Raw genomic sequence first — 72,089 nt, 5'->3', positions numbered from 1 at the left:
TGAGGTGCATATCCTGATGGACCAGCTGCATCAGCATCTACATTTGCAGCAACTTCACCAGTAAGTTCAGCATTATCAGCATCAGAACTTACAGAGCCTGCTGTATCAGCATCCTCTGATAGAATAACAGTATGTGAGGCTATAGAGGCTTCAACATCATCCTCTAAATTCTGATCTGCAACTAAGTTCTGATCAACATCCAAATGTTGATGCCCACCTAAAATCTGATTTTCATCATCCAGATTCATAATTGGTGTTGTTGGAATATCTTCATTGAAATCAGCATCTTGAATTGGTGTTGTTGGTGGAGTGAGTTGAGTTGGTGGAGCTTCCAAGTACAGAACCTCAGGCACAATTAAGTTATGAATATCAATTTCAGCACTTGTACCTGGGTCTTCAGTATGTACTGGATCAATTATTGAAGACACAAGAGGTGTAGACACTTTCTCTGGAATATCCTCTTATTCTTGAATAGGAGACTTGTGATCTGATTCAGCAGTAGAAAGTAATTCAATGACTATAGGTTCTGTTGGGATCAGAGATTCCTGACCCCCTTCCTTAGCTGCTTCTTTCAGAGTTGCTTCAGAGTGTGATGATACACTTACAACCCTCCTGGCTCTTTTTTCTTTTTAAGTCTCTTTGCAGAATTAGAGACTTTGGGAGCTTCATCATCAGAATTTAGCTTTCTAAGCCTTTTGAGGGGCCTAGAACTCCCAATTTTAGTATCTTTATGAGAAGAGATCTTCTCAGCTTCTACTACAACAGGTTCTGATATTGGAACCTATTCCTCATTGTCAGACTCATCTCTCAGAACAATTCTCCTTCTCTTCTGTTGAGACTGAGGTACTATCTTAGTCCTCTTGGGTTTGGAAGATGAAGGCTTCACTGGATGTGCTGAAGGTTGAGCTTGAGATGACTGTGATGGTTTGAAATATGTCCTGATGGAGGGTTGAGTTGGTTGAGGGTGAGAAGTTTGAGGTGTTTGTGTAGTTGTGGTATGTTCTGATGGCTGTTGTGTTGGCTGTGATGTGTTGGTGGATTGAACATCAGGGTAAACAGATGTGTATGTTTGTGGATCAGCATTTACCAGGATTTGTTTTACTAACTGAGGAATCTGTAAGGGTCTCTGTACTTGTATCTTAATGTCAGCATTTAACAAATCATTAAAAGCCCTTTTTGCAAGCTTAAAGGGTGGAATTAAAGTACTGGCTAATTGGGGTTCATCAGCACAACAAAAAATATATATAAGCTGACAGAATCTAGCAAAGTATACTACATTCCTCCTCTGTCATCCTATCCCCTATCAAACCTAGCACAACACTTGCAAAATCAAAATGAGTTTGATGAATAAGGGCATAACCGATTTGCTGACTCATGATGGGAATAACATCAAAGTTGGAGCATTTATTGGCGAATGCCTTAGTGATACAATCAAAGAAAAAGCTCCATTATTTTCTAATATTTGCTCTTTTCAGTTGACCCAGCTTTTCCAAACTTTGCTCATAGCCCAAACTGGCCATGAGCTGCTGTAAGACAGGATCCTCTACTGTTGAGAATGTGCAACCTTCAGGTAAATGGAGAGCTTTACGAACTGCTCCAGGTGTAACCACATGCTCGACATCTCCTAGTGTGAAAATGATGCTTGGAGTACCAGTAGCACCACCATCATCAAAAAGCCCAGTTCTCCAAAATGTCAGCACTTGTTGGCTTGAAATAGTTTGAGGTTGGGTCAAAGCATACCCAATCTCACTATGAGCTAATAAATCTTGCACAAAGTGCAAATCTGATGGAGTTTCAGCCTTGGTCAGGATTGCAGCATAATTATTTGGGACAAACTTGGCTCCATCAACAATTAAATCCTTGGGCGCCATCATAAATAAGTGAGAAGTTAGAGTGCCTGTAAGGTGTTTGAGAAAATGTCTGTAAAGAAAACCGTCAGAAAATGTGAGAGAAAATAAGAAAAGAGAGAGTAGAATAAAAATAAAAATAAAAGATTTGAAAATCTTTTATCTCTTTTACTAAGACACCCCACGTGACAGCAGTTAATAAGAAGTGGAACAGACCTTTACACCTGTCAGGCATGCAACAGTTAAGGCAAAAGTTAAAGGGCACGGTAAATAAGTAATAATTACATTGCACGTTCAGTTTTTTTAAAAAACTATTCCCACTAAACAAATGATTATTACTGCTTTATCTCACATAAACCAATATTCTGTAAAAATATGACCGTTCAAGTAATGACCAAAAATAAACCAAGTAAATAAATACTGTCACGTCAGCATCAGAACTTGATTATTATCAGGATTTAAAAGTCATCAGAATATGGCTCCTTAACTCGAAAAGTGAATGTTTATTCCTGTTATTCTTTACACAAATACTGATATGGGTACATCAGAACTTAATCATCAGAACTTCCATCAGAACTTGTCCTCAGAATTTATGCAACTGACACTTAAATTGTTCATCCAAAATAACATTTATCACCACAGTAATTTTCATCATTCATATGGAGTGTATGTGTGTGCATTAAGCTAAATATCAGACAAAGAGTAAAGTCTGATTCACTTCAGTACATCTTAGAAATAAGGCATAACTAAGAACTTTGCTTAAAATATGTCATTATTCTGAAGTCGACTATAGAATGAGTTCATGCATGAGTCCACCTCAACTGTTTTGTGCTCATTTTATGCATCTTTTGAAATTCCTTTTTACAGTGGCTTCTCAGTGTAAGTGAGTCACAACTGTTTATCAGAATTTATGCTATTATCAGAGTATTTCTCCAGTAATCAGAGAATGTGAAAAGTCACCAAGAAAATTTTATTTTGCTTTTCTAATGCATATTACTTAATGTTAGGTATATTTGATAATGTCATGACTAATATGATTTATGTTTAGTTTTCAGATCTTACTTAAATAGGACAAATCAGTACTTCACTGAAATCAGCACTTATACTGAAGTCAGAACTTAAGTTATCAGTACTTAAGGTTCAGGAGATATTTATCAGGAGATAATATCAGGACTTAAAGGAAACTTCCAGATAAGGAAGGCGGCTGATTGAAAGGGAAGAAGATCAAGACAAACGTAAGAAGAGATATGCATGAAGAAGGAATTCTATGAAGAATGGAATACTTGGAAGAAAAGATATCTGATTGATATATTTTAGGAAGTATAATTATATTCCATATCAATTAGCGATTATCTTGTAACTGTGTAGTATATAAACACAGACATAGGGTTTACACTATAAGTGTTATCATTATCGAGAATATTATTCATTGTAACCCTAACAGCTCTCGTGATATTTGTTCATCACTGAGAGAGGACAGTTCCATATTGTAATAGAGTTTATTGCTTTGAATAAAGTCTGTTTTCTGTTACTTGTGTTATTAGAATTCGATTTGATTGTGTTATACACTGTATTCAACCCCCTTCTACAGTGTGTGTGACCTAACAAGTGGTATCAGAGCTTATCTGTTAACACACAAACAGTTAAGATCCAAAAACAATCATGTCTGAAGCTGAAACTCCAACCAAGGCCACCAAAACTGAAGAACCTCCAAAGACTCAAATCCACAGTCGATATGAGACCATTAGAGTTCCCATACTGAAGCCATCTGAATATCCCATATGAAAGGTGAGGATGATTATGTTTCTGGAAGCTACTGATCCTGAATATCTTGACAGAATCCATGAAGGACCTCACAAGCTAACAAAACTCGTTGTTGTAGTTGCAGGTAAAGCAGCAAAGTCTGTACCAAAGGAGAAGAGTGATTACACTGCTGAAGATATCACATCAATTGCTAAGGATGCTAAGGTACGACACTTGCTGCATAGTGCCACTGATAATGTAATGTTAAATAGGGTAATAAACTGCAAGACTGCAAAGGAGATATGGGATGCCTTGAAGACAAGGTGTTAGGGAACTGATTCGATTAAGAAGAACAGGAAGACAATACTCACTCAAGAGTATGAACACTTTGACTCAAAGCCTAATGAGTCATTGACTGATTTATATGACAGATTTGTCAAACTCTTGAATGATTTGTCACTAGTTGATAAGGAGTATGATATTGAAGATTCAAACCTTAAATTCCTGTTAGCTCTTCCTGAAAGTTGGGATTTGAAGGCAACAATTATAAGAGACAACTATAATCTTGATGAAACGACTCTTGATGAAATCTATGGGATGCTCAAGACTCATGAACGTGAGATGGAACAAAGAAGCAAGAGGAAAGGAGGAAAGTCAAGGACAGTTTCTCTTAAGGCTGAAGAAGAATCCCCCAAGGCAGCTACCTCAAGAAAAGGCAAGGGAAAAGCGCTCATCACAAAGTCTGATACTGAGTCATCAAGTTCTGATAGTGATGATGACTTAGAAACTGAAAGCTTGCCTGAGATGGATGCTGATGAAGAGATGATGAAGCTGTGTGCTCTTATGGTGAAAGGAATCACAAGGATTGTATACAGGAAGTTCAGGAAGGGAAAGAGGTTTTCCAGGAAAGGTGCAAGTTCTGATAAGAAGAATTTCAGAAAATCTGAAGGCAAAGGAGGGAAGTCTGACAGAGGAGATTACACAAATGTCAAATGCTACAAATGTGGTGAGAAAGGCCACATATCTCCTGATTGCAAGAAAGTGAAGAGTGACAAAGGCAAGGCTCTTGTCACAAAGAAGAAAAACCGGATAGACACTTCAGATTCTGAAAGTGAGGAGAACTATGCCTTGATGGCAAATGCTGATATGACAAATGCTGATAGCAGTCCTGAAGCTGCTGAGTTAAAGGGCAACAGGAAAAACATCTTAGTTCTGGACAGTGGATGTTCAGGACATATGACTGGAAATAAAGCCCTGCTATAAGATTTTGTGGAGAAAGCTGGCCCAAGTGTTTCTTATGGAGATGGCAACATTGGAAAAACATTGGGATATGGCAATATCAATCTTGGAAATGTCATCATTAAAGAAGTAGCTCTGGTCTCAGGACTTAAACACAATCTGCTGAGTGTTAGTCAAATCTGTGACAGAGGTTATCATGTGGATTTCTTTGAAGAACACTGTGAAATTGTAAGCAAATCTAAAGGCAAAGTTGTTCTGAAAGGATACAGGCATGGTAACATTTATGAAGCCAAGCTTTCAACAAGTACTGATGGTTCTACAATCTGTCTGATGAGTAGAGCATCAATTGAAGAAAGCTGGAACTGGCACAAGAAACTCTCTCATTTAAATTTCAACAATATAAATGAACTAGTCAAGAAAGATCTTGTGAGAGGACTGCCAAAGTCAGTATTTGCTCCTGATGGCCTTTGTGATTCTTGTCAGAAGGCTAAATAAAAAAAATCTTCATTCAAGAGCAAAACTGAATCATCAATTCTTGAGCCTTATCACCTTCTACATGTTGATCTATTTGGTCCAGTGAATGTCATGTCTATTGTAAAGAAGAAATACGCTATGGTCATAGTGGATGAGTTCACCAGATACACATGGGTGTATTTCTTGCACACAAAAAGTGAAACTGCATCTATCTTGATTAATCATGTCAAGCAACTGGATAAATTGGTCAAAGATTCTGTGAAAATAATAAGAAGTGATAATGGCACTGAGTTCAAGAATTTGATAATGGAAGAGTTCTGCAAAGACCATGGAATCAAGCAGGAATTTTCTGCTCCTGGAACTCCACAGCAAAATGGAGTTGTTGAAAGGAAGAATAGAACTCTCATTGAAGTTGCACGAACTATGCTTGATGAAGCAAAGCTTCCAACCTATTTTTGGGCTGAAGCTGTGCAGACTGCTTATTTTACTCAGAATGCAACACTCATTAACAAGCAAGGAAAGACACCATATGAGATGGTGAAGAAAAAGAAGCCAAATCTGAAGTATTTTCATGTATTTGGATGCAAGTGTTTTGTTCTTAAGACTCACCCTGAACAGTTATCCAAATTTGATTTAAAAGTTGATGAAGGAATTTTTGTTGGATATCCACTTTCCATAAAAGCCTTCAGAGTCTACAATTTAAGAACAAGGGTTGTCATGGAATCTATCAATGTCTCCTTTGATGATAAGAAGATTACTGGACTTGAAGATTTCAATGATCAGGATCAGCTGAGATTTAAAAATGAAGACTTAAATTCTGATACTGCAAATCCTGACAGTCTAAATCCTGATACTGCAAACTCTGATGGATTAAACTCTGATGTTATTGAAACTGTGGTGACTAAGCCAAAGAAAGATGCACCTGTGCAGGGGGAGCATACGGAAGATACAACCACATCTCAAGAAATATCAGAACATACAACTGGCTCTTCAAGTTCTGATAAGCCAAGTTCTGATAGTTCTGAAAACTTAAATTCTGAAGGATCCAACTCAGAGAGCATAGTTTCAGGGGGAGCATCAGAAAATATTGATGAAGATAGCATGGATCATGGGGGAGCATCCAGTTCTAGAGAAAACCTTCCATCTACAAGAAAGTGGACTAAATCACATACACCTGACTTAAATATTGGAAATCCTGATGCAGGTGTCAGAACTAGAACAGCTACTTCAAGTGAATGTCTTTATAATTCTTTTCTTTCTCAGACTGAACCAAAGAAAGTGGAAGAAGTTCTTCAAGATGCTGATTGGGTGCAAGCAATGCAGGAAGAGTTAAATGAATTTGAAAGAAACAAAGTCTGGACCTTAGTACCAAGACCAAAGAACAGATCTGTTGTTGGTACAAAGTGGGTGTTCAGAAACAAAACTGATAGTGATGGCATAATTACAAGGAATAAAGCAAGGTTGGTTGCAAAAGAATATTCTCAACATGAGGGAATTGATTATGATGAAACATTTGCACCAGTTGCTAGATTGGAAGCCATAAGGATATTTTTGGCTTATGCTGCTCACAAAAAGTTTACTGTCTTTCAAATGGATGTGAAAAGTGCTTTTCTCAATGGAGAATTGGAAGAGGAAGTATATGTTGAACAACCTCCAGGCTTTGTAGATCCCAAATATCCAAATCATGTCTACAGGCTTGATAAAGCACTTTATGGCCTTAAGCAAGCTCCAAGAGCATGGTATGTCTACAGGCTTGACAAAACACTGTTCTACCTCAACCATGGAAAGGACTTACTTTTGGTTCAGATATATGTTGATGATGTCATCTTTGGTTCTACAAATGACAGACTTTGCAATAAGTTTGCCAAACTGATGCAGTCAAGATATCAAATGAGTATGATAGGGGAACTTAGCTATTTTCTGGGCCTTCAAGTCAAGCAGAATGAAGAAGGCACTTTTATTTGTCAAACCAAGTACACCAGAAATTTACTGAAGAAATTTGGAATGCAAGATTGTTCAAGTACATCCACTCCCATGGCCACAGCAATAAAACTTGATAAGGATACTGGTAAATCAGTAGATATTACTGATTACAGAGGTATGATTGGCTCTATACTCTATCTAACTGCTAGTAGACCTGATATCATGTATGCTACATGTCTTTGTGCAAGATTTCAAGCAGATCCAAGAGAACCTCACTTAACAGCTGTGAAAAGAATTTTCAAGTATCTCAAGGGAACAGCTGATCTGGGATTGTGGTATCCCAGAAAATCAGACTTTAAACTAATAGGTTACTCATATGCAGAATTTGCAGGTTGCAAAATTGACAGGAAAAGCACAAGTGGAAGCTGCCAATTTCTTGGAGGCAGATTGGTTTCTTGGTTTAGCAAGAAACAAAAGTCAATTTCCACATCAACTGCAGAAGCAGAGTACATTGCTGCAGGAAGCTGTTGTGCACAGATTCTTTGGATGAAGAATCAGTTACTGGATTATGGGTTAACATATTTTAAAATCCCTATTTACTGTGATAACCCAAGTGTATTGCTGTATTAAGTAATATGCATCAGAAAAGCAAAAATAAATATTTTTCTTGGTGACTTTTCACACTCTATAATTACTGGAGAAATACTCTGATAATTGCATAAATTCTGATAAGCATTCGTGACTCACTTACATTGAGAAGCCACTGTAAACTGAAATTTCAAAAGATGCATAAAATGAGCACAACATAGTTGAGGTGGACTCATGCATGAACTCATTATAAATTATACTTCAGAATTGTGACAGATTTTGAGCAAAGTTCTTAGTTTTGCCTTATTTTTAAGATGCACTGAAGTGAATCAGACTTTAATCCTTATCTGATATTTAGCTTACTGCACTCACATACACTCATATTTAGCTTACTGTGGTGATAAATGATGTTTTAGATGAACAGTTTATGTGTCAGATTGCATAAATTCTGAGGACAAGTTATGATGGAAGTTCTGATGATTAAGTTCTGAAGAAATAAAATCAGAATTTGTGTGAAGCATTGCAGACATAGGTATTTTAATTTTTGAGTTGAGAAATTATGTTCTGATGACTGTTAAGTTCTGATATAAGTCTAAGTTCTGATATTACACTCTGATTCTTTACTTGACTTATTTGTGGTTAAAATCTGAAACAGTCTTCCTAAAAATCAAAATATGTTTGGGTGAAATATTAACAGTCAATAGAATAAGGGTTAGTTGTACACGTCTATGCACAGTAATTTTTACTTGTTTCTTGTGCGCATTAAACCCTGTTTTACAGTTCCAATGGCTGTTTTTATTCTCATCAGTCTAGGGAGATGAGGTAGAATCATTTCTATCTATAGTCATTCAATTTTCCTTGCATCTCCTGACATTCCATTGGCTATATAAACCAACACTTCATTCCAGCCAGAATAACTCATTTCATTTTCTCTCAAACTCTCTAACTCATTTATTTTTCTCTCTTCACAACCATGGTTCATTACGACTTAGCTCTGAACTATGATTCTTTCACTCTCACAATGAGGTGTACAAATTGGCAGCAGGAATGGCATATCACTGCCATTCCTGATGAGATTTGGGACTCGGTTCCCCAAGAGGTCCTTACAGACCTATTGTTCTTTTACATGGACTACCATCGCCATCTTGAGCGACTGGAAGAGGAACGGTTGGAAGCTCTCCGCCAGCAGGAGCGTATTATTTATCTTGCTGTTCTTTTTGTTGAGAGTAGGAAAAAGAAATAATTTCTCCTACATGTTTCTCTTCACCGTCAGCTTTGTCTGGCTTCTAAAGCTTAGGATAAAAGCTGTTGATGTTAGGATTTGTAACTTAGGACAATCTTGTAATTTTCTGCTGTAATTTAAATTTCATGATATGTATTTTCTCAATATATTAATGAAATTTTATATTTATGCAAGATTTTGTCTCTGAGTCGTTTGATATTCTGATGCATTTATAAATCCTGATTTACCCGTATTCTGATGACCGTTTTAACTCTGATACAAATCAAGTTCTGATTCTGACGTGGCAGTATTTGTTTACTTGGTTTCTTTATGGTCATTTTATCATTGGTCATATCTTTACAGAATATTGGTCTCGCAGTAAAAATAATTTATTAAGTGGGAATAGTTTTAAATTTTAAATTAAAACTGAACTACCTTAATTAATGGGATTACTTGGTAAGTGGAACAGTTTTTCCTTGAAATACTGCATGTGATAAGTAATGATTACTGTATTCCCGTGCCCATTAATTATCCTTTACTGCTGCATGTCTGACAGGTGTCCAACGGTTACTTTTTCTACCGTGTATAAGTAAAAGAGAGAGAAGATTGTAAAATCTTTTATTTACTTTCACACTTTATCTCTCTTTCTTTACTTCTATTCTCTCTCATCTCCTGACGTTTTTTTTTTCATACAGATATTTTATCAAACACCTTTCAGGAAATCTTATTTCTCAATTTTTCTCATGGCACCTAAGGATTTGATTATAGATGGAGCCAAGTTTATACCTAACAACTATGCTGCAATTTTAAACCATGCTGAAGCTCCATCTGATTTGCACTTTATGCAAGATCTTCTAGCACACAGTGAGATTGGGTATGCGTTGACCCGACCTCAAGTCATTTCCAGCCAACAAGTTCTGACGTTCTGGCGGACTGGGCATTTTGATAATGGTGGTGCTACTGGTACTCCTAGCATTATTTTTGAAGTAAATGATGTTGAGCATGTGGTAACTCCTGGAGCAGTTCATAAAGTTCTACACTTACCAGAAGGCTGCATTTTCTCAACACCGGAGGAACCCGTTCTCCAGCAGCTCATGGCCAATTTGGGGTATGAGAAGAGTTTGGCCAAGCTTGGACAGTTGAAATGAGCACATATCAGAAAGGAATGGAGCTTTTTCTTCGACTGCATCACTAAGGCATTCGCCAATAAGTGTTCCAACTTTGATGCCATTCCAATTATGAGTCAACACATCGGGTATGCTATTATTCACCAAACTCATTTTGATTTTGCAAGTGTTGTGCTAGGCTTTATAGGGGATAGGATGACAGAGGATAGGAATGTCGTATACTTTGCTAGATTATATCGGCTTATATATACTTTTTGTTGTGCTGATGACCCTCAACTAGCCAGTTCTTTATTTCCACCCTTTAAACTTGCAAAACGGGCTTTTAATGATCTGGTAAATGCTGACCTTAAGAAAAAGGTAGTTAGACCCTTACAGATACCTCAGTCTATAAAACAGATCCTGGTAAATGCTGATCCTCAAACCTACAGATCTGTTTATCCTGATGTTCAACCCACCAACACATCCCAGACACCACAACAACCATCAGAACATACCACATATACATCTCAGCCTACTCAACCCTCTATCAGAACATATATCAAACCTTTACAGATATCTCAACCTTCATCATCAGCACATATTGTGAGGCCTTCATCTTCAAAGCCCAAGAGGACAAAGACTGTACCTCAGACACCACAGAAGAGAAGGAGGATTGTTCTGAGAGATGAGTCAGACAGTGAGGAACAGGTTCCTGTGTCAGAACTTGTTGTCAAAGAAGCTGAGAAGGTCTCTTCTAAGAAGGATACTGGAATTGGGGGATCTAAGCTTCTCAAAAGGCTTAGAAGGATGTATTTAGATGAAACTCCCAAGAAATCTCCACCTTTAAAGAGATACAAGAAACAGAGAGCACAAAGGTACATGGCTGAGTCAGTTTCAGAGGATGAGGAAGCAGCAGCTAAGGAAGGAGATCAGGAATCTCTGATCTCAAAAGAGCCAGAATTTGCTGAAGCCACTGCATCTACACCTCCATTGTCCCCAACTCAGGAAACTGCTCAAGATAACGTATTAACACCACATGTGTCTCCTGTCAATGAACCAGTATCTACTGCAGACCCAGGCACAAGTGCTGAGATTGATATTCACAACCTAATTGTGCCTGAGGTTCTCTATTTAGAAGCTCCAACAACTCCAATTAATCCATCAACAACACCAATTACTGATGCTAATGAAACTCCAGAATTGTCTAAAACACCTTCTCTGCATCTAGACATTGATGATCAGATTATAGGTGAGCATCAGAACATGGTTGTTGATCAGAACTTGGAAGTAGATCAACACTTAGAGGATGATGTTGAAGCCTCAATAGCCTCTCATACTGTTCTTTTATCAGAGGATGTTGACTCTGTAAGTTCTGATGCTGCAAATGCTGATGATACTGGTGATGCTGCTACAAAAGAAGATGCTAATACAGCTGGTCCATCAGGACATGCACCTCAACAAATTGTTCACAAAAGTGAGATAGTCAAGAAGTTTGTTACAGGGGAAGCACCAGTACCTTGGAGTGAAACTCCTAGAGGACAGGAGTGGACTAAGGAGTGGAACACAGTCACCTTTGTTCCATCTGAGAAAATTCTTGCTGAGCACTTGGAAAAAGTTGATGAGATGATAATTAATGATGATTTCAAGACACAGCTACGAGTTACTGCATTGAGTACTAGACATCTTCAAGGTCTACATTCAACAACTCATGCCGAGGTGCATAAAATTCAGGAAGAATTGCTCAAGCAAGAAATGACTAAAAAAATTGAAAAGAAAAGTTTTTTCCAACCTACCTTTGACAGAGTTGCTTACATTGAGAAAACCCTGGAGAAGCAACAATCTCAGATTGATAAAATTTTGAAAAATCAAGCTTCTCAGCAATCTCAACTTGATGAAATCCAATCCTTAGTGGAATTACTTGTCTCTCTTCTTTTACCTACTGATGCCAAAAAGGGGAAGAAAGAAATTAAGTCCCAATGCAAAACTGTTAAGATACTGAAGGGGAAGGATGATGAAAACGATGACCATGGAAACTCTGGAATGGGTGGAGGTCATGGTCAAGGTAGAGGTTTCTCATCAAGAAGAGTTGGAACTACAAGTCATAGAACAAGTTCTGATACTGAGAGAAGAATAACTTCTGATACTGGTGAAAGGATAAGTTCTGATGAACTTTTGGATCTTGATGAAGAAATTTCAAGACAGTTATTTCTGAAAGAGAATCCAGGAATGGACTTTGAGAGTCTAATGGAAGAAGAAGCTAGACTTAAGTCAGAAAAAGTCAACTCCAAATCTGAAGCTTCTGTTGGTAAAAAGAAACTTCCTACGGCTAAAGGCATTGTGATAAAAGAAAGGACAAATCCTGTGACAATCAAGGCCAAATCACAATTGCAGATAGATCCAAGGTACAAGGGCAAAGAAAAAGTTGGTGAACCTATAAAGATTTATATGCCTCCTATGGATGAAGAAATTTCTGTTGAAGATACTGATCTTACTCTGACTTTAAGGAAGATTTCTAAGACAACCTCTGACATGGCTCAAGTTGTTTAGAGTCAAGATATAGTTAGTTCTGATATAACCATGAAGCAAGCAACCTCTAACATAGCTCAAGTTGACTTGATAGCAGAAGATAAATCAAAGGAAACCTCTGACATTGCTCATGTTAAATTCTCAAGGTTACTCCTACCAGGTTTCACTAAAGCCAAACAGACTCAACCTTTGAAGACTGCAGCAAGTGGTTTTGAAGCAAGAGTGGTTACTGGAAAGGAAGCTAGAGATAAATCTGGATTGGGTAGTGCTGATGAAAGAAGAGTACAGAACACAACCAATGATCCAACTTTCTTAAGTGAACCAGGTGTTGGAGTAACTCATGAAAGATTGAATCAACTAGAATGAGTACAGATGGTTTATCATACCTACTTGAAAGAACACATCTTGTTATATTTCATGACAGATGGTAGGGTTTACCATATAAGGGAAAATGCTATTCCACTGAAGTATTTTGAAGAACTAGAACATGTTTTATTCTTACTTCAAGTGAATGACAGAATAACAGAAAGTGTTGCAAACTATTTGAAGACTAAAATTCAGAGACAGAAAAGACTTTATTATGTAAAGTCTGACAGCACATATCTTCCAGAGTACAGAGATCACAAGGGTGATATTGTTGAGATGAAGCTTAACTCTGCTAAGATTATAACTACCTTTCTGGGTTATAAGGCTGTAGAATTCAATCTTGAGTATGCATATTTGATCAGACTGGATCAGGACATAAGGAAAGCTAGAATTAATGATCTCAGGGCTGCTATCTTCCAAACTGGTGAAGATTCTGCAGAACTCAAAGATGCTAAAAGGAGGATGATTGATGAACTCAGATATGCTGAGAGATGTTTGTTAAAGAACTATCTCAGAACAACTCCTGACATAAGAGAGATCAGAAAGTGAAGCCAAGTCAAGATCTACAACTGCTCAAATTCTGATATATATAAAGACTGAAGTTGTTATCAGAAGTTAAAGTTGGTAAAGCTTTAAGGACTGTGAGTTGTAGTTATCTAGTCAATTTCTCATGCATTTGTACTTAATGTTTTTGACATCATCAAATATCTGTTAAACTTGTATATAATGCTAATTTACAAGTTGGGGGAGATTGTTAGATATATTTGATAATTTCATGACTAATATGATTTATGTTTAGTTTTCAGATCTTACTTAAACAGGACAAATCAGTACTTAACTGAAATCAGCACTTATACTGAAGTCAGAACTTAAGTTATCAGTACTTAAGGTTCAGGAGATATTTATCAGGAGATAATATCAGGACTTAAAGGAAACTTTCAGATAAGGAAGGCGGTTGATTGAAAGGGAAGAAGATCAAGACAAACGTAAGAAGAGATATGCATGAAGAAGGAATTCTATGAAGAATGGAATACTTGGAAGAAAAGATATCTGATTGATATATTTTAGGAAGCAGAATTGTATTCCATATCAATTAGCAATTATCTTGTAACTGTGTAGTATATAAACACAGACATAGGGTTTACACTATAAGTGTTATCATTATCGAGAATATTATTCATTGTAACCCTAGCAGCTCTCGTGATATATGTTCATCACTGAGAGAGGACAGTTCCATATTGTAACAGAGTTTATTGCTTTGAATAAAGTCTATTTTCTGTTACTTGTGTTATTAGAATTCGATTTGATTGTGCTATACACTGTATTCAACCCCCTTCTACAGTGTGTGTGACCTAACACTTAATACCAGCAATGCACTTGGGTCTTCCCTTTCACATATAATTTTCTCTAGATATCAAAGGAGTACCTGATATTTATTACTTTTCTTTTCTTTTTCTTTTGATAAGTGAGGCTTATCAGCACTTAGTACATCCATCAGATTTACTAACATCAGAACTTAACAGATAAGAAGCACTATTCTAGTTTTTGACTTAGTAATAAGATACACAAAGTAAACTTTAACCAAGCTCAATATCAGAATTTGCTTGTGTTAAAAGATTTCCACATAAACAATTACTTCAAATATGGGATTATTAGTATATTAAAGACTACTAGGTCAGCATCTAGCACAGTTATCCTCATTGGATTGAATAGTCACAGAAATATTCATATCACTATCAGAGTTTAGAAATTCACATCAGACAACAATCAGCACTTAGAAAATTTCAATTTAAGCACAGAATACACAAAGATAGTAATATCTGTAAATACTGATCATAAAGTCTGATGCATCAGAACATAAACTAAGCAGATTTAGATAAAGAACCTGAAACCATTCCAAGTTCATTTACCAATCTTGTAAAAGTTGCTTCACACAGTGGTTTTGTGAAGATATCTGCTAGTTGTTGATCTGTTGGAATAAAATGCAATTCCACTGTACCTTCATCCACATGTTCCCTTATGTAGTGGTACCTAATGTTGATGTGCTTTGTCATTGAGTGTTGAACTGGATTACCTGTCATAACAATAGCACTTTGATTATCACAGTAAATAGGGATTTTAGAATATGTTAAACCATAATCCATTAACTGATTCTTCATCCAAAAAATCTGTGCACAACAGCTTCCTGCAGCAATATATTCAGCTTCTGTAGTTGATGTGGAAATTGACTTTTTTTTCTTGCTAAACCAAGAAACCAATTTGCCTCCAAGAAATTGGCAGCTTCCATTGTGTTTTTCCTGTCAATTTTGCATCCTGCAAAATCTGCATCTGAGTAACCTATTAGCTTAAAGTCTGATTCTCTAGGATACCACAATCCCAGATCAGCTGTACCCTTAAGGTACTTGAAAATTCTTTTCACAGATGTTAAGTGAGGTTCTCTTGGATCTGCTTGAAATCTTGCACAAAGACAAGTAGCATACATGATATCAGGTCTACTTGCAATTAGATAGAGTAATGAGCCAATTATACCTCTGTAATCAGTAATATCTACTGATGTACCAGTATCCTTATCCAATTTCATTGCAGTGGCCATAGGAGTGGATGCACTTGAAAAATCTTGCATTCCAAATTTCTTCAATAAATTTCTGGTGTACTTAGATTGACAAATAAAAGTTCCTTCTTCATTCTGCTTGACTTGAAGGCCTGAAAAATAGCTAAGTTCTCCCATCATACTCATTTGATATCTTGACTGTATTAGCTTGGCAAACCTTTTACAAAGTCTGTCATTTGTAGAACCAAAAATGATATCATCAACATATATCTGCACCAAAAGTAAGTCATTTCCATGGTTGAGATAGAATAATGTTTTGTCAATAGTCCCTCTATGAATCCACTTTCTAGAAGAAACTGAGCTAATGTCTCATACCATGCTCTGGGAGCTTGCTTAAGGCCATAAAGTGCTTTATCAAGTCTGTAGACATGATGAGGAAATTTTGAATCTACAAAATCTGGAGGTTGTTCAATATATACTTATTCTTCTATTTCTCCATTAAGAAAAGCACTTTTTACATCCATTTGAAAGACTGTAAACTTTTTGTGAGCAGCATAAGCCAAAAAATATCCTTATGGCTTCCAATCTAGCAACTGGTGCAAATGTTTCATCATAATCAATTCTCTCCTATTGAGAATATCCTTTTGCAACCAGCCTTGCTTTATTCCTTGTAATTATGCCATCACTATCAGTTTTGTTTCTGAACACCCACTTTGTACCAACAACAGATCTGTTCTTTGGTCTTGGCACTAGTGTCCAGACTTTATTTCTTTCAAATTTATTTAACTTTTCCTGCATTGCTTGCACCCAATCAGCATCTTGAAGAGCTTCTTCCACTTTCTTTCGTTCAGTCTGAAAAAGAAAAGAGTGATAGAGACATTTATTTGATGTTGTTGTTCTAGTTCTTATACCTGCTTCAGGATCTCCAATAATCAAGTCAGGTGTATGTGCTTTAGTCCACTTCCTTGCAGATGAAAGGTTATCTCTAGAACTGGATGCTCCCCCATGATCCATGCTGTCTCCATCAACATTTTCTGATACTCCCCCTGAAATTATGCTCTCTAAGTTGGATCCTTCCTTCAGAATTTGAGTTTCCAGAATTATCAGAACTTGAGTTTCTAGAATTATCAGAACTTGGCTCATCAGAACTTGATGAATCAGAATTTGAAGAGCCTGTTCTAGATTATGATGCTTCTTGAGATGTAGTTGGATCTTCTATATGCTCCTCCTGCATAGGTGCATTTTCCTTTGGCATAGTCACCACAATTTCAATAACATCAGAGTTTAACCCATCAGAGTTTGCAGTATCAGGATTTAGACTGTCAGGATTTAGACTATCAGGATTTACAGAATCAGAATTTAAAGCTTCATTCTCAAATCTCAGCTGATCATGATCCTTGAAATCTTCAAGTCCAGTAATCTTCTTATCATTAAAAGAGACATTGATAGATTCCATGACAACCCTTGTTCTTAAATTGTAGACTCTGAAGGCTTTTGTGGAAAGTGGATATCCAACAAAAATTCCTTCATCAGCGTTTAGATCAAATTTGGATAGCTATTCAGGATGAGTCTTAAGAACAAAACACTTGCATCTAAATACATGAAAATACTTCAGATTTGGCTTTTTTTTCTTCACCATCTCATATGGTGTATTTCCATGCTTGTTGATAAGTGTTACATTCTGAATAAAACAAGCAGTCTGCACAGCTTCAGCCCAAAAATTGGTTGGTAACTTTGCTTCATCAAGCATAATTCGTGCAGCTTCAATAAGAGTTCTATTCTTTATTTCAACAACTCCATTTTGTTGTGGAGTTCCAGGAGCAGAGACTTCCAGCTTGATTCCTTGGTCTTTGCAGAACTCTTCCATAATCAAATTCTTGAACTCAGTGCCATTATCACTTCTTATGATTTTCACAGAGTCTTTAACCACTTTATCCAGTTATTTAACATGATCAATCAAGATAGATGCAATTTCACTTTTTGTGTGCAAGAAATATACCCATGTGTATCTGGTAAACTCATCCACTATGACCATAGCATATTTCTTCTTTGCAATAGACATGACATTTACTGGACCAAATAGATCAACATGTAGTAGGTGATAAGGCTCAAGAATTGAAGATTCAGTCTTGCTTCTGAATGAAGATTTTCTTTGTTTTTCCTTTTGACAGGAATCACACAAGGCCATCAGGAGCAAATACTGATTTTGGTAGTCCTCTCACAAGATCTTTCTTGACTAGTTCATTTATGTTATTGAAATTTAAATGAGAGAGTTTCTTGTGCCAATTCCAGCTTTCTTCAATTGATGCTCTACTTAACAGACAGGTTGCAGAACCATCAGTACTTGTTGAAAGCTTGGCTTCATAAATATTACCATGCATGTATCCTTTCAGAACAACTTTGCATGTAGATTTGCTTACAACTTCACAGTGTTCTTCAAAGAAATCCACATGATAACCTCTGTCACAGATTTGACTAACACTCAGCAAATTGTGTTTAAGTCCTAAGACTAGAGCTACTTTTTCAATGATGACATTCCCAAGATTGATATTGCCATATCCCAGAGTTTTTCCCATGTTGCAATCTTCATAAGAAACACCTGGGCCAGCTTTCTCCACAAAGTCTGATAGCAGGGCTTTATTTCCAGTCATATGTCCTGAACATCCACTGTCCAGAACTAGGATGTTTTTCCTGTTGCCCTGCAATCACAAAGACCACTAATGTTAGTTTTAAGGACCCAGACTTGCTGGGATCCTTTGGCCTTATTAAGTTTGTTAACATTTGCAGCGGATTTAGCATCAGAATTTATGTTAACAGTTTTCTTATCAGAATTTGCAATATCAGACTTTGCATCATAACTTACACTAGAAGGAATAATGCTAACTTTCTTTAAAGAAGGTTTTATTTGATAATAATCATAGTACAAACTATGATATTCCTTACAAGTATAAATGGAATGCCATAAACTACCACAATGAAAACAAGAATTTTATGGCCTATATCTAACATATTGACTCTTAACTCCTGATTTTGAAGGTAAGGAGTTTATGTTATTATTCTTCCTGCAAAAAGAAGCCAGATGGTTAGAACTTCCACAGTTATAACATTTCTTTCTAGCAGCATTAGGAACAGGCTTATAATCATTTCTTTTATTCACACCTTCCTTTCCATTCCTATTTTTCCTAGGTGGCTTTATCTTATTTACATTCTTAACATCTTTCAGCTTATGCTTAAACTGCTTCTTTGTCATTAAGCCTATGTTAACTTCAGTTGGCTTATCCTGTTTTGGTTTGTCAGAAGTTAATTTCTCTTTAACTTCTGATTTATCAATATCAGACTTTACAGCTACAAACTTAATAGGATTTACCTTTGGCTTTTGTTTAACAACTATAGGCTCAATTTCTACAGTTCTTTTATCATTCTTATCATCTCTATAACCTAAGCTCTCTTTCCAGTTTCCACTACTTAAAAAATTCTGAGTTGTTCTGCCAGAGTTAGTCCAAGTCCTGATAATCTCTCTTTCCTTTTCTAACTCAGTTTTTAGAGATTCATTCATTTTAAGCACTTCATCTCTAACATAGAAAGCATCATCTCTATCTTTCTGAGTTTGATGGAACATAACTAACTCTTTTTCTAAATAATCATTCCTCTTTTTATAAGCAAGATTTTCAGAAGTTAATCTTTCACATGTTAAAGTTTGATCTCTATAACTAATGAACATGGTTTTAAGATATCTTTTCAACTCAGTAATATCATCAGTACGAGAAGCATAAATTGTTTGAGGTACCTTTAACTTAGCAGCTTCAGATCTGCTATCAGTATTTGCCATCAAGGCATAGTTCACCTCACTTTCAGAATCTGAAGTGTCTGTCCAGCTTTTCTTCTTTGTGACAAGAGCCTTGCCTTTGTCACTCTTCACTTTCTTGCAATCAGGAGATATGTGGCCTTTCTCACCACAGTTGTAGCATTTGACATTTGAGTAATCTCCTCTGTCAGAATTTCCTCCTTTGCCTTCAAATTTTATGAAACCTTTCTTATCAGAACTCGTACATTTCCTGGAAAATTTCTTTCCCCTTCTAAATTTCCTGTATGCAATCTTTGTGATTCCTTTCACCATAAGAGCACACAGCTTCATCATCTCTTCATCAAGGTCCATCTCAGATAGACTTTCAGTTTCTGAATCCTCATCACTATCAGGACTTGATGACTCAGTATCAGACTTTGTGATGAGAGCCTTTCCTTTGCCTTCCTTTGAGACAGCCACTTTAGGGGATTCCTCCTCAGCCTTAAGAGCAACTGTTCTTGATTTTCTCCCATGCCTCTTGCTTCTTTGTGAAAGAGATGTGTCCTAAGTCCAATCATGTATGATGATTTAGGAATAACTTTTATATAATCTGTTTTGATTTCATTGATATTAATAAAAGACTTGTTTTGGTTTTATTGCGGGCTTTATCTATTTAAGTGTTTAAATAAGATATACCATAGTTTAGAGTAAAGCTTTTTATGGATTATGATGAGATCATAATAATGAGACCTAAAAGATGATAACTCTAAACTTAAATATTTCATGGTCGTAGGATTACTAACTGGTAATTAGTAATCCGTAAAGATCGGTACATACTATGCTTGCTTCATTATGAAGGATGTCTGTTCTCATAGACATTTGTGTGGTGACACTATAGCTAGTATGTAGGTGCTTATTATAGAATAAGTTCACTAAACATGACTCACATTGCTGAACAACTGATGGAGTTCACTCACGTATCAGCAGTTGTTCACATAGTGATAGTTGTACAAGTATCCTTAGACTTGAGGTCATCATAGTCATCTTGTGTTCACTGAACTATGCTTTGGTTTATTTCTTAGTCTCCAGGGACAATTATAAGGGCTCTACAGGGTATAGGAATTTATACACGAAGATAGTGTATGATCAATAAAGGATCTACCCCTTCCAGTGAAGGAAGAGAATGTTCAATGCTGATCCACTTATGCTAGTTCAGGAATCTCTGGCCAGAGTAAATGAAATTAGAAAGGAGTTTCTAATTTACATCAAATAGAACTAAGCATAGTGAATGGGAAAGCAAATGATTAAATAAGATAGGCTTGACACAAGTTTCATGCCTTGTATTTAATCGTGACATTGCAGGGTAGAAGGAATTGATTGTACGGTAACTACTCACTGAATAGGTTCTTGGTATTCTAAGCAGTGAATTCGTATTATCCAGATAGTCGCGATATGCTGAGAAGTATCCCTCACGATGTAGAGTAAATATGATTAATTTATTAATTAATCATATTTAATGAATTAGAGAATTTATATAAATAATGATAAAATAGTTTTATTATTATTTATTTCTACTACCGGCTTAATATTGAACCTACAGGGTCACACCATAAAAGAGAATGATTTAATGGTGCAGGAATTAATTGATAATGGCTGGTAATTATTTATTTGTGAAATAAATAATTAATTAGCAGATTTAATAATTGATTAAATGAGATTTAATTAATTCTTAATATTATTAATTAAGAATTTAATTTTGGAAATTAAATCAAGTGAGAGAATTATTTTTCTAAAGTGTTTAGAAAAGGGATTAATGATTAAAAGGTGTTTTAATTATTAGTTAATTGGTTAATAAGAATAATCAATTAAAGGGTTAATAATAATAATATTTTATGAAAAAATTTCAGCTAAAAATTTTGCCTATAAATATACTATTATAAACCCTATTTGCCTCAACCCAAATTATTAACCCTAATTCTAAAGTAGAACAAGAGGGAGGCAACTAATTCTCTTAACCTCTTCCTCCTCCATCACATTGATCTCTTGGTGGATACCGGTGGAGTGCTTCACACTTGAGGAGCAGCTGCTAGGGATCTCCGTTCATCGTTCTTGGATCGCTATTAAAGACCTCCATCTTTCCATTAACGTAAAGCTTCTTAAGGTAAACATACAGAACTACGAATTAAATATTATTTTTTGCATGGATCCTGCGGAGGGTTTCGGTTTTTTTTTTAAGATTTAAATATATGTTTTCGTTGCGTTTATGTGATAAAAACCCTACACTTTGATCCATCTCATGTTCATGAGTCTTGAGCATACCATAAATTTCATCAAGAGTAGTTTCATCAAGAGCATAGTTGTCTATTATAGTTGTGGCCTTCAAATCCCAACTTTCAGGAAGAGCTAAAAGGAATTTGAGATTAGTATCTTCAAGATCATATTCCTTATCCACCAGTGACAGATCATTCAAGAGTTTGACAAATCTGTCATATAAACCAGTAAATGACTCATCAGGTTTCGAGTCAAAGTGATCATACTCTTGAGTGAGTATAGTCCTCCTATTCTTCTTAATTGAATCAGTTCCCTGGCATCTTGTCTCCAAGGCATCCTATATCTCCTTTGCAGTCTTGCAGTTAATTACCTTGTTTGACATTACATTATCAATGGCACTGTGCAGCAAATGTCTTACCTTTGTATCCTTTGCAATAGATGAGATATCTTCAGCTGTATATTCACTTTTCTCCTTTGGTACAGTCTGTGTTGGCTGATCTGCAACTATAACAGAGAGCTTGGTTTGCTTATGTGGTCCTTCATTAATTCTGTCAAGGTATTCTGGATCTGTAGCTTCAAGAAATATAGACATCCTCACCTTCCATATGGGATACTCAGAAGGTTTCAGTATGGGAACCCTAATAGTCTCATATCGATTATGGATTTGAGTCTTTGGAGTTTCTTCAGTTTTGGTGGGCTTGGTTGGAGTTTGTGCTTCTTCAAACATGATTGTTTTTGGATTTTTACTGTATGTATGTTAACAGATTGCTCTGATATAACTTGTTAGGTCACACACACTGTAGAAGGGGGTTGAATACAGTGTTTACTACAGTCAAATCGAATATAAGAACTCAAGTAACAGAAAACAGATTGTATTCAACACAATAAACTCTGTTACAAAGAACTGTCCTCTCTCAGTGATGAAAACAGGAATGACATTTCAAAAGTTTATATATTAACTGTTACATTAGCCTAATTTATTGTTACAGTATCTTACATTTAGTGTTACATAATTGTGAAATGTGTGTTACATTATTGTAAAATTTGTGTTACAATAGATAAACATAGTGTTACAATAGTGGGTCCCAGGTGGGCCCACCCTGTGGAGCCCACATTTAAAAAAATCAATCAAGCTATTGTAACACTAATCAGGTGTTACATTTGGACATTATACTGTTACAATAGGGCCCTATTGTAATGCTTTTACTGGTGTTACAATAGATAAAAAAAGTGTTGAAAGGCATATGTCATAGCCTATTTGTTTATTCGAAGATTTAACTCAACTCAAATAAGAATGTAACAAGTAAATAGTGGATCTACCGTCAAAGAGATCTCACAAAATAACATCTGTCAAAGGATTCAGAAACAAGGTTCATCTACAGACTTGAAGAATTAATTCACTGGAAGAAGTTCAAGAAATTGATCAAGCCTCAGTGATATAAATCAAGGTTGTGGATTTAATCAAGTGACAGATATCTTGTCAGAGTATCAAAGAATTACAGGAATTTAATCTGAAAAAAATCAAGTTATCAAAGTCAAGACATGAAGAAACGTCACGAAAGTTAGTCACTCATGAACCAAACAGTACATCGAGTGTCAACATTGAAGTGGTGAAATTGATTCATAATTGATAGTGATTATCAGAAGATTTTCAGAAAAATGGTTGTTGTGGAAGAGTAGTATTAATTCTCTATTAATTAATTAAGTCATATAATTTAATTAAGAAAATAAATTAAATCTGCAAAGATTAATTTATTGATTAATTGAATTAATTGATTAATTAATTCTGAATTAATATTAAGAATTTTCAGAATTATAATTGAATTAAAATCAGTTTTAATTCAGCAAGACAAATATTTTGAATTGGTATGACAATCAATTGTCATACCGAAAGTCATACCAGTTCATTCAATAGTCTTGCCGAAAGTCATACTAGTTCATTCGATTGTCATACCGAAAGTTCTACTAGAAGGAGGATTGTCTTGCTAGTTCAATCAGATTGTCATGCTAGTACAACAGATAGTCTTGCCGAAAGTCTTGCTAGTTCAAGTGATTCTGTTGATTGAATTAAAAAGAAAGAAGTAGCAGAAGACAATATACAGAACAAATATACAGAACACACTTATTCAAGAACAAAAAGAAAAGAAGCAGAAGCAATATTTCATCTTTTCATCTGCATATTTCAAGATCACAATTTCTAGTTTTAAAGTTAAATCCAAACAACTAGAAATCATTCTCTTGTTCTTGTGTAACTATCTAGCAGATCAAAATCCCTAGAACTTAATCTCAAATTGCGTTTAGCATTTGAATCTTTTTATTGCAAAAATAGAAAAAGTTCATGTCAAATTTATTCTAGATTTGTGATAATTAATTTGAGATTAATCCCTTGTAATCGATACCGTTGTTGTAACACCTTTCAAGTTTAATAATATTTTTATTTAACTTGAATTTTGTTTTAATTTTTTATTCCGCACTAAATTCAATTATTCGATATTGTTTGTATTCAACCCCCTTCTACAAACACATTGGGACCTAACAATTGGTATCAGAGCCTTCTGATTAACGAACAAATCAAGATCCTAGACTTTTGTGATTTTTCAACTCCTTGAATTTTTATTTATTCAAAAATTCATAATGACTTCACAAAAAGTTGGAACCGTTAAAATTCCACTATTTGATAAAGAAAATTATATCATGTGGAAGAAGAAGATGCTCTTGTTTTTACAAGTTGCAAATCCCAAATATCTGAACTTGTTAAAGAAGGGTCCAAAAACTCCGATGGTTATTGAACCAGAGGTGATAGTAGATGATGTTGTGATTACCAAAGCTAGAACCTATCCAAAAGAGCCTGAGGATTTTTCTCCTTTGCTGAAAAAGAAGAAGACTCCTTGGATGCCAGCCTTCAGTTAATTTTAGTTGATTCCCTCGATCCCTTGATGAACAGACATGTGATGAACTGTAAAAATTCCAAACACATTTGGGAAACTATTGAGGTGATTAATGAAGGTACAGAGGAAGTTAGGGAGAACAAGTTGGAGATCCTAACCTCTGAGTATGAACATTTTAAATCCAATCCAGGAGAAGGAATTACTGAAGTGTTTGAGAGGTACAATGCATTGATCAACAACCTGAACATAAATGGAAAATATTATTCAATCAGGGAGGTCAACAAAAAGTTTCTTTTAACACTGCCAACTCATCTTGAACATAGAATCACTGCCATAAGAGAAGCTATAGATCTGAGTGAGATTTCTTTGGATAGACTCTATGGTGTGTTAAAAACCTATGAGTTGGAGCAGATTCAGCAGAAGGAAGTCTATGGGAAAGATAGAATGGTCAGCACATCTACTGCTCTTGTAGCTGAAGGTCAACAACAATAACAATCTCAACAGTCGGAGAGAATGGTACATTTTTCCAAGGGTGAGGAAAATGTGTTAGTAGCAGAATATAATCCTCCTACTATAAATCAATCCAGTGATGATTTTTATTCCTTGGAAGAGCTGGAGCAATTGGAAGATGAGTCAATGGCCCAGATTGTCAAGAGATTCTCCAATGTCAGATTCAAGAGAAATCCCAAGTTCAAGTACAAGTCCAACTACAACAGATTCCAGAAAGGTGGAACTTCATCCTCTAACACCAGTAGTGGTGGATATAAAACAGGGATGGTTGATCGGATCACCATTAGATGCTATAACTGCAATGAGTTGGGACATTTTGCCACAGAATGCAGGAAGCCAAAGCAAGTAAGGAAGAACTCTTATGATTCAAATCAGAAGAGTAACTCTGAAAGGGCTTATCTGGCAAAGGGAAGAAGCTGGGATGATACTGATAGTGAAGATGAAGAAGATGAGAATCTTGCTCTTATGTCTATTGATGGAAAATCTTCATCGTCAAGAAAAGAGGTAAAATTTACTGATGCTGAATTAGTTTATCATCTAGGAGGTTCCTTAGATTGTGCTCGTCGTGATAATGAACTGTTAAGTCAACAGATCAAAGACCTTGAGAAAGAGGTCAATGAATTAAGACTTGTGCATATTAATCAAGACAAGTTAAAAGAATAAGTATCTTTTCTAGAGAATAGAGTTAACTGTTATAGACAACTCGAAACTATTCTCAAAGACAAGATCGCCGGTCTTGAGACTAAGGTTAAAGCCTACTTCAATTCTTGTTCGAAGGCTAAAGAGTTCTACAGTAAGCAAGCTGTTAATCAAACATTTGGAATAGGTTATGATTACAATGCTGCTATTGGAGAATTAGGCATAAACTACCATCCTCATGTCTGTGCTAAAGGTAGGGAAGTACCACATTTGCTTAAGGGTGTTGATAAACCCCTCTATAAAGCATCAATTGTTGAACCATTTTATACGACCTCCTCTATTATTCAAGAAGAAATGTGTGCTGAAGATCTTGCTAATGAGAAGGTTGTTTCCAAGTCATGTGTGTCGAAAGTTCTAGTCAAAGTTGTGAAAGCAACTGAGACTAACTCAGACACACATGAGTTGGATAACAAAACTGCCATGTCTACCATGCATAATTTTCCTGTTGTTAATCCCTCTCATAAAGCATGTGGTGTTGCTAATTGTATGTCTTGTGCTTTTAATTTGATGTATGCTTATTTTAATGGTAAGCATGTTTCTAGTGATAAGACTACTCCTCATCAGCATGTGAATAATAAGAAGCATGATAGGTCTAAGACTGCTAGTCCTTCTAAGGCTAGAAAGGGGACATTTGTGCCTAAGCCTAAACAGAAATTTGTTAAGGATGTTTATAAGGTCAAATGTTCAGTCATTGAGAAAGTTGAGAGCATTAAAATTAAAAATATTGTTGTGTCTGACAAAGGAAAATTCTATAAGTATGCTGGGCCCAACCAAGTTTGGGTTCCGAAGAAGGTCTAATCCATTTGTAGTGCAGGGCATTAAACAGGTGGAACCGGTAGTGTGGATTCTTGACAGTGGATCGTCAAGACATATGACCGGAGATAGAGCCCTGCTATCAAATGTGGTTGAGAAAGCTGGCCCACTGATTACCTTTGGAGATAACAGCAAAGGTTTATCTGAGGGATATGGTTGTTTGTAAGCTGGTAATGTTATCATTGAACTCAAACTTCTTTCTACATTAGTGATTTCTTATTTCATGTAAAATCCTTTGAAATCACTATTGTACATCATTTTTCTCAAAAGATTAAATGTATAATTTTCATTCATTAAAGATCTTAAGTACATTTTATCTCTCTATTTCCATATATTCTGTGATACAGGTTCAGTCTCCAATGGCTCTCTTTCATTGACAGTCATGAGGTTGAAAACCCACAACATCTATCCCAGACTGTAAAGACAAACACAGAAACAGAACCAACCAACACTCTTTTACCACTAAAATGAAGTATGAGTGAGCGTGAGGGAGATAGTGCCTTAGTGCACCACATAAGGAAGGTTCTGTAGTCAACCCAATAGCTCTGTCTCCTACATAGATGAGTAGTATTTAAACTGAGACAACTGCTAGCTCCCATACATCTTCTCAAAAAGATGTAATGGCTGAAAAGGCACAAAAACAGTTACTAGATTCATCCTCTCAACAGGGTGTATCTATTGAAATTTGCCTGTCGGCCAGGGTATCTGATGTAGTGTCACCATCTCAAACATAAACAATTCTTGATGTACAAGGAAAGGTTACACACATAAAGGATGAGTTGACGGAAACAAGAGTTTCGACCATTTTAAGGTCAGATTCAATTGTTCAAGGTTCGTTAATGGACCAATTGCCTTTACAGGTGTTAGGAGAGGATACTGATCCAAAAGCCATATGTCAGTGGTCAGTGTCTACCTCCCCAGGCCTAAATCCCCTGGATGCATCCGCGGATAGTGGATTTAACATAGGTGCAGATCGGCAACTTGTTGACAATGATTCAGATATTACCTGATGAGTCACAAGGAAATGTCTTCACAGACATTAGAAGGGAACTTTGATCTTTATGCTAAATTCGTTGAATCATTGTTTACCTTCCCAGAATTCAAATCTGGAACCCTAAAAGGGAAACTAGCAACTTGTAGATTATGACTCAGATTCATCTGACGAGTCTAACGAGGATGGGGATTTGCGAACTCCCATTGCACCACATGTGACCTCCTTAAGGATGGCTAAGGTGATTTTCCTTGCAGGTACAGTTGAATGTTGGAGCTATGAGAGGAGTGATACACTTGTGAGAATGAGTGTAAACACGAGTGGAGAGAAGAGTGAAACACATGTGAGGTACACTAAACAGAATCACACACTCACAGTGAGGAAGAAAGATGAAACTACTTGTTATTTCTTTTCCAACCAAGTGATATATGAGAACTCCTTCAGACAACGGCATACATTCCTTCTCAAAGGGGGAGATAAAAGCTTAAGTAATAGTTTGGAGGATTCCTCAACTAAGGGGGAGAAATAGTAGGGAGGAAGAAAAAGATCCTACATATGTACACTACACTACACCATTGTTGTTTGTAACTACAGATCCTATTGTACGGGAAAGGTGGTAAGCACAAGGTGATTTCCTAGTAAGAAGCTGTTTTCCAAAAGGGGAGTACCATTGGTTTTTATCTGCGGATCCTATTGTATGGGAGATGTGGTAAATGAAGGTGATCTTCTTTAAGCAGTTGATTCTCATAGAGGGAGAAGCAAGAGAGATATGCGCTTCTCAACAGGAAATGTGGTTGTACGAAAGAAGATGAAACTACTTGAAGATATGTTCAGTCTAGAGGAACATCTATTTGGAATCTGGAAAATGTTAAATGTTATCCAGAACTATTCTGCTATTTACTTTGCATTTCTGTTTATATCTTTTTCTTATTTGTTAGTTTAGTTATCCTCTAGGTATTTGTTGTTATTATCTAACAAACAAATAGGGGGAGATTGAAAGGCATATGTCATAGCCTATTTGTTTATTCGAGGATTTAACTCAACTCAAATAAGAATGTAACAAGTAAATAGTGGATCTACCGTCAAAGAGATCTCACAAAGTAACATCTGTCAAAGGATTCAGAAACAAGGTTCATCTACAGACTTGAGGAATTAATTCACTGGAAGAAGTTCAAGAAATTGATCAAGCCTCAGTGATATAAATCAAGGTTGTGGATTTAATCAAGTGACAGAGATCTCGTCAGGGTATCAGAGAATTACAGGGATTTAATCTGAAGAAAATCAAGTTATCAAAGTCAAGACATGAAGAAACGTCACGAAAGTTAGTCACTCATGAACCAGACAGTACATCGAGTGTCAATATTGAAGTGGTGGGATTTAATTTATTTTCTTAATTAAATTATATGACTTAATTAATTAATAGAGAATTAATACTAAGAATTTTCAGAATTATAATTGAATTAAAATCAGTTTTAATTCAGCAAGATAATTATTTTGAACTGGTATGACAATCAATTGTCATGCCGAAAGTCATACCAGTTCATTCAATAGTCTTGCCGAAAGTCATACTAGTTCATTCGATTGTCATACCGAAAGTTCTACTAGAAGGAGGATTGTCTTGCTAGTTCAATCAGATTGTCATGCTAGTACAACCGATAGTCTTGCCGAAAGTCTTGCTAGTTCAAGTGATTCTGTTGATTGAATTAAAAAGAAAGAAGTAGCAGAAGACAATATACAGAACAAATATACAGAACACACTTATTCAAGAACAAAAAGAAAAGAAGCAGAAGCAATATTTCATCTTTTCATCTGCATATTTCAAGATCACAATTTCTAGTTTTAAAGTTAAATCCAAACAACTAGAAATCATTCTCTTGTTCTTGTGTAACTATCTAGCGGATCGAAATCCCTAGAACTTAATCTCAAATTGTGTTTAGCATTTGAATCTTTTTATTGCAAAAATAGAAAAAGTTCATGTCGAATTTATTCTAGATTTGTGATAATTAATTTGAGATTAATTCCCTTGTAATCGATACCGTTGTTGTAACACCTTTCAAGTTTAATAATATTTTTATTTAACTTGAATTTTGTTTCAATTTTTTATTCCGCACTAAATTCGATTATTCGGTATTGTTTGTATTCAACCCCCTTCTAAAAACACATTGGGACCTAACAAGTGTTACAATAGAGGGTCTATTATAATGCTCGCAGATGTAACGCCCCCTAGTGTTATAATAGACCAATTGTAACACTTTTTTGGCCCATTGTAACACCAGGAGTGACATTACAATAGGCCACTTATGGCGTAGTGTGATATGACCACAAAGACTATCAGACACCAACTTTTCCATCGTCACTGTTATCAACAAAAGGTTTATGAAAGTATTCTGCATAAACTAACAGGGATATGTAATTAAAAATTACAAATTAAACAGTTAAATCAATTAGTTATAAATTACAAATTGTAGACTCATTTTGGAATATCATAATACAGTTATATAAATTTACAAATTTATATATATAATAGTTATTTGGTAATATTAATAATCGGTTCGGTTCAATTTTTATCGGTTCGGTTGGAACGTATAACCGGAGCCGAGCCATCTAAATCGGTCGGTTTTTTATTTTTCAGTTTCAGATCGGTTTTACTCCAATAGATTTTGTCCGATTTTTCCAGTTTCGGTTCAGTTTCGGTTTTAATTTGATTTTTTGCTCTGCTCTACTATACTGTATTTGTTGTTTTTCCATGTTAAGAGTGATTAAACCTTGACCTATTTGCCTTCTTCTAAAAAAGAAATTAAAAATATATCTTTCATTTGTATGATTTCTGCATTCATGATTCTTAACTATAATTTATAAGTTAATTTATCAAATATTATCAATTTATAAATAAAATTATTAAAATAATTAAATAATAATTCTCTTATAACTTATATTACACCTCTCTGCTTTAAGTTATGAGTTAGTTTTTTTCTAAGATATCATGTTAGGTCACACACACTGTAGAAGGGGGTTGAATACAGTATTTACTACAATCAAATCGAATATAAGAACTCAAGTAATAGAAAACAGATTTTATTCAACACAATAAACTCTGTTACAAATAACTGTCCTCTCTCAGTGATGAACAAATTATCACGAGAGCTGCTAGGGTTACAATAAATAATAAACTCGATTATGATAACACATATAGTGTAAACCCTATGTCTGTGTTTATATACTACACAGTTACAAGATAATCTTTTAATTGATATCGAATATAATTCTGCTTCCTAATATATATCAATCAGTTATCTTTTCTTCCAAATATTTTATTCCTTATAGAATTCTTCTCCATGCATATCTCTTCTTATGTTTGTCTTGATCTTCTTTCCTTTCAATCAGCCGTCTTCCTTATCTGAACGTCTCCTTAAGTCCTGATATTATCTCCTAATAAATATCTCCTGATAACTTAAGTTCTGACAACTTAAGTTCTGATATCTTAAGTCCTGACTTCAGTATAAGTACTGATTTCCAGTTAAGTCATGATTTGTCCTGTTAAGTAATATCTGAAAACTAAACACAAATCATATTAGACATGACATCACAAATATATCTAACATATCATATGCATGCCGTAAGTCTTTCCTGTTTGTGGTCAATTTTTTTATTTTTTTAAGAAACACGGGGTTATGAGAACTAGAAAAATGAAAAACACGGTTTTCTTATTTATAACTAGAAATGAAAAAACTGTGAAAAACAACTTTTTATTTTTTTATAATATAAGAAAACATAAAATTACCTTATAACTCACCATTTTCACCCATGTTCGAACTCTAATATACACACGTTCACTACCTTTTTATGTAAGATATGCATAATATATTAATATACTGTTTTTATGAATCATACATGAATATATGAATATTATTAATAGTAATACAATTAATATTATTAATATTAATATATTTATTTTAAAATAAAGACAAAACAAATTCGCATAAAATTTGAAAATTTTATATTAATGAAATAGTCATAAATAAATTGTTAACGTAATAACACATAAAAGATGATATATAATACAAATATTGAAAACTATATAAATATAATTAAATAATTTAAAAACAAGTTTTTATAATATAATTTTTGTTGACAATAACATTATTTACAATTGTTCATTGATTACATAAAAGAATTATATATTCTAAATTGAGAAGTGTATATATATATATATATATATTACTTTTTTGTTTAGGTTAATTTGGAACATTTTTTTTCATTTTTCAATAATTTTCTTAGAAATAAAAAAGTGAGAAAAAATTTAAAAATTGAAAAAAAAAAGAAAACTTGAAAAAATTTCTGCAAGTAAACAGTCCCATAGCTATTTCATTAACTTAAATCAGCATGAAGAATATCTTAAGGTCAGATGATACATAACTAGATATGCACAAAAAATTTGGGCCCAAAAATCTGACCTAACCTGATCGGTCAAAACTAATCCAAGAAATGTTCGGCTCGGGTTTAGGGTCTCGATGAGTCATATACTTTTAGATAAAGCTCGACTCAGCCCGTTTAAAAGTCTCGGTTTCAGCCCGACCCGGTCTTTGGTCCAGGCCGATTAAAACCCGAAAAATCTCATTTAAAATATGATTATCATAATATATTTTCTTATATATCTATGTATTTATATTTATTATAAATGTAAATAATACTTTAAACACATATATGTTTACATGTTTGCGACTAATAATACTATTTATACATTTTGTTGTATAATTCAAGAAAGAATGTATAATAAGTACACTATATATATTTGGATAACATTTATAAAACGAATTATTGTATAAATATATTCATTTTTTTCCGAACTTAAATATTTTAAATGAAATAGTGCTTTCATATAATATTTCATAAAAACTAATAAATATTCTCAATGATTTAATTGCTAAAATATATAATCTTCAGAATTTTTAATAAAATTCGATTGGATTTAAATCAGAAAATAAAACCTGACCCGATCCGTTCCGATCCAAAAAAAGCCCGATAAAATCTGACTCAAGGGACTAAACTGGTTCTGATATTCTCAAAAAATCTGAACTTTTTAAGACCACGTCAAAACCAGTCTTTTATACTTTTCTAGACATAACTTCCTCCAAGAATATAATCTGCATTAGAACTCGAAGAGCGAGCTAATCAATCTATTACCCTGCTCCTAAATCATTTAACAAATACAATATCAATATTATTCAGAGATTCTAATACTCTCTCCTGCACGCACTCAGTCAACAGTTCCATCACAACTAAGAGCATCTCCAACCGAAGGAGCCCTTATCTAAAACAATCTAGCTGGAAGCCCAACAGTATCACTTTTAGCCAACCTATCTGTTTTTGAGCTCTCCAACCCACAGAAGCTGTTAGCTAAAAATATAGCCAACGCCATTTGCGTGGCTATATTTGCTGAAGCCATACAGATCTGTAGCATTGGACACCTCAGCTCCCGCTCTTTTCCTCCCGCTCTTCTACATTTGTTGCTTTCTTCTTCACTCCCGTCGATTTTTCCAAGCCAAGGTATGACTTCTTTTATAATTTATTTGTTTAATTTTTGTTTCAAATTAGGTCTATTATTGTGATTAGTGTATAATCAGGGGCTTTTAATCTGTGAAAAATTTGGAAAATTAAATTATAGCAAATTGTTTTTGTGTGTATAGAATTGATTTGTGAAGCAGCACACATGTTTGATTAATTGTCTCAAAGAAGGATTAAATTTTTTTTGTTGCTCAAGTAGTGAAGGAGTATAATAGGGATAATGGGATTTGTATTTCAGCAATTAGATAGTGTCCGGTTTTATATTTATATTAGTACTATAATTTCGACTTTAGGTATGATGAACAAAACATGTAGTTGAAATCATAGTAGAGATGGACAAAGAATGTAGTTATAATATAGGCAGACTATTGCAGACACTTGTTGAATTTGGACAGTGATCACATCTCTTGAATAAGCTGACTTGTTCATATATATAATTTTTGCAGGTGTCATAAAAATGTCCAACACTTTCATTTCCTTACTAAGTGACGGCACGTATAATGAAGCTGAGGAGATTTCGTACTCTCCAACACCCCCTTTAACGCAGGAACAGAGTCAACAAGTGCCAAGCAAACCGAAAAAAGGACGATCAAAGAATTTTTTAATTGAGGAGGACATGTTACTTTTATCTGGTTGGCTAAACGTTAGCTTGGATCCGGTTCAAGGCAACAATCAAACACAAACAACTTATTGGAACAGAATTTGCAACTACTTTCATGAAAACAAGACATTTGCAAGTGATCGGACGCCTACTTCGTTGTGTAATAGGTGGTCTGCAATTAACACATCTGTAAGCAAGTTTATTGGTTTTTACAACCAAATCAGTGGAAGAAATCAGAGTGGTGTTACTGAGCAAGATAAGGTACTACTCTCATCGCTTGTTTGTGAAAGATTATGCCAGGATTTCGCGATGTTAACTCAATATATTAGACTTTGTTTGCATATGATTTTGTCGGCCTTTTTTCTGTATTTAGTAGGTTGTAATCCAAAAAAGGAATGCCAAATCCACAAGTCCTCTGAAGCTATTGCTTCTAATATAATAGTTGGTTCACGAACATGACCTGAATACATACCTTGCCAAGTAGTTGGACAATTTTTCCACTTCCAATGCATACAATCGATGCTTCCCAATATTCCAGGAAAGCCACGCCGTTCGTTCTCTACCAATAATCTAGACACATCTTCCGCATTTGGTCGTCTCAAATATTCTGCAGCAAATATTTCAACAATTGCTTTAACAAACCTTTTTAAACTCTCTATTGATGTACTCTCGCCAATACGTACATAATCATCAACAGCATCAGCAGCCGTTCCATAAGCAAGCATCCTAACCGCAGCCGTCACCTTTTGAAGTGATGATAATCCACGAACTCCCAGAGCATCAGTTCTTTGAATAAAATAATTATCATGAGCTGTAACAGCTTCCTCGATACGTAAGAATAATGATCTGCGCATTCGAAATCTTCTATGAAATTGTGTTTCCGTGTATGTAGGTGTATCAGAAAAATAATCTTGATACAGTCTACCATGACCTTCTTCTCTATTTCGATCAATTATACGATGATTCATTACAGAACCACCGTGTTGTGAGATAGAGTTTGCTCTCTAACGCCGATGATGAAGGTGGACAGCAGCAATTCTCATTCTTTCTTGTTGTTCTTCTTCTTCAGCTTGCATAATGTCGAGAATCATCTGTGTGGTGTTATCCATCGATATAGAAGATTTTAAAGTGAGAATGAATTTGAGTTTGTGTTTTACTCAATCCCTTGTTTTACCAACTATTTATAACAAGTTCAAATATAGCCGTTGGAATATGACCGTTGGAAATATGGTCGTTGGAAATATGACCGTTGGAAATATAGCCGTTGTAATTTGAATTCAAAAAGTATTCAAAATAACAATAAAATAGTAGTTTCAAAATATAGCCAACCATTATAGCCAACCCCATTGGAGTCACACACCTTACAGGTTCAGCAAGTTTTAGCCAATCATTATTTTATACTATTATAGCCAACCATTATAGCCAACCCCATCGGAGATGCTCTAAGAATGACCTTATTTCCTTATTTATCGCTTATACTTATTGTATAAGCGAATAGATTGATTCCTTATTTATAATAGCCTTATTTACACGGTTAGAGCTCCTTTTCTCGTCCTCCTTCTTAACCCAACTAAGAGCCTTCCTTATACCTATAGGCCATGTTTGTTTCGTGGGATTATAATCCCGGGATAATAATCCGGGGATAACTAATCCCATCAAAATTAGTCTTATGGATTAAATAATCTTATCCTAAGTTTGTTTGGAAGGATTAAGTGTAGGATTGGAATATAATCCTTTAAAACTTTATCCTATGTTTGTTTTGTGGGATAGTATTTGGGATTGCAATATAGTCCTTTAAATTTTCCAATCCTATGTTTGTTTCATATGGGATAACAATGAGGGGAATTATAATTTTTTTAAAAATGACTTGTAGGAGGGGATAAAACAATACCTTCTTCCACCAAACATTAGATGGGATTATAGTCCTATCCTCTTCTCCAACAAAACAAACATAGGATAGGATAATTTAAAGGATTATAATCTTTGGATAACTCTTCACTAATTTTTTACAAAACAAATATGGGATTGGAAAATTTAAAGGATTATAATCTTATACCCTGCTTAATACCATTAAACAAACATGGCCATAATGTATGTCGAGTGAATTTCCGGGGTGCCATTAAAACATAAGCTCGAACTAATTAATCTCCAATAGATTATTTGTGGTCAAAATTATGGTAAGTATATGTTATAATTTTTGTCAAAAAAATAGTTTACAAAATTACATTTTGTTGAAATTAACGCTAAAAAGGTAAAATATTAAAAAATGATCATAAAAATACAATTTCACAACTCAATTAACTAAAGTATTAAGAAAACGGGGACAACCCAAAAAAAAAATATGAAAAGACAAAATTGCCCCCCCTGCAATTTTATCTTTTCTTGTATTTTTGTGGCATAAGTTAAAAACTAGCTGCTGAAATTTAGCGGGGTATACATTTCCCCTTACCGGTCACTAGAGAAATAAGTACATAGTATCGAAGTCAAATTTAATAGTTTACAGTATACTTGTAAGGAAAAAGGGATGGCAACAGCGAGTGTAGCGCCGGTGTTGACTTCACCTCGCGATGATGCCATTCATTTGTACCGCGCTTTCAAAGGTATCCTCCTCCTCCTCCTCGCTTCTCATTATACATCCCATCTTTCCTGTTTTATTTGTTCATTCATTTTGCTTATTTTTACTTGATCATCTTCTGGTTTATACTACTACAACTTCCAATATCAACTCCCAAGCACATTTCACACTATCTCAACTTAACTTCATGATTTAATGAAATCGGACTTCAACTTGCGGAATTATACTAGTTACCAAATGCTGTTACCTTTTTGAGTAATGATAGTATCACAAAAAATTGATACGGCTATATGATTTAATAGTTTTTATTGGCGTAAATGTAGAGATTCCATTTTTATTTAACTAATAAAAATCTAACACGTGTCATTTTATGGAACCAATTTTGTACTCCTTGTATTTTCCTTACTCTTTTTATGAAAATATAAGAGTAATACTATCAATTTTAAATTTATCATTGGAACTAAAAAGATTTTTCCTGTTTACATTCTTTTCTGTTAGGACAAGAATCCTGTGTGGTAAACAATAGAGTAAAAGGTGTGGATTAACCCTCACAAATGGTCCTAGACTTCATACAAGTCATGTATAAGCAATTTGTTCTTTCTCTCATTCTTTAATTACATCTGATTATCATCGGGTACTAAATAGCTCACTACAGGATTGAAATTTAAAATGATGATAGTCTGATTTCGTTCTTAGGTTTTGGTTGTGATACTGCTGCAGTGATTAATATACTGGCCCCTCGTAATGCTTCACAGCGTGCTCTTATTCAACAAGAGTATAAAACAATGTATTCCTCAGACCTTTCCGAGAGATTGTCTTCAGAGCTAAGTGGCGATGTCAAGGTACCACACTACTACATTACCTCTAATCATGTTTCTTACAAATTCATTAACAGCAGAATGACTTATTGTAATTTACTGTTTCGGTTCAGGAAGCATGGCTGCTTATGTATTATAAGTGTTTAGTTCTATCTTTAATTTTGTTAAGAAGATTACTTTATGATTTCAGAGAGCAGTTTTACTTTGGATGTATGATCCAGCAGCACGGGATGCCTCTGTTGTGCAACAGGCTTTATGTGGTGGCTCTATCAATCTCAAAGCTACAACAGAAGTTTTATGTTCTAGAACTCCATCCCAGATACAACATCTTAGACAACTTTGTTATTCAATGTTTACATGTTATCTTGACCATGCTATAGAACTTGAAGCATCTGGCGATCACCAAAAGGTAAGCACTCTCTCTGCATATCAGTTGTAAAAATGTGAAATTGAGAAAGGGGAACAATAAAATGTAATCTGTTAATCGTGCAAGGGGAAAAATGGATAATGCAGTATGACAATTGTGAATTAGGATACACCTTTGTGTTTGACAGTTATATGATTAAATAAAGTTATATGTCCTATCAGTTGTAGAGAAAATCAATCTAATTGCAGTATAAATGTTCTCTATAAATATTTTATACAATGATTAATAGACTTGGATTCTCTTTATCATTATAGGTGAATATATTCAATTCACTTGGAAGTTAATGAAAAACTATGATGAAACACCGAAAAATGTTAAATGAATGACAAATGGTCGATTTTAAGTGAGGAAGCTATATTTAACCAGCTTATAGCCTGTGTAAAGCACATTTGTTTTAAATGTTTTATTATTTAAATTTTAATATTTTATTTTCATTTTTTGGTTTTTATATTCATATTTTTATATATATAATTTTTTAATACTGTCTCTCTTACTTTTATCACATATTGGATATAATTACATAGTTAGTAAGAATGGAGCTGTTGACCTTTGGTAGTACTCTTGTATTATTCCTCTTGCTTTTAATATATAGGATATAATATAATATATTTGAAAATAGAGCATAAATTGCACTTTAAGCCTTATCAACCAGATTTTGCCTTAGCATTATCCCCCCCCCCCTCTATCTTCAGGTAATGATCTCAATTAAAAAGGGCAGGAGGACACTAAGATAGTATATTTTTAAAAAAAGATGGCCTGGATGTGACGGAGACATTGTGTCTGATAAGTGATAACTAATGCTGGACAATATATCGAAAACTAATGGTTGAAGAATGTTAATACTTATCATTGAGTTACTGCCCTTATAGTCCAAGACCTTTAAAATATATGTTTTTGATTTAAGGGTATAGTTGATATTTAACTGCATTTTCTTTTAGCAATATACTGAACGGTTATGAAAGAAAAAAAACCTTCAGACAAGAACTAGGGAAATTGTTTTAACACAGTTACACCTCAAATATCTGATGGAAGCTATCCAGTATGTAGGTCAACTTGCACTTAAGGTCATAGTGGAGCAGTTTTTGAGTCGATGGCATTATATATAGGAGTTAATGATTAAGACATCAGTTCTTGTTATGAATTTACTTTATATAATAAGTCACTAAAAATATCTGTAATATTAACAGTTCAATGATCATTGTGTTCTGGACTTCTGGTTCAGGCGATCTTAACTGCTTGCTCGTGGCACTTAAAGATCTCTAGTTTAATGGTCAAAATCCAAACTGGTTTTACTTGCTTGCTAACTAAACCAGTAAAAGAAACTTTTTTAGGTTGAGGGGGGAATGAATCAATTTTGATGCTTACTTGAGAATCGGACTCTAGACGACTAGACCGCTTCTAGCACGAGAAACAGTTTTGCCACCGCAGGGCCAGCTGTGATACTTCATCTTAAGCTATTTAGTTTTGCTGGCTATGTCATTATGTAAAAGAGTATAGCATATTAGAACTTGTGTCAAGTAGTGGTACATGACTTGTTCTTTTTTGGTTGATCAAAATGTGTAAAAAACTCCTTGGACTCCCTCCACAGAAAGAGAACAATTACTTTTATTTCTTTCTATATACGGATAGAGAAGTGGGTTTTAATCTTCTGAGGTGTATATTAAACTTTATAAGATTTTAATACTTAAAGTTGGAGAATACAATTGATGTTTGATGGTCATATTTTGCATTCAGATTTTATAGTTGAAACTTGAGAAACAAAAATATATCCCCCAAGGGTTGTTACTTGTTCGTACTTGTCCACGAGTATCATTCCTTTCATTTTATTCGGAATTTGATTCCACAAAATGCAGTTCTTATAAAATTCATTTAGGACTTGCAATCATTTTCTTCTTCATTTCTCTAAAGATAAATTATATAATTTCAACATTTCCGTACAGTTACTAATTGCATATATAAATGCACTGCGCCCTGAAGGCCCAGAAGTTAATAGATCTGTGGTAGAGAATGATGCCAAAGCTCTTTATAAAGCCGGGGAGAAAAAATTCGGAACTGATGAAAAGATCTTCATACATATTTTTAGCGAAAGAAGTAGGGCACATCTTGCTGCTGTCAGTACTACTTACCACAACATTTATGACACGGAACTGGAAAAGGTAACTTACTTAAGGGACATCGTCTGTTCTTAGATCGTCACGGATGCAACATTTACAAATGTATTGGTAAAATTTTTAATGCAGGCAATTAAAAAAGAAACGTCGGGGCACTTTAGGTATGGTCTACTAACTATCTTACGGTGTGCAAAGAATCCCGGGATCTACTTTGCTAAGGTACCGCTTTGTTGTTAATCTTCATGTAATGTGTTGGTCCCTTTTTTAATGGGTCTAGAGTAATTACTTCTGCTCCTCTTTTCTCTCCAAGGTTCTGTCCCAATACTTTGTATGTGAGTGGTGAGACTGAGTTTGGACTCAATATGACCAGAGTTTCTTTAATGTACCTGGCCTGGTACTCTTAGCCTAAATTACCTGGGATCCAAACCAGCTCGACTAAGTTGCTGTCATTTATTGTAACTTGTTGTTTCATTCAACTTGCCGCTAAAGATTTAGTTGTTATTGGTGAATATAAACAAACTCAACTTGCAATAGCTTATACAAATTGTTGTTGGGCACTTACAAATATTTACCATTGTAGGTACTGCACAAGGCTATGAAGGGCCTTGGAACTGATAATTCAACTCTCATTAGAGTCATTGTGACCAGGGCTGAAATCGATATGCAGTACATCAAGGCAGAGTACCACAAAAAATATGGGAAAACTTTAAATGATGACGTTCACTCGGAGACATCAAATCACTACAGGGCATTTCTCCTTGCTCTCTTAGGCCCCAACCATCATTGAAGGTGTTTGTGAGGGATCGCATTTGCAATCACTAAATTGTTGCAAATTTTAATGCCGGCTTACTTTAAAATTTATTTGATTTGATAAGTATATTTTTTGTTCATAAACCTTCCTTTTCCTAGTGGTGTAACCTTGCTTATTCTGGGGACGATGCTGTTGTCATGTTGTGTGTGTTTTGGAATTTATAAAGGGCATGTTTGGCTACACAAAAATAAGCTACTTATTCACTTATAAGTAATAAGTATTTATTGATGAGAGTTTGTCGACCCAGCTTATAAGTTGAATTTACAGCTTATAAGCTGATAAGTTGAATGTTATCAACGACGTATTTTTTCTCAACTTATTTTGATTTTTTGCCTTTTTATTAATTTTTGTTTTAAAATTTATCTTTTTACATGTTTTTCTAATTTAAAATTTACGAATTAAGATAATTATATTTAAAATTTATTTATTTTAGCTTAGTTAAGTAAAAAATATTCTGACATTTAACCAAACACTTATTTAACTTATAAATATTCATCTACTTGTCACTTATAAGTTACTTATTCATTTTAAATCACAAGTTACTTATTTTTATGATTTTCCAAACGGACACAAAGTTAGAGAATCCTACCGACTAAACTGTTTAATGGAGAGGAGAGGACCATATTATACTGCTTGGAAAAAAAAGAGTAATATTGGGGAAACAAAACTTTTTCTGAAACAGTTATAAATAATCTAACATTTGTTAAATATTAAGAAATTTAATTCGTGAGCATAATAGACGTATATAAATGGACTTTTGTATTATATGTCAGAAAAATTATCAATTATAAAATAATTTGATTTTTTTAACGTAATTGTGTGCAGAATCGAACATAACTGTTTTCTTTCTCATGAGAACAGGGATAAGCATAGCTGCATAACAGCATAAGCGTCATTGGCCATTTGGGTTTGAATTTAGCGAAGATGAAGCTAAGCTTAATAACATTCTCACTTGGGTCATTGTCAATTTGCCATTTGTCCACTCCAGATAAACACATACACACCCAGATAAATTAATCAAGATTCGTCCTTGGGATCGTCATTTTGTATTTGGCTTTTTAAATAATTTATAATTATAGACGAGAAATATGTGTTGATATTTTTTTATCGAGTTAACTCGTAGCCGCATCTATTAAAAGTTTGAAGCATAAGATTTTACTTTATAATATACTAGTTTACTGAGCCGCGCTTCGCAGCGGCCTTCTAAAATAATTTTTCATTTTTTGTTCTTTTTTATATTTCTTATCTAATCTTGCTTATTTGAAAATTATGAATAATAAATAAATATAATAAATTAAAAGGTTTGAAAAATCGTTTTCTCTTTAAACATTTTTATTCCAATGTGCCTCTCTATTTCACAAATTATCATAAAATTATATTAAGTATTTGTCAATAATTAATGTAATATTTTTTTTCTATTTAATAATATAAAAGTTTAAGAAAATTATAAAAAAAATAGATTAAAACAATTTGAAAGCCGACACCTTACCGTCCTCGTCTATATTAAGTTGTTTTAAAGAGAAAGAGGAGAATTGATATTAAACGGAAATTTGATAGAATATCAGTATGGTAAGTTGATTTAAATGGAAAGTATAAGTTTCAAGAGAATATTATGATGATAAATTGATTTCAAAAATCTAAATTAAATTTTTTGTAGAAACTTTAGGAGCATATTACGAAAGGAAGAGAATTGATATTAAAAGAAAATTTAAGAGAATATCAATATGGTAAGTTGATTTAAATGGAATGTATAAGTTTTAGGAGAATATTATGATAGTAATTGATTTCAAAAATCTAATTAAAGATTTTGTAAAAACTTTAGAATAATATCACGAACGATGATAGTATATTTAGGAAAATATAAGGTAATTGTAATTTTTGATATTTATTATTTCAAAAAATTGAGAAAATTTGAAAAATAGAATCAGACGATCTTAGATTTATTATTTCAAAAAATTGAGAAAATTAGAAAAATAAATGAAATGATCTTAGATGCGCCACATAAACGCCCCTGTCTTCTCCTTTATATAAGTTATGAGGTTTTGTTAAATGAATAAAGAACAATTAGATGAATTCTAATATAAATTAATATTATAATTTAGATAAAAATTAGTTTGAGTCACTCTCCCGTCAAACACAATACTATTAAAAAATTATTACGATTTGGATAAAAATTAGTTTGAGCCGCCCTCCCGTCAAACACAATTCTAATGAAAAATTATTATATTTTAGATAAAATTTAGTTTGTGTCGCCTTTCCGTCAAACACTATACCAATGAAAAAATTATTAAAATTTAGATAAGATTTAGTTTAATCCGCCCTCCCGTCAAACACATTACTAATAAAAAAATATATTATAATTTAGATAAAATTTAGTTTGAGTCGTCCTCCCGTCAAATATAATACAAATAAAAAATTATTATAATTTAGAAAAAATATATTTAAATATTGAAAAAATAAACATATGCAAAACTCTACAAATAAAGAATATTGTATTGGATATCTTTATATACACTCAAGAGCCAACGTCATGCAAAATTAAATAGAAAAAGAGGGTTAAGATAAACATTTTTAAAAATTTGTACATCGAGGATCTATCAGCCCCTTTTAACTCCCATGACCATGGTCTTTCATGACTTTTTGCATGCGGAGAACTGTTTAAATATCATACATATTTGAAGAATATTAATTTATATATAGTTGTTGATTTTTTTTTCTATTTTGAATATGTTAGTAGCAACTTATTTTTCTTTTCTATTTTGAATAAATGAAAATAAGTTTTAATTATTATAAGTATTCTCCGTTTCGAATATGTCAGTACAATTTTTTTATTTTGAATAAACTAAAATAATTTTTAATTATTATAAGCTTACCTAAAATTTAGGACTTTACACTCGAGAGCCGACGACCTGCAAAATTAAATAAAAAAAAAATCTTACAGTAAACAATATTAGAGATTTGTATGTAAAAGGTCTATCCACTTCTTTCTCTATGGTCGAATTGTTTAAATATCTTACATTTTCGAAGAATTTGCATTCATATATAGTTGTTGTAATTTATTTTTTATTTTATATTTCGAATTTGTTAGTAGTAATTTATTTTTCTTTTCTATTTCGAATAAGTAAAAATAAATTTTAATTATTATAAGTCTTTTCCATTTTGAATATGTTGGTAGCAATATTTTTTCTTTTCTATTTTGAATAACTTGAAATAAATTTTATTATAATAAGTTTGGAATAGAATTTTAATAAAATTCTACTTCTAAATAAACTTGAATTTTATTTCAACTTCTACATGAACTTGGATTTTATTTCTAAAATATAGAATCTAAATAAGGAAATTTTATACTCTATATAAACTTGGATTTTATTTCTACTTCTACATGTACTTGGATTTTATTTTCTAAAATATGGGACATAAATAAGGAAGTTCTAACGTTTTAGCGAACTTCAAATTTAAATAAGAAATTAAAAATTAAGTTATTTGAGAAAAATATAAAAATTTGTCTAAATAAATTCTAAATAGAATTGACTTCTAAATATTTATTATTTTTCCTATTAATTCGAATTGATTCGAATGAAGAAATTCTAAATATGATTGATTTCTAAATATTTATTATCTTCCCTATTAATTCGAAATAATTCGTATAAACAAATTATAAACAGGATTGACTTCTAAATATTTATTATCTTTCCTATTAATTCGAATGTATAAAAGGAAATTTAATTTTATTGAATTAAAATTGAGAAGTTCCAGAAAAATAAATAAATAATTTTCAGACGATTCTGGAGCAGAGATTTTCCTTTATATATATTAAGATTATTAAAATTAAAGTAATTTCTTATTTAGAAAAAAATTATAACAAATTAATTAAATTTGAATAATTATAAATTTTACAATATAATAGATGCTTATTAGGTAATAGTTAACTAGTGGAATCATAATAAAACGAGAAATGTTAGAGTTGTTAAAAGGGTTTCCGTAAGCATTCTTAAATACTAAGTTGTCGTAATTATACCGGTTATTTCCTCGTTGATAAAAAATACTTCTCGTACAAATATGAGTATCACATAAAATAACGACATGTGTTATTTGAAAATATTTTTGAATTCCTTTCGAGATATGTATTATTGCTCTAATAATATATCAAATAATAATTTAGTAATATAATATATCAGATTTTTAATTTTCAAAAAAAAATATTTAATTGATCCGAAATTACATGGAATTTGGGATTTATTTTGGAAAATTGGGGGAGGACACAGGGCTAGTCGACAGCGTTAAAGATCCGGACACGGAAACTAGTTAACGTTACCAGACAAACAACATGATGTTTGACTCGCAACAGTAGGTACGGGAAATAATAGTTTGGCCCACCACTCCCACCCAATTAATATTTGATGTTATATAACGCGCTTTCGCAACACTAATCTACATCTGCTTTCTTTCTTTCTTTGCGGATAAATAGAATAAATAAACCCCCTACAACAAATAAAATTTTGAAAACTCAAAGAAAAAGAATGGCAACAGTGAGTGTACCACCGGTGTTAACTTCCCCTCGTGATGATGCTATTCAACTCTACCGTGCTTTCAAAGGTATGTCATGTCTCGTTACTATAACATCGATCGTGGAAAAGTTCTTCCTCTAATCTCGAGGTTTTAGAGTATTTAGTTTCTTGAGGGTCTGTTCCCCCTTCTTCATGTATGTATAGTTGTGCTGTAGTTAGTTTTTTGAATGTTTGTCTTTATTTGTTCATCATGATTATTTCTAAGTTTTGTTTTTTTTTCGTGTTCTGTGTTCTATGATTTTTTTTCTTTTCTTATTGATCTTGGTTTCTTTTAAAATGCGTTCTTGAATAATGTTCAGTTATAAGCTTCATATGTGCTGTTTTAGGTATTTTTTTCATTTTAACTATGGAAAGAAAAAGTACCCCTGTTTGCCATTTTTTTGGGTTTAAAGTACAAGTTTACTATGGATTTCGATTTATTTGCACTGGAACTTGAAAAGTTGTTGAAATTGGATTTCATTCTTGGACAATCTGGTTATATATAGGATTAGTTTTAGGGTCTTTTGCTCCAAACACAAATCCTTATAGATTTTTTTGGCTTTGATCCGTAAATTATAATATTGCATCAAATTACCAATATTTAGGATAATTTTAGCCAATTTATCATAATGTACTACATTGGCTCAAAAAACCACACGATTTTACATACAGGATATGCATGTCGCTAAGATGCCAACAGATGGTGATACATATTTAAAAGCATGTATACTGTGTATCATTGCTGAAAATTATGGATCTGAGAACCAGGCTTTGCGCGGGTCTATTTTTGCATCTCCCATTTTAATTGGGTTTTGCAATGTAAATTTTGGCCATTTTCTCAATTTGTGTTTTTTAGCGCACGCTTCTTCGAGTTGTGGTAATTAGGATATTCTCCTGTTTTAGCGGGTTAAAGAAATTATTCCTGTTTTGATCAAAAATATATTCTGAAAATGAACATAATAATAGTTGTAGATAAACCCTAGCAACACTTGAGTGATCCTAAACATCATACTTACAATAGCTACATCTTTTATTTGAGCAATTGATTCTTGTCCCAGTCTAATATTAGATCATTTTTATTTAATACCAAGTCAATGACGTATCAATTTGTTTAATAAAATCTATAAAATAAACGAATCTATAGAATATTCTGAATTTTAGGTCTAAATTTTAAATTATTTGATGCTGCAAGTGTAAAAGCGTACCATCTATTTTTCTATCCCTGCCCAAAATCATTGCTATTTGTTATGCGAATTGAATAAATTAATGGATAGGCTAGGCAACTACGGGGTTGTATTTAAATGTGGGCCAAATGGTTGATTATTTACCTGCTTCTTAGGATTTGGCTGTGATACTGCTGCTGTGGTAAATATACTGGCCCATCGTAATGCTTCACAGCGTGCTCTGATTCAACAAGAGTATAAAGCAATGTATTCTTCAGACCTTAACAAGAAATTGTCTTCGGAGCTAAGTGGCGATGTGAAGGTACAACATTAGGCTAGTAGAATGTCTAGTTATGTTCACTGTTATAGTGTGCTGCATGTTTTCCTGCTCATAGTGCGTAGCTGCTTTTATATAGTAACTTACATTAATTTTGTAATATTGTTAAGAATTACTACTTATTGATGTCAGAGAGCCGTTCTACTTTGGATGTATGATCCAGCAGCCCGGGATGCCTATGTTGTGCATCAGGCTTTAGGTGGAGGTGGAAGCACAATCAATCTCAGAGCTGCTACAGAAGTTTTATGCTCTAGAACTCCATCCCAGTTACAACATCTCAGACAGCTGTACTATGCAATGTTCACGACATACCTTGAGCCAACTCTAGAACTCCAAGCATCTGGCGATCACCAAAAGGTTACTTTTATTCCTTAATACCCCTAAACATTTAAAATACTTCCCGTGATCTGAAAATGCACATTCCTTGCCATTTTGTTGTAGACATAAAGCAGACTAGAATCTGATGTAGACTTGTCAAGTTTTAAAAAAAACTTATCGTGGTATATGGAGCAGGATGGTAATTTTGAAACTGGAATACTATTGTATCTTGATAGTTGGTAAATTTAAATGAATTTATGTACCATGGCTGTTATACAATAAACTTTTCTTGGCAATGTATAAGTGTCTACACTTATTAATCTCTTATACCATCCTCAACATGCTTTAGTACTCTATCGCATTGGTAAATTTACCTGCTTGTGGATGGAAATTCCAGATGAAGCACCGGAAAATGTCAGTAATACATGAAGTGCTTGACTGCAAGTGAGAAAACTATAAGTATTTTGAAATCTGGAGTATGAGTATGATTGCATTCTTCAAGACTATTAAACAGATTTTACTTGTGCATGATATTCTTCAATCTACAAAGGAAGATCTAACTTACAAGTGCACTTTTTATGATATATTTGAGAAAGTATAACTTAGAGCAACTCCAATACAGTCCTAACATGTTCCTTAAAAATATTATTATAAAAATGAATCCTAGTGTTTTAAGATTTTTAAATGCATAACTAAATTTAAATATAATTAATAAAATATTACTAGGATACACTTATAAGTGTATCCTAGTAATATTTTATTATTATATTTAAATTTAGTTATGCATTTGATATGGAGGAGATAGAAATTATTTTTTATTTTTAAAATGAAGCTAAAGAATCACTAATGGTTACTTATAAATAAGGCATGGGTGGAGGATGCTAACTTTTTAAGAAAGCACGAGGATGCTGTTGTAGCTCTATTTTATACAAGATTCCTTAAATTTTAGTTTAGGATCTTAAATAGGTAACTTGTTGGAGTTGCTCTTAGTTGTGACAAAGATATTTTATTTGAGAATTGAAGGCATGTGAATTTGTTAAAGCTAAAGGTTACTCGGACTCGGCTAGAAGTTTCTGACACGGACACGTGTCTGAGTATCGGACTCGGCAACTTTTTGAAAAATATACATGTTTTTGGCCTTAAATAAGTGTCTAAGTCCGAGTGTCGAGTGTCCGACACGGATACTCAAAGGTAAATTGAAGAGTCCGAGTAACATAGGGTTAAACAATGCTAAAAACGAGTCAATAAATTGCTAATCTTATATAGTTCTGGAATCTGTTCCATTTTTAGTATTTTCACATAAATCCATGGATAGTCAATATTTCACCAGCAACGTAGTAGCTGAATGGTAATGAATGAAAAGAAAAACTTTAAGTGCTCAAGAACTAGAGTAGTTGGTAATCTGTTATGAACACAATTAGCACCTCAAGGCATCTGGAGGCAGTCTTTTCAAACAGGGCTATTTTTAAAAAATTTACTCTAATATAACGTGTTATTAAAACATAAATTTAAATGTTACTATAACATTATCGGGATAATCATCTCTAGTTCCGCTGCCCAACTTCTTGTTTCTTGTTTCTAAGGGCCTCCAACATTTATAGTCAAACTGCCTTTATTTAAACAGTAAAATTTAAATCTGTATGGTTCCAAATGATACTTAGGCCAAGTACCTTAAATAAACCGCGTCTTTGATTCCCTTAAAATAGTAACAAAATTTAAATCTGTATGGTTCCAAATGATTTTTTTAATGATTTCAGAGAGAGTAGTGAACTAAAATTTGTTATGTGCACATCCGTTCTAATAGAAAATTTAAGTTAGACAGGAAGAAGCAATTGACTTTAGACGTTTACAGTTTATATACAAAATCTGGAGTTAAAGCATGACAAACAAAAAGAAACATATGTCCCGTGTTTCAATCTTGTTGTCCGAATATCCGTTCCTTTCATCTTGTCCTGAATTTGACTGTGCACATATAGTGTGTATACTCATTAAATTATTTAAGAATTTTCTATCTGAAAATATGGTTATTGATTTAAGTCTCCTTGCAGTTGCTACTTGCATATATAACTACCCCTCGCCACGAAGGCCCGGAAGTTGATAGATCTATGGTAGAGCATGATGCTAAAGCTCTTTATAAAGCTGGGGAAAAGAAATTGGGAACGGATGAGAAGACCTTCATACGTATTTTTAGCGAAAGAAGCAGGGCACATCTTGCTGCTGTTAGTGCTACTTATCACAACATTTATGACAGAAAGCTGGAAAAGGTGAACTTTCTCCACGAACATTGTCTCTGTTATACATTGTCATGGCTTCAGTGTCCTCGAAAGAATTTCTTAACTTTTTAAAAATACTGCAGGCGATAAAAAATGAAACATCAGGGAACTTTGAGTATGGTCTTGTGACTATCTTACGGTGTGCAGAGAATCCCGGGATGTACTTTGCTAAGGTACTGCTTTATAGCTATCCTTCATGTACGTTGATTGTGCTTATTTCTACCAGGGAGAAGAGTTACTTTTGCTCTTTTTCTTCTGAGGTTGAGTATAATAGTAGTTGTACCTATCCCAGGCTTAGATTCACCTGGGATCCAACCCGGTTTGACTAAGCCGCACTCTCGATTATTTTATAGTTACATTTTACTGCATTGAACTTCCTGCTAAAGATTTAGTTGTAATAGCCGTTATGTTCAAATTAATTTAGCAAATAGGTTAAACAGGTTGGTGTTGGGAGTCTTACAATATAGTTTTGTAGGTACTGCGCAAGGCTATGAAAGGCATCGGTACTGATGACTCAACTCTCACTAGAGTAATCGTGACAAGGGCTGAAATTGATATGCAGTATATCAAGGCAGAGTACCACAAGAAATATGGGAAGACTTTGAATGATGCTGTTCACTCAGAGACATCAAGCCATTTCAAGGCCTTTCTCCTTGCTCTCTTGGGCCCCACCCATCACTGAAAGGTGTTTGTGAATGTGATTTGCATATACAGATTTGTTGCAGTTGTTTGTTTATGCTGGTTTCTATTAGTTTCTAATGACTACTATTATGTGTCCAAGACCTAACTTTGTAATAGTGAAAGGCATTGGTACATTTATGCTGGTTTTTACTGCCCATGAGTCGGTTTGTTTCATTATTCATGGCATACTTGGTACGTTAATATTTGTTGGCCACATGAAATATTTAGCTTATTCAACAAATTAAACACTAGCAAGTTTTACATATAAATATTAGTATGCAATAATCATCTCATAGTTCTCCATTCCAGAGATCCTCGACTGACTTTGATAGGGCCAAATTCCGAGACATACATCTCCTAAAGGTTTGCTCTGCTCTGCGGGATCTCAGCAATCTTGGACTCTTCATCACTCAACTCCCAGTCAAATATTTCCATATTTTGCTTTTGTCTCTCTTTGTTGAAGTTCTTGGTCACAATAACCACCCCTTGCTCGTAAGCCCATCTCAAAGCCACTTGAACTACAGATTTACCTTTAGACTTTGCAATTTCGATTAGAACCTCAGATTCTAGGACTCCTTTAGGTCCCCAAACAGCTCCTCCTGCTCCAAGAGGAAAATAAGCAGATATCATAATTCCGTTTGCCTGACAGAACTTCTTAAGCTTCAACATGAAGTGTCGGTTCTTGGTTGTGTCACGTACTCCTCCAAGAGGAGATTCCGTCCAAAAAATCTTACACCAAAAACGCTTTGGTAGGAACTAGTGTCTCTAAAGTACACCTTGAACGTGGGACAAGGTTCTGAAAATGTTGCTCAACTGTTCGTTTCAAGGTTTCACATAACAGATAATCTCGCTTGGTTTTCTAATTCTTTCGATAATATACAGTTTATGTAACAAAGTGCACAACTGAAGTGGAACAATTTGGCAAAGAATAAAAAGGCAAGTTCAAAGATGAAACTGATCACGTGTCATTATATAGATTGTAATTTCGAACTTACTTGATTAATTGCCGGAGGAATCTTAACCAAAGAAAGAATATCAGCAAGTTTCTTGTTCACTGGCCAATGTATAAGATACTGATCAAGATACTCCAATTTCATGTTCCTGCAAGACAAGAACAATTGTGAACAATTTCTTCTACAAGGACATATAGAATCCTTTTTGTTTTAAAATGAAAATGAATAAGCGGCGCATGTGTGTTACTGCAGAGTCTTCTGAAGAGCCGGGAGGACATGATCGCCATGATTATCGGTGCACCAGAGCTTTGAGGTAATGAAGACTTCGTCACGAGACACCAGAGCTTTGAGGTAATGAAGACTTCGTCACGAGACTTTATCAAACCAAGAATACGAGCTTGAGAAATAGCTTCACCAAGAGCTTCCTCTGGTAAATAGAAGCAGTATCAAACATCCTATAACCAAGTTGAATTGCTTCAACCACTGCTTTTAGGACTTGTTCTAATGTTAGAAAGGGGATAAGAACCTGTGCCCAGTCCCAAAACTGGCATAGTCTCGCATTTCCGGAGCGGAGACCAACTTCTGGAATACTTTGTAAAACCATCTTTTAGTTGGTATTACCTGCTACCCACTAGTGCCAAGCTTTGGTTGTTATCATATATGATATGGTCAAGTTATAAGAGTTTAGATATTATAAGTACTACGAGTGCCGCACAAGAGTCACAATAATTCGCGATCTGATCTATTTTAGAACCTGAAGGTCTCATTTTGCCTTTTCGGCTACAAGAAAAAAAGAAATAAACTTGTATGCCCATAATCTCATTCTTTTTGTATAACACAAAAGGATCTTTATTTGAATCAGATCAGGGGCACACATTTGGTTGCGACAACCCTAACTACAGTATTGCTTCTCGTGGGGAACTAGAATACAGACAAGATTCTAGGATTTTGGCGTACTTACTTTCATTCATATTCGGGTTTGTCCGCGCCAAATTTTGTTCTCACGTAGGCTGTAATTGTATTCTCGGGTAGACTTGACAATTCGTTTATATCGTATACTTTCGTGTCGTGTATTTTCGTGTTTCTTATACTTAAATATCAAACACAAAACCGACATGTTTAGCGTTCGTGTACATTCGTATTCGTGTATTTTCGTTTCGTGTCGTTTCGTGTCGTGTATGTACTGTTAATTAAATATTAATATATATTAAATTTAATTTTAATATAAATTAAAATATAAGATTTTTAGGTAAAGAAATATAAAATATTTGAAAAATATATATTTAGATCTCAATTCAATACAATATAATGAAATAAAATAATATTTTAAAAATAAATATGCACACATTTATTATAATTATACATATATTTATAAAAATATTAAAATTTATTTATAATATTTATTTATATCGTATACTTCGTGTCATGTCGTGTACTTAGGTTAAACACAAAATCGACACTAAATCTCAACCGTGTACTTTTGTGTTCGTGTATTTTCGTGTCGTGTACTAAAAATGCAAATACAAACACTAAATTTTCGTGTCGTTTCGTGTCGTGTAAGTCGTGTAGTGTCCAAAATTGCCGGGTCTAGCTGTAGGCATAGTATTGCAAGTATTTAAATTTCTATGTCCCTAAGTACTTCTTCGTTCCCCCCTTACCCTTTTAAATGTTGAGAAAGTGTAAATTAGTAGAAAAAATAAGAAAAATTAGTAAAGTAACGAGACTGATAAATATTTAATTGAAATTTTGAAGGATTGATAATAATCCATGATTTTTACAAGATTTTTGTTGATTTTAAATATTCGCGAATTTTGACGGAGTTGAAAAAAAAATCTTGCAGAGTCTTTATGATTTTGTGAAGTTTTTTAGAAATCCTTCAAAATCTCATCTATTTTGGTGAGATTTCAAAAGATTAAAAATGTACAAATCCATCAAAATCCACATATTTTTCAAATAAAATAAATTATGGATTTTTGAATACCATCATATTTCAGTGGAATTTTTAAAATCTAAATTGAATACCCTAGGATTTTTTTAAATTTAAATTATATACACTCAGATTTTAATGAATTTTTTACGATCCAAATTGAATACCTCCAGATTTTGGAGGATTTTTCAAAATCTAAATTGAATACCCATGAACTTTGAAAATCCTTAAAAATTCTTTAAAATCTGGATTGAATACACCCTCTTCGTCTAAGATAGGTAGCAGTGGATGTGATTACCTTTTATGTTAGGTCACACACACTGTAGAGGGGGTGAATACAGTGTATAGTACACTCAAATCGAACTTTAAGAACTTAAGTAACAGAAAACAAACTTTATTGAAACAATAAACTCTGTTACAGTATGGAACTGTTACCTCTCAGTGATGAACAATATCATGAGAGCTGCTAGGGTTACAATGAATAATCTTCTCGAATTATGATAACACTTATAGTGTAAACCCTATGTCTGTGTTTATATACTACACAGTTACAAGATAATCGCTAATTGATATGGAATATAATTCTGCTTCCTAAAATATATCAATCAGATATCTTTTCTTCCAAGTATTCCATTCTTCACGGAATTCCTTCTTCATGCATATCTCTTCTTATGTTTATCTTGATCTTCTTTCCTTTAATCAGCTACTGTCCTTATCTGATCGTCCTTCAGCACTTAAGTTCTGATATCTATCTTCTGATGATTATCTCCTGATAACATAAGTACTGATATCCTTAAGTCCTGACTTCCAGTATAAGTACTGATCAACAGTTAAGTACTGATTTATCCTGTTCAAGTAAGATCTGAAAGCTAAACATAAAACATATTAGCCATGACATTATCAAATATATCTAACAATCTCCCCCAACTTGTAAATTAGCATAATATACAAGTTTAACAGATATTTGATGATGTCAAAAACATTAAGTACAAATGCATGAGAATTAGACTAGATAACTACAACTTACAGTCCTTAAAACTTTACCAATATTCAACTTCTGATAACAACTTCAGTCTGTACAAATATCAGAATTTAAGCAGTTGTAGATCTTCGACTTGGTTTCATCATCTGATCTCTCTGATGTTAGGAGTTGTTCTGAGATAGTTCTTCAACAAACATTTCTCAGCATATCTGAGTTCGTCAATCATTCTCCTTTTGACATCTTTAAGCTCTGCAGTATCTTCACCAGTTTGAAAGATTGCAGTTCTGAGATCATTGATCTTTGCTTTTCTCAACTCCTGATCTAGTCTTATGACATAAGCTTTGTCAGACTCCAGATTGAATTCAAGTCCCTTAATACCAAGATATGTTCTGATTTGTGCAGTATTAGGCTTCATATCAACAATATCACCATTGTGATCTCTGTACTTTGGAACATATGTGCTGTCAGACTTAACAGAATAAAGCCTTTTCTGTCTCTGAATTTGTTCTTTTAAGTAGTTCGCAGCAGTCCCTGTTATTCTGTCATCCACTTGAAGTAAGAAAAGTACATGCTCCAATTCTTCAAAATACTTCAATGGAATGATATTTTGTCTTATATGATAAACCCTACCATCTGTCATGAAATACAACATGATGTATTCTTTCAAGTAGGTATGGTAAACCATCTGTACAGATTCCAGTTGATTCAATCTCTCAGGAGTTGCTCCAATACCTGGTTCACTCAAGGAAGTTGGATCATTGGTAGTGTTGTGTACTCTTCTTTCATCAGCACTTCCCAATCCAGTTTTATCTCTTGCTTCCTTTCCAGTAACTACTCTTGCTTCAAAACCACTTGCAGTAGTCTTCAAAGATTGAGTCTGTTTTGCTTTAGTGAATCCTGGTAGGAGTGTCTTTGATCTATCTTCTGATATCAAGTTAACTTGAGCTGTGTCAGAGGTTACTTGCTTCTTTTGAATATCAGAACTTACAATTTCTTGACTCTGAACAACTTGAGCCATGTCAGAGGTTGTTTTGAGAACTTTTCTTGAAGTCAGAGCAAGATCATCCTTTTCATCAGTAATTTCTTCATCCTCAGGAGGTACATAAACCTTGATAGGTTCACCAACCTTTTCTTTACCCTTGGATCTTGGATCTATCTGTGGTTGTGATCTAGCCAATGTTGCTTCAGTATGTGTCCTTTCTTTGATCACAATGCCTTTGAGTTTTGGAAGTGACTTTTTACCAGGAAGTGACTTTTTACCAGAAGCTTCAGATTTGGATGTGACTTTCTCTGATTTAAGTCTGGCTTCTTCTTCCTTTAAACTTTCCAAGTCCATTCCTGGATTTTCTTGAAGAAATAACCGTCTTGACATTTCCTCATCAAGATCTAAAAGTTCATCAGAACTTAACTTTTTACCAGCAGCAGAACTTATTCTTTTCCCAGTATCAGAACTTGTCCTGTGACTAGCTTGTCTTGATGTAAACCTTCTACCTTGACTATGACCGCTACCCATTCCAGAGTATCCTTGGTCATCATTTCCATCATCCTTTCCTTGCAGTGTCTTGTTAGTTTTGCATTTGGACTTAATTACCTTCTCCCCCTTTTTGGCATCAGCAGGTAGTAAAAGAGAGATAAGTAATTCCACTGAGGATTGGATTTCAGTAAGTTGCGATTGCTGAGAAGCTTGATTTGTCAGAATTTCATCAATCTGAGCTTGTTGATGATCTTGAGTCTTCTCAATATAAGCAATCCTGTCAATGGTAGGTTGGAAGAACTTTTTCTTATCAATTTTCCAAACTTGTTCTTGTTTGATAAAGTTCTCCTGAATCTTGTGTAGCTCTGCATGAGTAGTTGAATGAAGACCTTGTAGATGTTTAGTACTCAATGTAGTGACCCTAAGCTGGGTTTTAAAATCATCAGAATTTAACATTGCATCAGCTTTAGTCAAGTGCTCAGCAAGATGTTTTTCAGTTGGAACACATGAAACTGAGTTCCATTCCTTAGTCCACTCCTGACCTGCAGGAGTTTCACTCCAAGGTACTGGTGCTTCCCCGGTAATAAACTGCTTAACAAATTCAGACTTGGGAAGAGTCTGTTGAGGAGTATGTCCGGAAGGACCTGCTGCATCAGTATCTACAACATGAGCAGTTGGAGCAGCATCACCAGTATCTCCAGCATGTGCAGCATCAGAACTTAAAGAATCAGTATCTTCTGATAAGACAACAGTGTGAGTAGCAATGGAGGCTTCAGTATCCTCTAATTGCTGATCTTGTTCTAAGTTCTGATCAACAGCCATATCCTGATGCTCACCTAAATTCCGATCATCAGCATCTTGATGCAGATAAGGTGTTGTTGATAACTCTGGAGTTTGAACAGCATCAGTAACAGGTGTTGTGGAAGGAATATTTGTTGTTGGAGCTTCTAAGAGAATTACTGCAGGCACAACCAAGTTTTGAACATCAATATCAGCACTTGTGCCTGGATCAACAGAAGACACAGAGGGTGTGTTAGCCTTTTCAGAAACAGCTTCCTGAGATGGAGTTGATGGAGAAGAAGTGACTGGAGCAAATTCCTTGTCTTGTGAGATCAGAGATTCCTGATCCCCTTCCTTAGCTGCTTCCTCTTCATCATCTGAAACTCTAAAAGGTGGGGTTGAGGAACTGACTAATTGAGGTTCATCAGTACAAAAAGTATATATAAGTTGACAGAATCTAGCAAAATAGACAATATTTCTATCCTCTGTCATCCTATCCCCAATAGAACCAATTATTCCAGTTGCAAAATCAAAATGAGTTTGATGGATAATAGCATACCCTATGTGCTGACTCAGAATTAGGATAGCATCAAAATTCGAACATTTGTTCCCAAAAGCTTTGGTGATGTAGTCAAAGAAGAAACTCCATTCTCTTCTGATATTAGCCCTTTTTAACTGCCCAAGCTTTGCCAAACTCTTTTCATATCCCAAATCAGCCATTAACTCCTGAAGTGCTGATTCCTCTGGAGTTGAAAAAGTACAATTGTCTGGGAGATGTAGAGCTTTGCGTATTGTACCAGGAGTGACTGCATAAGATGAATCACCCACTTCAAAAATAATACTGGGAGTGCCATGTTTACCACCATCATCAAAGTGCCCAGTCCGCCAAAATATCAGAACTTGTTGACTTGAAAAGACTTCAGGCTGAGTTAATGCATACCCAATCTCACTGTGTGCAAGAAGATCTTGCACAAAATGCAATTCAGATGGAGCTTCAGCATGATTAAGAATTGCAGCGTAGTTATTTGGAATAAACTTAGCTCCATCAATGATTAAATCCTTAGGTGCCATGTGAAAAATTGAGATTCAAAAGTGCCTGTTAGGTGTTTGATAAGATGGTTGTATGAAAAACCAGGTGAGAAGAAAAAGAGTAAAAGTAAGTAAAGAGAAAAAAATACGAAGGAAATAAAAGATTAAAGAAATCCTCTCTCTGTTGTACTTATACTCTGAACAAAAATGTTACCGTTGGACACTTGTCAGACATGCAGTAATAACGGATAGTTACTGGGCTCGAGAAAACAGGAATCATTACTTACCCATTTGCCTAGTTTCAAGGAAAAACCGTTCCATTTATCAAGAGAAACAGTTTTAATTCAAAATTTAAACCGTTATCACTTATTGAATTATTTTTCACTGCATCATTAATATTCTGAAAATAAATCACATGAAAATGACCAAGATAAATTAGATAAGTGCTGAAAACGAATCAGAACTTAATATAAAACAAAATTTATAAGGTCATCAGAATATCAATCAGGATTTATCAACACAAGATAAAATAACTCAGAGACAAAATCTTGAAGTAAAAACAACTTTAATTAATATATCAAGACAATACATTCATGAAATGGAAATTACATCAATACTTATACAAAATTTTTCCTAAGCTTCTAAACCTAACATCAACAGCCTTAGTCCTAGCTAAGAAGCCTGACAAAGCTGATGATGAAGAAAAACAGGAAGAAGACGAGATTAAGTCATCTTCTTCTTCCTACTCTCGATAAACAGAATGGCGAGTCGGATGATTCGCTCTTGCTGGCGGAGACGATGAAGATGAAGTTCTCTCCGAATTGCCACCATATAACGTTTGATAACCACTGGAAATTGAATCCAGAGATTGTGAGGAATATTAGTGATAGGGTATGGAGTTGGAATTCCATTCAAAAAGACATGCACAGTCTCATCACCATAATTGTAGAACCAGCCAAATGCAGCCATTTGTGATGATAAATGAAAAACGAGAGTGAGTTTGTGATAAAAGTGTGATGGGAAGGCTGATGTGAAGTGGTTGCTTATATAGGCAAGAGAATGCCAGGAGACGCAAAGAAATTGAATGCTGACAGGTAGAATTAATTCTACCTCGTCTCCCTAGACTTTGAAAAAGAATAACATTCATTGGAAAGAGGAATCATGGTTTAAAACGCACAAGAAACAAGAAACAGTGGACTGTTCAAGTACGAATACCATTAATCCTAATCATAGTGACTATTAATCTTCCACTTCAACATATTCTAGTTCGAACTGAGACTGTTATCAAATTTTATTCACAGATAAGCCAAGTAAAGGATTAGACCGAGAAATCAGAACTTAGACCTATACCAGAACTTAACAGTCATCAGAACATAATTTCTTAACTCGAAAAAGGAATGCCCATCTTAGTAAATCCTCATACAAGTTCTGAGTTATAGACTTCAGAACTTAATCATCAGAACGTGTAACTAGAACTTGTCCTCAGAATTTGTGCAAAGTGACACAGTGACTGTTTATCTAAAATAACATAGACCACCACAGTAATTTTCATCATTCATATGGAGTGATTAGTGTGTGTATTAAGCTAAATAACAGACAAAGAGTAAAGTCTGATTCACTTCAGTACATCTTAGAAATAAGGCATAATTAAAATTTTGCTAAAGAGCTGTCATTATCCTGAAACCTACTGATGAATGAGGTCATGCATGAGTCCACCTCAACTGTTTTGTGCTAATTTTATGCATCTTTTCAAATTCTATGTTACAGTGGCTTCTCAGTGTAAGTGAGTCACGACTGCGTATCAGAATTTATGCTTTTATCAGTGTATTTCTCCAGTAATCATAGAGTGTAAAAAGTCACCAAGAAAATAATTTGCTTTTATAATGCATATTTACTTAATACCAGCAATGCACTTGGGTCGTCCCTTCCACATTTTTACTCTAGATCTCAAAGGAGTACCTGATGTTATTCTTTGATCTTTTTTCTTTTTCTTTTGATAAGTGAGGTTTATCAGCACTTAGTACATTCAGCAGTTTTACTAGTATCAGAACTTAACAGATGAGTAACATTATTCTAATTTGTGACTTAGTAATAAGATATACAAAGTAAACTCAACTAAGCTCAATTATCAGAATTTGCTAGTGTCATAAGATTTCCACTGAAATAATTACTTCTTACATGGAATCATTTGTTTATTGAAGACTACTAGGTCAGTATCTAGCACAGTTATCCTCATAGGATTGAATAATTACTTAAACAGACATATCACTTATCAGAGTTGAGAAATATATATCAGACAACAGTCAGTACTTAAAAACATTTATCAATTAAGCACATAATACACAATGAGATTAATTCTGTAAATACTGAGCATAAAGTCTGATAACACAGAACAAGACTAAGCAGATTTAGAGAAAGAACCTAAACCATTCCAAGTTCATTTACCAATCTTGTAAAAGTAGCTTCACACAGTGGTTTTGTGAAGATATCTGCTAGTTGTTGATCTGTGGGAACAAAATGCAATTCCACTGTACCTTCATCCACATGTTCCCTGATGAAGTGGTACCTGATGCGGATGTGCTTTGTCATAGAGTGTTGAACTGGATTACCTGTCATAGCAATAGCACTTTGATTATCACAGTAAATAGGGATTTTGAAATATGTTAACCCATAATCCAGTAACTGATTCTTTATCCAAAGAATCTGTGCACAACAGCTTCCTACAGCAATATACTCTGCTTCTGCAGTTGATGTGAAAATTGACTTTTGTTTCTTGCTGAACCAAGAAACCAATCTGCCTCCAAGAAATTGGCAGCTTCCACTTGTGCTTTTCCTGTCAATTTTGCAGCCTGCAAAATCTACATCTGAGTAACCTATTAGTTTAAAGTCTGATTCTCTAGGATACCACAATCCCAGATCAGCTGTTCCTTTAAGATACTTAAAGATTCTTTTCACAGCTGTTAAGTGAGATTCTCTTGGATCTGCTTGAAATCTTGCACAAAGACAGGTAGCATACATGATATCAGGTCTACTAGCAGTTAGATAGAGTAGAGAGCCAATCATACCTCTGTAATCAGTAATATCTACTGATTTACCAGTATCCTTATCCAGTTTTGTTGCAGTGGCCATGGGAGTGGATGCACTTGAACAATCTTACATTCCAAATTTCTTCAGCAAGTTTCTGGTGTACTTAGATTGACAAATGAAAGTGCCTTCTTCATTCTGCTTGACTTGAAGGCCCAGAAAGTAGCTAAGTTCCCCCATCATACTCATCTGATATCTTGACTGCATCAGTTTGGCAAACTTCTTGCAAAGTCTGTCATTTGTAGATCCAAAGATGATATCATCAACATAAATCTGGACAAGAAGTAAGTCCTTTCCATGGTTGAGGTAGAATAGTGTTTTGTCTATTGTTCCTCTGTTGAATCCACTTTCCAGAAGAAACTGAGCTAAAGTCTCATACCATGCTCTAGGAGCTTGCTTAAGTCCATAAAGTGCTTTATCAAGCCTGTAGACATAATCTGGATGTTTGGAATCTATAAAGCCTGGAGGTTGTTCAACATATACTTCCTCCTCCAATTCTCCATTGAGAAAAGCACTTTTCACATCCATTTGAAAGATAGTAAACTTTTTGTGAGCAGCATAAGCCAAAAATATCCTTATGGCTTCTAACCTAGCAACTGGTGCAAATGTTTCATCATAATCAATTCCCTTCTGTTGAGAATATCCTTTTGCGACCGGTCTTGCCTTATTCCTTGTAATTATGCCATCACCGTCAGTTTTGTTTCTGAATACCCATTTTGTACCAACAACAGATCTATTCTTTGGTCTTGGCACTAGGGTCCAGACTTTGTTTCTTTCAAATTCATTTAACTCTTCCTGCATTGCTTGCACCCAATCAGCATCTTGAAGAGCTTCTTCAACTTTCTTTGGCTCAGTCTGAGAGAGAAAAGAATTGTAGAGACATTCATTTGAAGTACCTGTTCTAGTTGACACCTGCATCAGGATTTCCAATTATTAAATCAGGTGTATGTGATTTTGTCCACTTCCTTGCAGATGGAAGGTTGTCTCTAGAACTGGATGCTCCCCCATTATCCATGCTATCTTCATTTTCATTTTCTGATGCTCCCCCTGAAACTATGCTCTCTGAGTTGGAGTCTTCAGTATTTAGATTTTCAGCATTATCAGAACTTGGCTTATCAGAACTTGACGAATCAGAACTTGAAGAGCCAGATGTATGTTCTGATGTTTCTTGAGCTGTGGTAGGATCTTAAGTATGCTCCCCCTGCATAGGTGCATCTTCCTTTGACGTAGTTACCACAGTTTCAATAACATCAGAGTTTAATCCATCAGAGTTTACAGTATCAAGACTTAGACTGTCAGGAGTTTCAGTATCAGAATTTGAGTCTTTATTTTCAAATCTCAGCTGATCATGGTCAATGAAATCTTCAAGACCAGTAATCTTCTTGTCATCAAAAGAGACATTGATAGATTCCATGACCACTTTTGTTCTCAAATTATAGACTCTGAAGGCTTTTGTGGAAAGTGGATATCCAACAAAGATTCCTTCATCAGCTTTTAGATCAAACTTTGATAGCTGTTCAGGATGAGTCTTGAGAACAAAACACTTGCATCCAAATACATGAAAGTATTTCAGATTTGGCTACTTTTTCCTCACCATCTCATATGGTGTTTTTCCATGCTTGTTAATGAGTGTTGCATTTTGAGTAAAACAAGCAGTCTGCACAGCTTCAGCCCAGAAATAGGTTGGAAGCTTTGCTTCTTCAAGCATTGTACGTGCAACTTCAATGAGAGTCCTATTCTTTCTTTCAGCAACTCCATTCTGCTGTGGAGTTCCAGGAGCAGGAAATTCCTGCTTTATTCCATGGTTTTTGCAGAACTCTTCCATTATCAAATTCTTGAACTCAGTGCCATTGTCACTCCTTAAAATTTTCACAGAATCTTTGACCATTTTATCCAGCCGTTTGACATGATCAATCAAGATAGATGCAGTTTCACTTTTTGTGTGCAAGAAATACACCCATGTGTATCTGGTGAACTCATCCACTATGACCAACACATACTTCTTCTTTGCAATAGACATGACATTTACTGGACCAAATAGATCAACATGTAGTAGATGATAAGGCTCAAGAATTGATGATTCAGTCTTGCTCTAGAATGAAGATTTTCTTTGTTTGGCCTTCTGACAGGAATTACAAAGACCATCAGGAGCAAATACTGACTTTGGCAGTCCTCTCACAAGATTTTTCTTGACCAGTTCATTTATATCGTTGAAATTTAAATGAGAGAGTTTCTTATGCCAATTCCAGCTTTCTTCAATTGATGCTCTACTCATCAGACAGATTGCAGAACCATCAGTACTTGTTGAAAGCTTAGCTTCATAAATGTTACCACGCCTGTATCCTTTCAGAACAACTTTGCCTTTAGATTTACTCACAATTTCACAGTGTTCTTCAAAGAAATCAACATGACAACCTCTGTCACAGATTTGACTTATACTCAGTAGGTTGTGTTTAAGTCCTGAGACCAGAGCTACTTCTTTAATTATGACATTTCCAAGATTGATATTGCCATATCCCAATGTTTTTCCAATGTTGCCATCTCCATAAGAAACACTTGGGCCAGCTTTCTCCACAAAGTCTGATAGCAGGGCCTTATTTCCAGTCATATGTCCTGAACATCCACTGTCCAGAACTAGAATATTTTTCCTGTTGCCCTGCAATCACAAAGACCACTAATTATTAGTTTTAAGGACCCAGACTTGCTTGGATCCTTTGGCCTTATTAAGTTTGTTAACATTTGCAGCGGATTTAGCATCAGAGTTTATGTTAACATTTTTCTTATCAGAACTTACACTATCAGACTTTGAATCAGAATTTACACTAGAAGGAACAATGGAAACTTTCTTCAAAGTAGGTTTTATTTGATAATAATCATAGTACAAGCTATGATATTCCTTACAAGAATAAATGGAATGCCATAAACTACCACAATGAAAACAAGGATTTTGTGGTTTGTATCTAACAGACTGACTCTTAACTCCTGATTTTGAAGGTAAGGAGTTAATATTCTTATTCTTCCTGCAAAAAGAAGCCAGATGGTTAGAACTTCCACAGTTATGACATGTTTTCCTAGAAGCATCAGGAACAGGTTTATAATTATTGCTTTTATTCACACCTTCCTTTCCATTCCTATTTTTTCTAGGTGATTTTACCTTGTTTGCATTCTTAACATCTTTCAGCTTATACTTAAGCTGCTTCTTTGTCATTAAGCCTATGTTCACTTCAGCTGTCTTTTCTTGTTTTAGTTTGTCAGAAGTTAATTCCTTTATAACTTCTGATTTCTCATTTTCAGACTTTACAGTTACAAACTTAACAGGTTTTAACTTTGGCTTTTGCTTATCAACATGCTTAATTTCTTTAGTTCCTTTATCATTCTTATCTTCTCCATAACCTAAGCCCTCTTTCCAGTTTCCACTACTTAGCAAATTTTGAGTTGTTTTGCCAGAGTTAGTCCAAGTCCTGATAATCTCTCTTTCCTTTTCTAACTCAGTTTTTAGAGATTCATTCATTTTTAGCACTTCATCCCTAACATAAAAAGCATCATCTCTATCCTTCTGAGTTTGATGGAACATGACTAACTCTTTTTCTAAGAAATCATTTCTTTTCTTAAATGCAAGATTTTCAGAAGTTAATCTTTCACATGTTAAAGTTTGATCTCTATAACTAACAAACATGGTTTTAAGATATCTTCTCAACTCATTAATATCATCAGTATGAAAAGCATAAGCAATCTGAGGTACCTTTGTTTCAGCAGCTTCAGAACTGCTCTCAGCACTTTCTTTATCAGCATTTGCCATCAATGCATAGTTTTCCTCACTTTCAGAGTCTGAGGTGTCTGTCCAGCTTTTCTGCTTTGTGACAAGAGCCTTGCCTTTGTCACCCTTTACCTTCTTGCAATCAGGAGATATGTGGCCTTTCTCACCACAGTTATAGTATTTAACATTGGTGTAATCTCCTCTGTCAGACTTTCCTCCTCTGCCTTCAGATCTTCTGAAATTCTTCTTATCAGAACTTATGCCTTTCCTGGAAAACTTCTTTCCCTTCCTGAACTTCCTGTATGCAATCTTTGTGATTCCTTTCACCATAAGAGCACACAGCTTCATCATCTCCTCATCAGCATCAGTCTCAGGAAAGCTTTCAGAATCTGAGTCATCATCACTCTCAGAACTTGATGACTCAGTATCAGACTTTATGAAAAGAGCTTTACCCTTGTCTTTCTTTGAGGAAGCTGCTTTGGGGATTCTTCTTCAGCCTTAAGAGCAACTTTCATTGACTTTCCTCCTTTCCTCTTGCTTCTTTGTTCCATCTCAAGCTCATGAGTCTTGAGCATTCCATAGATTTCGTCAAGAGTTGTTTCATCAAGATTGTAGTTGTCTCTTATTGTCGTTGCCTTCAAATCCCAGCATTCAGGAAGAGCTAACAGGAACTTAAGGTTTGAATCTTCAAGATTATACTCTTTATCAACCAATGACAAATCATTCAAAAGTTTGACAAATCTATCATATAAATCATTCAATGACTCATTAATCTTTGAGTCAAAGTGTTCATACTCTTGAGTGAGTATTGTCTTCTTGTTCTTCTTAATTGTCTCCGTTCCCTGACACCTTATTTCCAGAGCATCCCATATCTCCTTAGCAGTCTTGCAGTTGATTACCCTGTTTGACATTACATTATCAATGGCACTATGCAGTAAGTGTCGTACCTTGGCATCCTTAGCAATTGATGCTATATCTTCAGCAGTATAATCACTCTTCTCCTTTGGTACGGTCTTTGCTGCTTCACCTGCAACTACAACAGCGAGCTTGGTTGGTTTGTGAGGGCCTTCCTTGATTCTATCAAGGTATTCTGGATCTGTTGCTTCCAGGAACATGGTCATCCTTACCTTCCATATGGGATATTCAGATGGTCTCAGTATGGGAACTCTTATGGTCTCATACCGACTCTGAATTTGTGTCTTTGGTGGTTCCTCAGTTTTGGTAGGCTTAGTTGGAGTTTCCGTGTCCGACATGATTGTGTTTGGATCTTTAACTGTATGTGTGTTAACAGATAGGCTCTGATACCACTTGTTAGGTCACACACACACTGTAGAGGGGGTGAATACAGTGTATAGTACACTCAAATCGAACTTTAAGAACTTAAGTAACAGAAAACAAACTTTATTGAAACAATAAACTCTGTTACAGTATGGAACTGTTACCTCTCAGTGATGAACAATATCACGAGAGCTGCTAGGGTTACAATGAATAATCTTCTCGAATTATGATAACACTTATAGTGTAAACCCTATGTCTGTGTTTATATACTACACAGTTACAAGATAATCGCTAATTGATATGGAATATAATTCTGCTTCCTAAAATATATCAATCAGATATCTTTTCTTCCAAGTATTCCATTCTTCACGGAATTCCTTCTTCATGCATATCTCTTCTTATGTTTATCTTGATCTTCTTTCCTTTAATCAGCTACTGTCCTTATCTGATCGTCCTTCAGCACTTAAGTTCTGATATCTATCTTCTGATGATTATCTCCTGATAACATAAGTACTGATATCCTTAAGTCCTGACTTCCAGTATAAGTACTGATCAACAGTTAAGTACTGATTTATCCTGTTCAAGTAAGATCTGAAAGCTAAACATAAAACATATTAGCCATGACATTATCAAATATATCTAACATTTTATGTTATAAAATGTAACTGTTTTAATTTTGGAATGTTAAAAATTAAGCAAAGAAATGGGAAAAATGATTAAAGTAACTCTTTTTAGAGATCTTTTTGCCCTAAATACTCATTCTGAAATAAGGTGACCTAAATATTCAGCAGATACTCCACTTATCAGGATGATACGTCTCTTCCGGTAGAGTATCAGGGTGATACTTCTTTGTTAGTGGAGTATTATGACGGATACTCCTCTCTCAGTAGGGTATCATTCCTGATACTCTTTTTCTTTTTCCATTGAAGTATGATACTCCACCGCCTCTAAAACTTTTGATTACACCATTTATTCATGTTATATTTCTACATGTATTTTGATTTCATTAAATTTGGTTTGTTTTTTCTATCTTATACTTTTACATGCAGTATGATTCTATTAAGTTTAGTTTTATTTTTATTTCCTTATACTTCTACTTACTAAGTTTGTTTTTATGTTTTGTTTCACCGTTTTGGCTTTAATCTATGTGCTCTTAATTCCCTTATGTATTGCTAATTCAATATGTTAGGTCACACACACTGTAGAAGGGGGTTGAATACAGTGTTTATCACAATCAAATCGATTATAAGAACTCAAGTAACAGAAAACAGATTTTATTCAACACAATAAACTCTGTTACAATATGGAACTGTCCTCTCTCAGTGATGAACAAATTATCACGAGAGCTGCTAGAGTTACAAAGAATAATAACTTCGATAATCGTAACACTTATAGTGTAAACTCTATGCCTGTGTTTATATACTGCACAGTTACAAGATAATCTTCTAATTGATATGGAATATAATTCTGCTTCCTAAAATATATCAACTAGTTATCTTTTCTTCCAAGTATTCTATTCTTCATATAATTCCTTCTTCATGCACAATTCTTTCTGTCTTAGTCTCGATCTTCTTTCCTTTCAATCAGCCGCCTGCCTTATCTGAAAGTCATCTTAAGTCCTGATATTATCTCCTGATAAATATCTTCTGAACCTTAAGTTCTGATAACTTAAGTTCTGATATCTTAAGTTCTGTCTTCAGTATAAGTGCTGATTTACAGTTAAGCATTGATTTGTCCTGTTATGTAAGATCTGAAAACTAAACACAAATCATATTATACATGACATTATCAAATATATCTAACACAATATGTTATACGTGTTTGGTTTCATCAATTTTTGATTTCACCCTTTTTGAATTTCATTATAACTCTAAATGTATAATTTTTATTCATCTTTTACTTCTATATAACTTATAATATTATATGTATTATTTTACCTGTTTTTTAATTGCGATTCTTATATTGATTTCAACTCAGTAATCCTATTTACCATATGACTCAATAGTATATTTTAAGGAAATAATAAAATTTTTGAAATCGTATAATAATTATAATTTTTTTATTATAATCATAACACAAATATTGTACTCAATAGTTTGGGTTGTGTTGGGTAATGAATACAACACATGGGGAGTAAATGTGTTTTGGACAATTTTAATGGCTTTTTAAACTTTTAAGAATGGTGAACAAAGTAATCCATATTGTAGAGATAATGTGTCTTAACAGGGTTATTAAAACATGCACATGAACATAATTATCTTTCAAAACTCACTTAATTTTTTATTAAAATCAAGTTAGTGTTTTCTATAAATTTCTGGGTTCTTAGTATGTTAAGAACTCAGCTTCTCTTGAGAGTTACGAGAAATTTCAGATCTATTTGTTACATCTAAAATAAAGCATCCAATGTTTACTTTATAGAACAATAAACACTGGTTTTTACACATAATGCAACAACATGTACTAAACCCTACTTTTGGATAACCAAATCTTTCTCTTTCCGGCTTAGTGTATCTTTGTTAATCTTTCCTGACTATGACTTTACTTTGCCAGTTAATCTTGGCCTTTGATCTTGTACTCTTCAAGCTGCTTTTGTAGACTTTTCAAATCAGTGATTGATTTGTTTGTTGATTGATAATCTTGGATATTAAACTGATCTACATTCTGTACTTGAACTTTACATCGAGATCTCCAGTTAGTCATATAGAGAACTCGACATCTCGATAAGTATAATGACTTATCGAGATCTCTAATTAATCTATAGTTATTTGACTTATCGAAGTCTCTGAGTTCTCTATAAGAGAATTTTCCTTGTCGAGATCTATCATCTTCATGTCTTCACTTTGACTTATCGATATATGAGAGTTCTCTAGTGATAAATTAACTTATCGATATCTCAGAGATCTCTAGTGATATTTTGACTTGTCGATATCTTAGAGTTCTCTAGTGAAGAAATGACTTGTCGATATCTCCAATCTTCATATCTTCAATTTGGCTTGTTGATATCTCTGAGTTCTCTAGTAGCTTTTCTTGACTTCTCAATAAGTCATTTTGGAGTTCTCGAATAACTTTTCTATAACACTTAATCTGTGACTTGTAGACTTCTTGACTTAAAATATTTTTCATAAAACAGATTTATTCAACTCCAAGCTTCTTCACACTTTCTCTGATGCATGATCTTCATGATCTTCTTCCAGAGCTTATTCTTAGGCTTGAGACTGTTTACTAGAAAAATACTCCAGTCTAGTCTATTTACATTTTTACAGACTTAAGTGATACAATACACAATGCAAACTTAGATTACAATACAACTTACTTAGGGTTGTCAATTTGACTTAGTCTTGTTATAGTACATGCATGTTTTGTATAACAATCTCCCTCAATTTGTGAGAAAATTGCTTGTCACAAATTCATGCTTGTTAATAAGACTAAACCCAAGCTATAATGGACATAAACAATCTTTACAACACAAAAGTTGACAGAATTACAATCTTTATCATTGAGTGGTTATAGAAGTTTTAACAATGTATTCATTACATAAAATCTTCACAGCTTGGCTCATTTCTAATGAGATCTTTAAGAGTAACGAACACTTCCATTTCTTCTAAGATCTAAGTTCCCCTTAAGGCTTCCACAAGCTTGAGCTACTCATCCAATGAATAACCATTTAGATATTCTGCTCTAAATTTGGAGAATCTTCCAACTTTTATATTCATAAAATGTCAATCTTTGGAGAGTCTGCTTATCCCCTTTGCTTTAAGCTCATTTGATCTTTTCTCAATTCTTGCAAGCTCTTCTCCATACTTCCTATCTCTTTCTTCCTTTTCAACCTTTGCCCTTGCAATTTTCTCATCCCTTTCTTTCACCCATACACAATACACAACTTTCCAAAATCTTGTGATTGTATCTCTATCCTTCATCAAACTGATCACTTTTGTAATAACCCCAATTTTTGGGAAATTTTGAAACCCTTATGAATAGTGTTTTTGCTGAATGAGAAAACTTTTCATGCCACACTATGTAGGGGTTCTGATATGGATATTCTGAGATTTTATTAGTACTTTATATGGGATATAAGTGTATGTAAAGATCGTCAGAATCCAAATCCGAACACTTTGATTTTTCCCGGAAATCCACTAGATACGGAGAGAATTGAGTATAAGGTAACAAGATAAAAAGGATTTAAATTAAAGAATTATAATAGAGGATCATAAAAAGGAATATAATGTATTGAGAAAGATTAAGGGAACCTAAGTAATAAGATCCCGTGTATGATCCTTCAAACGATAAACGAAAACGAAAGTTAAGCGAACCATATAACAGATCAGCGGTTATTAGGCAAACAATTAGGAAGTTAATCAAAGGGATTAGAGAGGATGATGTCACCCAACCAATGAGAAGGGGACAAGGAGGGGAGGATGACATCATGAGGATGACACAAGCATGACATGGGAAGGAAGGAGGTGTGGTTGAATGAGAACCACACAAATTCAAGGGCAACAAGGTAATTGACTAAATCAAACACAAAAACAAATCAACCAAGCCAAGCAAAATCATTTTTCATCAAAATCAAAAAGAAACCAAGGCTTGTTCTTGAGAGCTCTCGGCTTTTTACTATTCAAAAGGCAAGGAAATTCAAAAATCAAAGATCCAAGCTTCCTAAATTGGTGAGTTAATTCCCTAATCATCTTCATGCTTAGTTAGGGCTATATCATGAGTTTAAGCCATCAATTCCTTCTCCATCTTCTTCATTTAATCAAAGAAGAAGACTATGAATAGTGTTTTCAAGTTTTTAACTTGAAATTTTTCTTGTTTTCCTTGAAGATCCAAGCATTCCTAAGACTTCTCAAAGCTTCTTAAGGCTTCCTAGCTCCTCCCACCACTTCAAGGAAGGTATATCATCTCCAAACCCTAGATTCCTATGTATTATAAGATGATTTTGATTAGTAGGGTGATATTGTAGCTTGATGTTGTGATTTAGAGTTTGGGTTTGAAATGGTAGTGAAATGGAATGGTAGATGTTGTTGTTTTGGTTAAAAGAACTTAAGTATGGTTAAAGTTAAGCTTAGGCATAAGTATGAATGTTAAAATGGAATTGGTTGGGATTGTTATGATGTGATAAGGATGGATGTTGGTTGTATGTTGGATTTGAGGTTGGTTTGTGGTTGGTTTTGAATGGTTTAAAATTGGGAAATCGCGTAAACATAGCCGTCGTAACGTCCGATTTTCTTTAGACTGTTTTTGTGCATAACATTAGGACCCGAGAACCCCCTGCTAGATTTTTACCATTGCCATGTTTAGATAGCTCATGTTACGAGCTTCGTTTTGATATGTACTTCGTTCGATTCCGATGCACGGTTTAGGAGAAACGACCATTTCAAGTAACGGCGTTTCGCGAACGAAACTTTTCCCCTTGCCTTACTTTGAAACATAGGTTATAGACCAAAAAGGACTAATTGAAGTATGAAACATTTATGGTAAGTGTGTTAGGCAGTTGGTAAGACACTCGCGAAGGAATCGCCTTAAAACTCGTAAAGGTTAAATTATTAAAAATGGTGGAGCCGAGGGTACTCGAGTGACTTAAGTGAATCAGTAAGCGCAAAACGAGCGTTAGAGTCTGAGTTGGTTAGAGTATAGATTTACAAGTGACTTTGGTTTAATTCCAACTTACTTGTTGCTTATAGGTTACCAGACTCGTCCAGAGCCATTCGTAACCCCCAAGTCGCTCAGGCAAGTTTTCTACCCGTTATAACTGTTGTTGTGATGAATATATGTATTTGCATTATCTTGCGATAGATGCATGTTGGTTAATTAGCAAATGTTGCAATATATTGAAGCATGCTGCTATGATATATATATATGCATGCCTGTTTCGTATTCTTTCCATATATATCTGTTGATTCAGTTGATAATACCTATGCTAGAGGATAGCGGTAATTTGCATATACCCTTAGTATAGGGACCCAAAGGTGAAAATATTTTCTAAAACCGGGAGTCGAGGATCCCGAGTAGATTTAGTATATATGGATATAAATATATATATATATATACTTATATATATATATATATGGTCATAGTTTTCAAAACTATTAATCGAATAAGGTTTATTCGATAACTTTAACTTTATTTTATTATTGAATATTATTTCGAATATTATTCGAAGGCGTATGACTCCTTTATATTAAATGAATATTATTTTGAATATTCATTCGAGGACTTATGACTCCTTTTATTTTATTATCTGAATATTATTTGAATATTCATTTGAGGGCTTATGACTCTTTTATATTATTTATTGAATATTATTTGAATATTCATTCGAGGGCTTATGACTCAGTTTATATTATTTAATGAATATTATTTGAATATTCATTTGAGGATCTATGACTCCGATTATTTGCTGAGATATATTATTTATTTTATTAAAGAATAAGGTGTCAATAATCAAACTTATTTTCGATTATTCAAATAAAGATAGTACTTTCATATAAGTATATCTTTGGTTATTTAATACTCGTTTCAAGTATAAGTTTTAATACTTCTACTTCAATTATTTTTATAAAGATTATTCTTTATGGGAATATTATTTAAATAATAATATTCAGTCATTTTCTAAATATTCTGGGGACTGATTTACTTCATTAAATCAGCTTTACTCCAAACACTCTTTAAAGTGTTTTCGAGTCTTCAAAATGATTTTTAAAAGTTAGAGCGGATCCCAAAACTCATTTTTATATTTAAGATCTTCCTTTTTAAGGGGATTTAAATACTCGCTCAAAATCTGCGGGATCCGGCTCTGTGGTGTATTTTATATTCGCAACACGGTTGCAGTTTTGGTAAATGAATTGATTACTTACCCAACGTTCGGGAAGTAAGTCCATCTATTGAGTCGGCATAAGCAACATGGGCTCAGTGGGCGTCCATGATAGTGTAAGTGGCTCAGTGGGAGTCCATCAAATGCATAAGTGGCTGAGTGACAGTCCAACATAAGGTCCTATTACGACCAGGGTGATGACCAGTGGGGAATTCGTCCATCTACTAGTATAAAAGGTTACTTATG

General features: G+C 34.2%; 3 protein-coding genes and 1 long non-coding RNA gene across 5 annotated transcripts; 2 read left to right on the top strand and 2 right to left on the bottom strand.

Annotated features, from left to right (window-relative positions):
* Window positions 1-34,024: 34,024 nt before the first annotated feature.
* Window positions 34,025-34,675, bottom strand: LOC141660720 (uncharacterized). The gene has a single exon (XM_074467710.1). It carries the CDS (start codon window positions 34,673-34,675, stop codon window positions 34,025-34,027), a length of 651 nt encoding a protein of 216 aa, XP_074323811.1.
* Window positions 34,676-36,151: 1,476 nt separating this feature from the next.
* On the top strand, window positions 36,152-40,678 carry LOC141724852 (annexin D5-like). 2 transcript variants are annotated; one of them, XM_074527137.1, is made up of 6 exons: window positions 36,152-36,307; window positions 36,979-37,124; window positions 37,291-37,509; window positions 39,468-39,683; window positions 39,768-39,857; window positions 40,219-40,678. In XM_074527137.1, the coding sequence occupies exons 1-6, from the start codon at window positions 36,232-36,234 to the stop codon at window positions 40,423-40,425; spliced, it is 954 nt and encodes a 317-aa protein (XP_074383238.1). In that variant the 5' UTR covers window positions 36,152-36,231; the 3' UTR covers window positions 40,426-40,678. The 2 variants fall into 2 exon arrangements, with proteins under 2 accessions (XP_074383238.1, XP_074383239.1); XM_074527138.1 differs by having other exon boundaries at window positions 36,158-36,307; window positions 37,003-37,124.
* Window positions 40,679-44,887: 4,209 nt separating this feature from the next.
* Window positions 44,888-49,945, top strand: LOC141724850 (annexin D5-like). Its single transcript, XM_074527136.1, has 6 exons — window positions 44,888-45,045; window positions 46,336-46,481; window positions 46,629-46,853; window positions 48,863-49,078; window positions 49,171-49,260; window positions 49,563-49,945. The coding sequence occupies exons 1-6, from the start codon at window positions 44,970-44,972 to the stop codon at window positions 49,767-49,769; spliced, it is 960 nt and encodes a 319-aa protein (XP_074383237.1). The 5' UTR covers window positions 44,888-44,969; the 3' UTR covers window positions 49,770-49,945.
* A 302-nt stretch (window positions 49,946-50,247) lies between these two features.
* Window positions 50,248-51,246, bottom strand: LOC141724851 (uncharacterized). Its single transcript, XR_012576915.1, has 3 exons — window positions 50,969-51,246; window positions 50,764-50,869; window positions 50,248-50,367 (listed from the first exon to the last, which is right to left on the bottom strand). It is a non-coding gene; the product is annotated as an uncharacterized LOC141724851 (long non-coding RNA).
* Window positions 51,247-72,089: the final 20,843 nt, after the last annotated feature.

This window comes from Apium graveolens, chromosome 5, assembly GCF_009905375.1.
Source record: "Apium graveolens cultivar Ventura chromosome 5, ASM990537v1, whole genome shotgun sequence".
Lineage (NCBI taxonomy): Eukaryota > Viridiplantae > Streptophyta > Magnoliopsida > Apiales > Apiaceae > Apium > Apium graveolens.
The sequence above is the reverse complement of the archived record's forward strand: the minus strand, read 5'-3'. Positions and strand labels throughout refer to the sequence as shown.

Coding starts and splice junctions, on each gene's coding strand:
- LOC141724850 (XM_074527136.1), top strand. CDS start 44,970: ATGGCAACAGTGAGTGTACCACCGGTGTTAACTTCCCCTCGTGATGAT. Junction 46,482..46,628: donor AGCTAAGTGGCGATGTGAAG/GTACAACATTAG, acceptor TATTGATGTCAG/AGAGCCGTTCTACTTTGGAT. Junction 49,261..49,562: donor CCGGGATGTACTTTGCTAAG/GTACTGCTTTAT, acceptor ATAGTTTTGTAG/GTACTGCGCAAGGCTATGAA.
- LOC141660720 (XM_074467710.1), bottom strand. CDS start 34,675: ATGAATCATCGTATAATTGATCGAAATAGAGAAGAAGGTCATGGTAGA.
- LOC141724852 (XM_074527137.1), top strand. CDS start 36,232: ATGGCAACAGCGAGTGTAGCGCCGGTGTTGACTTCACCTCGCGATGAT. Junction 36,308..36,978: donor TTTGTACCGCGCTTTCAAAG/GTATCCTCCTCC, acceptor TTTCGTTCTTAG/GTTTTGGTTGTGATACTGCT. Junction 39,684..39,767: donor ATGACACGGAACTGGAAAAG/GTAACTTACTTA, acceptor TTTTTAATGCAG/GCAATTAAAAAAGAAACGTC.